This window comes from Myotis yumanensis, unplaced genomic scaffold, assembly GCF_028538775.1.
Source record: "Myotis yumanensis isolate MYYU_CA2020_CCGP unplaced genomic scaffold, mMyoYum1.0.hap1 SCAF_3, whole genome shotgun sequence".
NCBI classification, from domain to species: Eukaryota; Metazoa; Chordata; class Mammalia; order Chiroptera; family Vespertilionidae; genus Myotis; species Myotis yumanensis.
The window spans coordinates 189,373,360-189,434,307 of NW_027223754.1; the positions used below are offsets into that span (position 1 = coordinate 189,373,360).

Below are 60,948 nucleotides of genomic sequence, written 5' to 3' on the forward strand. Positions count from 1 at the left end.
CTCAGCTCCGCTGCGCAGGCGGAGACGCAGCCGCCCTTTGCGGCCTGCGGGCGTCCCGGGCGCGGGTACTGCGCTCTGGGACCCCGGCGGTGCGGGAGCTGCAAGTTGCAGACCCGGAGCCAGACTTGGTCTTTTTGTCCCGAAGCGTCAGCCAGCCCGACCCCGCAACGACCGCGGCGGGCGAACGCGGAACTGCGGGGCAATAAGGAGAGACGACGGCGCAGTGGCCAGGGTAGCCGGACAGGAGGTGGCTGGTGCTGGTGGCCCGGTCCCCTCCGAGGGACGCTCGCGGCGGGCGACGCAGTCCTGGACCGGGGAGAGGACGCTCCGAATCGCGGGGGACGCATTTGGAGACTTGACACAGGAGTGGAATGGATCAACACGACTGGGGACTGCGTTGTTGTGAACGTGCCCAGCGCGGCGAGCATCCACCGCTTCCTGGCCCACCACTCCTAAAACGCAACCTCTAAAAATTCACATTAAAGGTGCCTCTTTAGGAAAGGGAAATGGGGTCCGTGCAACAATTAAGAGGAATTTTTTCATGTTAAAAAAACTTTTTTATTTTTAAAGTACCCTTTTTGGTTCAGAGAAACTTTATTTCATTATTTCCTGATTCTCCCTCCACCCCTTCCTCCCCATTTTGAATTTTCTTGTTTTCTTAGTGTCTTCCTGAAAAACACCCATACGTGTTTTGAATAGAATCACAAAAACACCTTTCAGTCTTTAATTAAAATAATACCTACTTGGAAAAAGTAGCCCAGCCAGCAAAGGACCTACTTTTCCCTTCCCGCAGCTGTAGAGAACCCTATTTTTAACACACACACACACACACACACACACACACACACACGCAACTTCGGGTCAAAATAAGCTGAAACTATCTTGTTTAGAGCCCCCTTTTGGGGCGCAACAATGTAAATGTAACTACTTGAGGGAAACAATTTAATTCAAATTCAGATTTTTGCGATTTAACCATTTGCAGTTTCCTAGAAAAAAAAAATTTACTTTTACATTTTGAAAAGAATGTAAAATTACAGGATTTTAGTAAACCTGACTTTAAAATGTCCTAATTTTTTTTCCTATTTAAGTAAAAAATATCTCTCTCTGCTATGTGAATATGAAAACCTAAAATCCTCAGATTTTTGTGTTTAGGTTAACCAATTTTGGGTTGTGTAGATTACCAGGAAATTTATAAGTTTAGGAACTTGTGTATGATGACCAGTGAAATTTGAAGAATGCTGGTTTTATCTAAATTAGTGTGGAATGCACACTAATTTCTAAAGGCCCTATAAATTTGAGTATTTTGCACAAGGGGTGTAGATTAGACGCTCTAAACAATTGCTCTAATTCCCCACAACACTTCGCATGTGTAAATAGAGAATTTAGAGAAGTCACCAATGTTACTTTCATTTTCAATCCTGCAAATGTGTGATCAGTGTACACTTATGTAGGAATTTTTAGTTCTGACACATTCATATCCTAGAAGACATAAATATTTGAACTAATGGAGAATATAACAATCTTATTTACATGAAAATATGGCTTTTCCACGTTTTCTAAAGCTTTGTCCACCCCTACAAAACTAATTGGAAAATAGTTACTACTACATTCGAATCCACATAAACATATGAGTTGTGGGCCTGAATTGTCTAGGTATTTTCCACTTCCTACTACATTTGTGTAAATATGACTAAAATGCCAGGTTGAATACCTCAAGCTTAGTAAAACACAATATACACAGTTCAACTCAATGAATAGTTATGGAAGCTTTCTTTATTGATTGTTTGATATGTAACAATAATTGGCATCTTTTCACACATTGCAAAAAATTATACTTGGCTCAGTATGCAACCTTTTAAGCACAGCCATATTATTTAACAGAAGAAGGGGGAAAAATCTATTCTACCCAATACAGCATATACAAATGCACAAAACATGCCACTTTGGCTTGTATATTGTCTAGATTAAAAAAAAAATCTTTTTTTAACATAAATAAGTTAGTATAATTTTTCAGTGTCTTTACAGAGTTATGTACACAGGTACACTTCAAATGGTTTTTTTTTTTCATACACATACACAGGAAATGAAAAATACTGTTTAAAGATGTAGTATCCATTTCACTTATACCAGACGGGCTTTTTGTATACACACTTTCCTCTTAAAACACTACTTTCCTTTGGGCAAATTAGCAAATAGAATAAGAAGCTTTAAATTTAAAATTATTTCATTATTTTTCATGTGAAATTACTTACAGATCATTTAAAAATATCCAAGGATTTAGAATTATTTTGACTTTGTCTACACAGCCCAAAGTGAAAAGAAAATTCAGAAATTTTCTCAACAAATCTGATAAAAATTAGATGGTTGATTCTGAGCATTCAGACTCCCCCCCCCTCCATTTATATTTTTTTTGCCTATAATTACCTGGAGTGATCACCTAACTTCTAAATAATTAACTGGTAAATTCCAATTTTAAGGGGAGCACTAAGGACAGTTTTTTGTTGTTGTTAAAAAAAAAAAAAAAAAAAAAAGGCCATTTACTGCTACATAACGGAATAATCAGAGCTCCCAAATGAAAAAAATAGCTTCATGTAAAAAATAAATAGCAGTTATCTGCAGCCAGTGTTCAAATTTGGATGATTTTTAAAACGAAGTGTCAGTTTTCACTGAAAGGGACATTACAACTTTAAAGAAAACAATTCAAACCCTTTCCTTAAACTGCTTCTCTTCATGTTAAGTCAAATAATTTTCTCCTTGCTCTAAATCGAAGCAAGCTCTTCATACCTCCCAAAGCCAATTCCTCATCTCCACCCTCCCCCCCTCCCTTCCCCCGAGTTTATGTGCTACATAAAAGATAAAAACTATATACACAGGTAGTACAATGAAGCAAATAAGGAAAAACCTAATTGCACGATGCTACATCCAATGCTTTTAGAGGCAGATCACTTAAGAGTGCCTAAAATTTTAGTGTTATTGTGTTGTTCCTTTTCAGTGCTTATACAGGACATCCATTCCATGGAGTCAGCGATATGTATTTAAAATGTTTAATTCATATCTTCCTTGCTTCGCCAAGCAGTGATGTATCTGATAAACAAGGAAACATAGTCTCAACTCTGCAAGAGAAACAGAGGAAAGAATTAGGAGAAAAGTACTAGAATAACATTACCAATAAAGTACAGGAATTATTTGTCACTGTCTTCGTTGGGAAATACCTGATGGAAAAGAAAGTATGTACTAAAAGTTGGTGACTATAGTCATCTCTATCCAACGTTTCTTCCCTTCACTGAATTTTTGCTCTCCTCTGTGTTGTGTACTTTTGTCTCCAGCACTGGTTCTCAACAGTGGGCAATTTTGTCCCCCAGGAGACATTTGGCAACGTTTGGAGACATTTTTGGTTGTCACAAGGGGGGTGCTACTGGCATCTAGTGGGAGAGACCAGGGATGCTGCCAAACATTCTACAATGCACAGGATAACCTCCCACAACAAAGACTTACTTGGCCCAAAATGTCAACAGTGCAGAGGTTGAGAAACCCTGGTCTAGAGAATGGGGGTCAAAGATGGTGAGAAAGAACGGAGGGAGGAAAATTAAGAAACAGTAATTTTCAACTTAAGAGTTGCAAAATTTTCTAAATTTGAGAAACAATGGAAAATATCACTTCTAGTCTACAAAGAAAATCTATTAACATTTTTTTTTCTTCAAAATATCCTAGTGTCTTAGTCATGTACAGGATATACCTGTGAATGCTCCTGAAGAGGGCCTTCCTATTATTTCTAGTAGTCTCTGAAAGGGCAATATTTACTAACAAATGCCTCTCTATGTCACAATGGGACCAGGTCAGAATCCAGTAGGTCTGATTTACGGTGGCTCATCTACTGAGCTAGGCCACAAGTCACAAACCAACAATAGCTGCAGGTGATGAGGATGTGTCAGAACAGTTTTTCATCCAATTTTCCCCTCCATATACAGCTGTAATATAGAGGGTCTATAGTTCCGTTTTGTATAAGCTCTGAAAATATCAGATGTATCTGAAGAAGTCATATATATGACATTATGATTTAAAAACACAACTCACTTGAATCCCACCTTAATCCCTATGGTTCTTTAACTTATTTTTAAATTTTTATAAATGAGGATTTTAAAAGTTAGTACCAACATCTATTAAGATCTCTTTATATGCTAGGCTATGAGCATGTATGGGGGGGGGGGGGGAGGTCACAGTCTTGTCTGTAAGAAGTATACAAACTATTAATATCTATATTTTGCTCATTATGGAAAGCTAATCCATGTAAAGTTGGGGGGAGGGAGTTACTCAAATTATTTATGTTGATCGATTTTAGTAGATGGAAAAATCTCCACTTCCCTTGTTTGGGGGTAGACCCACCCTCGACAGCCCTGATATCTACTATCCATTTCCCGTACAAATATCCAGATCCCCCTGGTATAGCGTGTTTAGCATACACACGCTGACGTGTTCCTGGATTGCTTACTCTGGCAGAGTTCATTTAACTTCTGCTTTGCTCTTCAGCGTTACCAGAACTTCTGTAGGAACCTTAGTTGTTGTTGTTTGAGCTCTCTATTTTGGTTTTTAAAAATATGCAGCTTCCTCCTCTGACCTCAAAACTTATCAGAAAACAGGGAAAGTGACAGTTTAGAAAAATGATAAAAGAATACAACATGCCTCTCTTTTTGCATTTCGGTTTGACTAACCAAATATGAGCCATTTGTACCTGACATTTCCCTCAAAATTTAAATTTAATTTTTTTGGGGGGGAGGGGGGGCATTTTTCCATGTGTGGCCCAGAATATGTTATTCAACTTGAACCTCTAGGAAATGAATTCCCCTGAGGTGGGTCTGAGGTATACACCCCTAGGTCTTGGTCAGATGAGGAAAGAACCTATTGTTCCCAACTTGTTTTGGTGGGACCCACAGGGCCCTGGTGACAAGGACTTGTCTGGGACACTTGCTCTCGTCATTTCGTGTTCCAAGGGAAAATGACCCGAGGACATGGAAACTGAGAAGAAATACAGTAACCCCACAGTGATGTCCCAGCCTTCGCCATTCCTGCTTTTTTGACTTAACAACATATAAACAAAAGAAAAACCCACAAGCTCTAATCTGCCGGCAGCCACTGAGATCAGGTTATCTTGGGGTTAGAAAGCTCAGGGCGTTCCTGCAGCCCGGTTCGGGTGCCAGTTATTAGCTCCTGGTCATCAACCCACCCGAGCACTTTACGTCTGACGTTTTCTGAGGCCCGGCTTCTTGGGCGTCTGCTCCACGGAGCCCGCGTTCGGGGAACCGTCTGAAACATTTTCATCTGTTCTGTTGGTTCTTTTGTTTTGCGAAGAGGCATCTAGGGACAAGAGGGGATAAAAAAAAAAAAAAAAGAACACACACAGTCTTTATTAGAAAAAACAATGGCTGGCAGAAGTTGGCTCAATAGTCGGGGAATGCAAAACCCACCACCTCCACCCACCATCCTGGACCCCGTCATGCCAAGCAGCCTTTCAGGGCGCAGACTGAGGTTGTTTTCACAGAACAGAGAGCGCTTGCTACGCCCCAAACGCTCTCTCCCAAGTGTAGAGAGAGGCCGCTGATAAACACCCCAACGCTGTCACATACCTACCGCCGGCTAGACGCGAGCATCTGCGATGCTTTCGGTTAGTAAAATTATCAGGTAACACAATCTCGGGCTCCTGACTCACAAATCATAAACACAGAGAAGCAGTCGGACAGCACGCGCAACCTAAGATTACGAAAGTTCCCTCCCAAGAAGCTACGCACCGGAGTAGGCTGAAAAGAAAGGGGATGGGTCAAGCCCCGCAAGCAGGCAAGGCGGTGCCTCAGACAGACAGACAGACAGACAGACAGACATTTTATGGCTTGGGGAGGGTCCTTACCGTCTGCTGCAGGTCGCTTCCTCATCCCGGCGCACGGCTCCGCCAAGCCCGGCTGGCTGTCCGACGCATCAGTCTTTTGCTCCGCCAAGTGCGTGTCCTCCGAGTTTGCCTGGGACCCGACGAGAGGCACCGCCTGGCGGCTCCCGCTGACATCCTGGCTCTCCTGCGCGGGCACCTTACAGGCGCCTTTGGGTGGCCGTGGCGCGCGGTAGTAGAATTCGGGCAAGCTGGCCTTTTCCACCTCCTGCCACTCATATCTGCCCTCCAGGGGCTTGTGGTTCTTAAAATCAAAATTCCACTTGCGCTGGCTCGCCTCTTCCATGTCCCGGCAGTGCTTCTCCAAGTCCCGGGTTAACTCTTCGTGATCGACGGGGCCGAAGAGGTTTCTGCAGGCGGAGGGCTTGGGGTACTCCGCCTGCCTGGCGTCCATCCGCTCCAGGCTCGGGCTCCCGTTAGACACTCTCACGGTTGACATCTTCCTCCCAGGTCTTTACGACCGCCTCTCGCGCGCGCGCTCGCAAAACAAAACCGAACAAAACAAAACGCCCCGACCCAGCCCGAACTGCTCTTATAAGCCCTGCGCCTGCCCTGGGAGCCAAGAGAAACAAACCCCAACAAGTAACTGGCGAGCGTCAGGAGCGCGCTGGGTCTAGGGAGGGGTGAGGGGGAAGCCCCGGCCAGGCAGCCCCAAGTCTCCGCCGATCAAGTGTACTGGGAGCGGGAGGGCGGGGAGGGGAGGGGAGGAGAGAGGCGAGAGGCGGGGGCGGCAGAGCCCGTCCGAGTCCAGGCTGGTGCAAGCCCGCGGGTCGCGCGAACCGAGCGGCTCTCCAAACCTTGCCGGCGTCAGAGTCGCGGAGGGATGAGCGAGAGGGGAGTGGGAGAAGAACACCCCGAAAAGACGAGCCCCCTTTTCTTAGTTGCCCAATATGGCGGTGGAAGGGAGGCTGACGAAGAAGAAAATGATTGACACCGCAAGTCTATTTAAACAGAGGAGGAGATCCATTGGTTGCGGCGCCGGGAGCCGCCCCGCCGCGGCTGGCGAGCGCGGCCTTAAGGTGGCCCGGGAGCGATCCCGCCGCCTCCCCGCCTCCCCGCCTCCCCGAGCGCGCCGACTCCGAGAGCGCCGCCCGGAGATTGGCTGGTCCCGTGATTGCTGGAGGTGTACTGCTGCCAGCAAACCTGCTCCGGCTGGCCTCGCAGAAATGAAAAAATGAGACAAACAAACTAGCCAAACGGCGGGGAAGGTGGGGAGGGGCCGGGGCGGCGGGGCCTTGCGCTGCGCTGACGACGGGCGCGCAGCCGTCCCGCCCGGAGCCCGGGTCTCCCGCTCCGGTGCGGGGAAGCGAAGGGCTGGACCAGAGGATCTCAAAGGCTGCTGGCTGCTCTTTGTGCGCCTCGGTGGCGATCTTGTCCCCCCCACCCCCCGCACTGTGGGCAGCTAGGGGGGAGGCAGACGTTGGGGGCCCCCGCCCGCAGCTGGGCTCTTACCTGCTGCCCCAACTTCTAGCACTGCGGGGGAGGCGGGGAAATACTGGGCTTGAGGGTCTGGCAGCCTTAGCTGTGGGCGAGCAGTGGTTAGCTCACCCTTAGCCTAGAAGTCTCAGCTCTTCTAGGGGAGACAGGGGGCTTAGGGAAGAAGCCAAGGCGAACGTCTTCCTGCAAATTAGCCTGGAGTAGGCGTGACATTTATAATAGCGTATCTATTCTGAACCCAAGCTCTCAATAAAAATAAGATTTCAAGATCTAAAACTCAAACTGGTCTCCTGAGTCCCTAATAAACTCTGTAGCTGTCTCAAACACCTTCAAAAGCGAGGTTACACCCCCTGGCCCAGGTTCGTGCCTCCCAAACACGGTTAAATCAATGGACGTGGGCTGCATGTAGGAACTCGTCTCTTTGTATTTTTTCAGTTCTTTCCCCGGTGCTAGTAGTTTCCTCTACCTGAGTCCCGCCACCAACTACAACAGCTCCTTCCTTCTCCCACCTTTCTCTCCAGATTCACTTCTTCCCAACCAGAACAAGTCAGGTGCCAAGTGAATGCTTTTGAACTTTCATAATCTGAAAGTCCAGATTCTGCAGTGATTTCCAAAACCACCACAACCATGTCTTTATAACTGATATTGTTCAGGCATTCCTCTGCTCCCCTTGGCAACCTGAAATTTACCTATCAGTATGGTCTTGAGCAGGGTGGTAGAAGGTAAAACAGCAAGGGAACAGCTGTTACATCTCAGATCTCAATGGGTCTTCAACTGCCATTCCACCCCCGCCCCCCCCCCCAGACATATAATCTTGGTTTGAGCCCAAATTAATATATTTTACTGGAAACTAATCTCCTTCAATTCTAATAGTCCACAGCAGCGATGTTTTCTTATGCATCTATGCTACAGGTGAGTTTGATTTTTCACCTTTTCTTAACCACATTATTGTTTGTTCACTCTGTGCCTGCTTCACCTCATACACACCACAGGGTTAGAGCTCAGAGAGACCTTGGCAGCCCTATGGTTCACCCCCCTCTTTTTACCACTGAGGAAATTGACACTGGAAGGATTCCTATCCAGGGACGCATGTCCAGTAGGCAGCAGAGACAGGATTAGACAGAGGTCTCCTCTCTCAAGCGGGTTCATTTTCTTTCTTTCCTACCTGATGGCCCCAGCTGGTTCAGTGTTTTTGTCTGCACTTGCCTGTGCTGTAATCTGCAGGTCCTCTCTCTTACAAGTAATTCAGAATGGCTCCTTCACATGCCCGGGGCTGCCTGCTGTTGTTTCCTTGATGTGGCCTGTGATCACTGATACTTAAATGTAGCTGTTGCTGGCCTTTGGTATCACTCTCCACGAGTGCAACTAAAATGCAGATTCCCAAAGGAGCGAGGTGATACCCTACCCAGGGAGCAGTGAGGGAGGCAGTGCCCAATACTTGCTTCAGGTCAGGACTTCTTTCCTGACAGAAAATATTGCACCTGGGATCAAAGTAGGTGGCCTCATCTTCGTTTGTCTACATTTCATGCCCCAGTTTTATTAGACTGGAGAAGAGGAAGAGAGGGCACAGCCCAGTTCGGGTAGGCCTTGGTGTCACAATTTACACCCCATCCCTGAAATTAGATCATTGTGGTCGAAATTTTAAAATAATTGCTGGGCTATACAGGAATTCCATATGATATGTTAGCATATGTTCACATGCATTAATACACACACTACCACAAATATGTAAATGGAGATACTCCAGAGGATTACACCTTGCCACAGAGTTTCATTTTATTTTTGGAGTCCATGTCCTACATAAAAGTAGAAAAGCAATGCTTCTATCCTCCATACATAATGAACCTTTCTTCAGTTAATACCTAGGAGCACCATGTTGTTGTTTTGTTAATCTTGAGGAATAAACCAGTCATAGTCACACCACCTTAAGACGTCTGGCTGGCAGCAGAAAAACTGTGCCTACATCGACCTTGCTATGAAGCTAACGTGTTTTGTTTACAGTCAAGGCACAATAAAGAGACGGCTGGCATCGGCGGTAGTAGCAGCAACGAAGCGTGAGAAAGAAAAAAAAAATACTATGGGTCCAGGAGAGAAGAGGGAAGGCGGGAGATCAGGAGCGCCATCCTCCTGCGAAAGGAGGCGGCTGCAAAGGAGTGAGGCGGAGGAGCATTTCAGATCAACAGCTTAAGGCGGAGCCTTGGGAGAAGACAGAAGGGTCCCCTCTGCACTGTTCTGCAATGGGCTCTGCTTCCCCAGGACCCAAAACCTAGTCGTGGGTGATGTTTGTTTTTTTTGGTCATTTTTCCTCCTGGTAGTTTCCTAGTTACACCTGAGAAGTGCCAGGTAAGCCACTCAAGAGTTCTGCGTGCTTCACAAGCTGAGGAGGTAACTTCAGAGAAACACCTGCGTGACAGACTGTATCCAAATGGGGAAGTAAGGCAGCCCTAATGCCTCGGCAAGGTCCACATGGCCTCGCTCAGTTGCCCCTCCCACCACCAATACACGATTTTAGTTCTTTCTCAAGGATGTTTATAATGAGGCAGCTTTCACTCAGTTTCACAGTTCTCCCAAGCCAACATATTTTTTTTAGAATTTGGAAAGTTCAGTCATCTGTTCCTGACACTTTTCATTCAATTTAACAAATATTTATTGAACACTTTCTATTAGTGTAATTATTCTTACTTTCTTTCAACAAGTGTTTATTGGGTGTCTTCCATAGGCCAGGCCTTATCCTAGGCTCTGGGGATGCAGAAGTAAACAAACAGATTCAAACTAGGATGAAGCTTACATTCTAGCAGGGGAGAGAGAGAAACACATGAAATGAGGAAAGTATGTATTATGTAAGGAGGTGATGTCTGCTGTGGAGAAACAATAATCAGGGGAGAGGGAAAGAGCGTGTTGCAAGAGTCCCAGTGGGAATAAAGCGATTGGGGAAGGCCTCATTGAGAAAGTGGCCTTGGAGAGAAGCCCTGAGAAGTTGAGAAAGCAAACTGTGCAGATATCTGGGGAAAGAGTGCCTCAATACAAGGAACAGCAAATGCAAAGGCTCTGAGGTGGGATCTTGTCTGATGTGTTCAAGGAACAGCAAGGAGCAAGGGGAGGGTGGTAACAGGAACATTCGATACTGTAAGACCATGTAGTCCTATGTAGGGTTTCTGTCATTGACAGAGTGATATAGGAAGCCATTGGAGCATCAGGAGATCTTAAGCAGTGGAATAACATGATCTAAAGTATTCCCCAAGGCTTTATTCTCAGCAGCATGAGTTCTGAAAGGATGACTAAGTCACAGTCCCTGTCTTTAGGGTGTATACACTCTAGATGGGGAGGTCATTGTATACACAAAAGCTATAGAAGTAGAAAGCAATACATAGAAGAACATGGTACAAAGATGGAGTACAAAAGAGGAGGAAGAGGAAGGCTTCTGGAGGAGGTGATATATGAGTCAGATACTAAAGAATGAGAAAAATGTCAAGAAGATTATAAGGATGTATTGGTGAGGGTGGTCATTGTGGAATGAGATCAGATGGAGGCAGGTCATAGATGGCATGCTGGAAAAAAAAATCTGTTTTATTCATAAGCAATAGGAACTCATGTTGCTTTGGGTGAAGAGAATAACATGATCACTGTCCAAACTTGTCTGCTGAACAAAGAGCAAGCTTGGGTCCTGAGAGACCATCTCTGGGACATAGCTGAATGAAAAGCTGGGTAGATAGTCCCATTATGGTGTTAATCCAAAGGAAGATAAAGTTGGGCAGAGTCCTGGTGTGAGGCAAAAAGGTAGAAGCGTGGGCCATGAGACGGGAATGAGATGGTTTGGAACAGAGTAGGAAGCAGTCTGGAATGATCCCCTGAGCTACAAAGGCATAGCTGCAGGTGCTCTGTATGTGGTGCTCACAGCCTTGACGGTGAGTAGAGGTGTAACCGTTAAGGTGCTCAAACTTCTTGGACAGCTGGATATTTGTGTTAAGAAGTGGCACTTGACAGCAGAGTGAAAGATGAGTGTGATGAGCCTCTGAGGGCTGACCTAGGGAGGTAATTTTGGAAGTTGATTACAGTTGCTCAACCAAGAGATACAAAGGCCTTGAGCAGTGCTGTGGAGGAGGCAGTAGAAAGCAAGGAATGAATATGGGATTGCTTAGGTAGTTATAACAGATAAGGAGAGAGATGAAGGTTGGAGGATGATTGTAAGGACCCAAGCCTGAGTATTTTACAGAATAATGCCATTAATTAGAGAAGTACCACAGAGGGGAAAAGTAAGAGACTACTAGCTGTCCACTCAAACCCATTCTCGCCTTCCTGACCAGTATCAGAATTATAACGGGGCATACAGGTGCCTAGCTACACTAAATTTTCCAGCTTCCTTTGCAGATAGATGTGACCTTGGGATTAAGTATTTTCCAACAGAATATAATAAGGTATGTGTCTTCCAGGCCTCGTGCAGAAAACCTGTCACAGGACCCCTTCACTTCTGCCTCTTTCCTGGCCTGTGGGATCTGGCCTAAACCAGCTCTCTGATATCCCCCCGAGGGGTCCCAGATTTCGAGAGGGCACAGGCCAGGCCGAGGGACCCCACTGGTGCATGATCGGGGTTGGGAAGGGACGCAGAAGTTGGCCAGCCGCAGAGGGACCTGTCCTATTATTATATAGTCTGGCCTGTCTCACTCAATCCTGATCGGCTGGATCCCAGCAGCAAGCTAACCTACCGGTTGGAGCATCTGCCCCCTGGTGGTCAGTGCACATCATAGCGAGTGGTTGAGCAGCCTTAGCATATCATTAGCATATTACATTTTGGTTGGTTGAATGGCTGACCAGTAGACCAGAAACTTAGCATATTAGGCTCTTATTATATAGGATAGGACTGGATAAGATCTCTAAGGGAGTGAGACAGAGAAGTGAAAAGCCCTGAGCAGTAAGCTTTGGGGTACCACTGTTTCCCATCAAGAGGATGGAAAGTATTCAGGCAAAGGAGACTGGAAAGGAGCCACGAATAGAGTGAAAAGCCAAGAGAGAGGTGACTAAAAAAACCAAGTAAAATAAATTGTTTCAAGGATGAGAGAGATCACATGGTTCAAATGCTGCTGATAGAGCTAAGTGAGTTGAAGACTGAGAACTAATCATTGGATTTGGCCATGGAGATCATTGGTGATCTTGATAAGAGTAGTTTTGGTAGAGTGGAGGATATGAAAGCTTGACTGGGATGGACTAAAAGAGAGAGTCATGCATATGCATGCTGTATACCCACAGAATAAAATGTGCACACAAAAGCAACTGAAGAAAGGTATGGCTGTTTACTAAAATAGATACAGAGGCAGAGCAGCATCGAACAGACTATCGAACAGACTATAGGCACCCAGGTCCTATGAGCAAAAATAGATACAGAGGCAGAGCAGCATCGAACAGACTACCATTATAAACTGATGAGCAAAAATAGATACAGAGGCAGAGCAGCATCGAACAGACTATCAAACAGACTATCAAACAGACTATCAAACTACAGAGGCAGAGCAGCATCGAACAGACTATCAAACTCCCCAAGGCTGGGGAGGGTTGGGGGGCAGGAGGGGAGCGGTAAGAGATCAACCGAAGGACTTGTATGCATGCATATAAGCATAACCAATGGACATAAGACACTGGGGGATAGGGGAGGCTGGGGGAATGTCAAGAAAGGGGGGAAAAGGAGACATATATAATACTCTTTGTAATATTTTAAGCAATAAAACAAAATTTTAAAAAAAAAGAATGTCCTGGGGGAAATGAGATTCAACTTCCTGGAAAGAAAAATAGCATCTTTGAAAGAAACTGGATTCAAGAACAGTTTAAAATGGATCTACTGGGGTCAGAGCTTAAAGGAAAAAAATGCTTCAGGCATTTTCACTTAGAGAAAAATCTTCACTTTCAAGTAAAATGTAGTAAGCATGTGCAGGTTTACCAGTATGACTGGTTTCATAGGAAATAAGTGGCAAGACCTGGATTCATGCCCATACACATGATTTAATTTCCATGACTGAAACATAAGTGGACAACTTCTGTGACTAGAATATGGAATTTGGAACAATAAATATATTCATCACCAAGTCACCATTTTAAACTACATTCTATTCCAGTGATGGCGAACCGATGACACGCGTGTCAGCGGTGACACGCAAACTCATTTTTTTGGTTGATTTTTCTTTGTTAAATGGCATTTAAATACATAAAATAAATATCAAAAATATAAATCTTTGTTTTACTATGGTTGCAAATATCAAAAAATTTCTATATGTGACACAGCACCAGAGTTAAGTTAGGGTTTTTCAAAATGCTGACACGCCGAGCTCAAAAGGTTCACCATCACTGTTCTATTCTCTACATTGAAAAAAACATGAAGGAGAAAACCTCCATTGATTCTGATTTCAGCCTTCAGTTTATGCAAACTTACCCCTAAAAGAATAACAACTGGAAACTGCCCCCATTTTCTGCCCCTGACCACTCTCTGAATAATTGTTCACATGAATATTTGCTAGTTCTTTCATTCATTAAATTTTTAATGAGCCCTTACCAGATGCCAAACTCTTTGGGGACACAGTAGAAAACAAAGATAGCCAAAGTCTCCCTGCTTTTGTGGAATAGAGCTTACATTCAAGTGCGGAAGGCACATAATACACATAAATAACCGTGGTATGTCATGTTGTTATAAGTGCCAAAAAGAAAAATAAACTAGTTGAGTGTACAGAGAGTAATGAAGGCAGATGCTATATTAAGAGGAAAAGACTCTCTGATAAAGGACATTTGAGTAGAGACCTGAATGAAATTAGGGTATGGACCATGTCATTTTCTGTTTTCCAAAAATAGAATAAATAGCAATGAAGAGTTAGGAGATGAAATAAGAGAAGAAGGGCCCAAAATGATGTAAATATTATAAGCCATAGTAAAGACTTTGAATTTTATTCTGATCAAGGCAAGTCATCTTTAAGATATATATATTTTGTTGATTTCAGACAGGAAGGGAGAGGGAGAGGGAGAGAGAGATAGATCAGCTGACTCCTACCGGGGATCAAGCCAGCAACCCGGACATGTGCCCTGATTAGGAATCAAACCTTGACCTCCTGGTTCATATGTCAACACTCAACCACTGAGTCACACCGGCTGGGTAAGGTAAGTCATTTTTGAGCAGAGTTCTTATCTGACTTTTGCTGACTTTAATCACTTTGACTACTGAATGGAAAGTAATTCAAAGAGGCAAGAAAGAAGTAGGGAGACCAGTTAGGAGATCATTGAAGTAATCCAAAAAGAGGTCATGCTGGCTCAGACCAGGGTGGTAGCAGTTTAGGTGAAAAGAAGGGTAGAGTTAATAGATGTGTTCTTAAAGGTACAGCCAACAGGGTTGGCTGAAGGATTGGAAATGGAGTGTGTGTATGAGAGAGAGGAGTCTATAATGACTCCAAGGCTTTTTGGCCTAAGCAACTGAAGAAAGGTATGGCTGTTTACTAAAATAGGGATGACTGAGGGATGACCAAGTTTTGCTTTGAATATGTTGAGTTTGAGATATCCATGGACATCGAAATGGAGATGTTGAGTGAACAGTTGTACATATGAGTCTGGAATTCAGAAGAGAGAGGTTTGTGTTGGAGACACAAATTTGGAATTTTTTAGCAGTTAGATGACATTAAAGACACCAGAGGCCCGGTGCACGAAATTCATGAACTGGAGGGGGCATGTCTCTCAGCCCGGCCTGCGCCCTCTTGCAGTCCGGGACCCCTCGGGGGATGTAGCAGTGTGCCAAGCAGCAGGTGGCCAGGGAGGAGCCTGAATCAGGGCCGGGTGCTGCTCATGCTCATCCCAGCCCGCTGTGCCTGCTGCTGTGGAGTCAGGAGAGGCTCCCGCCGTGGCAGCTGTGCTTGCCAGCTGTGAGCCTGGCTTCTGGCTGAGGGGCACACTGACCACCAGGAGGCAGCGCCTGCATTGAGCGTCTGCTCCCTGATGGTCATTTATCATCATAGTGATCAGTCGTTCTGGTCGTTCCACCATAATGGTCGCTTAGGCTTTTATTATATGGGCTAGAGGCCCAGTGCACAAATTCATGCACCAGTGGTGGCCCTTGGCCTGGCCTGTGGGATCTGGCCTAAACCAGCTCTCTGATATCCCCCCGAGGGGTCCCAGATTTCGAGAGGGCACAGGCCAGGCCGAGGGACCCCACTGGTGCATGATCGGGGTTGGGAAGGGACGCAGAAGTTGGCCAGCCGCAGAGGGACCTGTCCTATTATTATATAGTCTGGCCTGTCTCACTCAATCCTGATCGGCTGGATCCCAGCAGCAAGCTAACCTACCGGTTGGAGCATCTGCCCCCTGGTGGTCAGTGCACATCATAGCGAGTGGTTGAGCAGCCTTAGCATATCATTAGCATATTACACTTTGGTTGGTTGAATGGCTGACCAGTAGACCAGAAACTTAGCATATTAGGCTCTTATTATATAGGATAGGACTGGATAAGATCTCTAAGGGAGTGAGACAGAGAAGTGAAAAGCCCTGAGCAGTAAGCTTTGGGGTACCACTGTTTCCCATCAAGAGGATGGAAAGTATTCAGGCAAAGGAGACTGGAAAGGAGCCACGAATAGAGTGAAAAGCCAAGAGAGAGGTGACTAAAAAAACCAAGTAAAATAAATTGTTTCAAGGATGAGAGAGATCACATGGTTCAAATGCTGCTGATAGAGCTAAGTGAGTTGAAGACTGAGAACTAATCATTGGATTTGGCCATGGAGATCATTGGTGATCTTGATAAGAGTAGTTTTGGTAGAGTGGAGGATATGAAAGCTTGACTGGGATGGACTAAAAGAGAGAGTCATGCATATGCATGCTGTATACCCACAGAATAAAATGTGCACACAAAGCAACCAACCTAAGAAGATAGTATCTAGGTCCTAATGTCAGGAAACCAGTCTGGAAGCAGGCCAAGGGTGTGGTCTGGGCATTAGCTGATGGAGGAGTAAGCACACTACAAAGGTCACTATCTTCTCTTCTTGTTTTATTGTGTGGTTTCATGCTGCTTCCTTCAATATCTTTTCTTAACAATTTATTTAATTCCTACTTTGATTAAACATAAATTTATACAACTTAATAATTGCAAAATACATAATAAATTTAAACTATTAAATTTATTTCAAAAATTAATTTCTAAAAATTGTCATGTCAACAAATTTACCTCTTTGAAAGGAATCACTTGGAGAATAAGCTGAGAATTTGCACAGAATTAGCTTTGCTTGTGAGTCTCATATTTCAACTGGCTAATGTTCTGCTTCGAAATCATTGTAGAACAGCATCCTCTGTTCCCACCATAATAGACTGTCTTATTTACCAAATAAATCCTTGCATATTAAAAGGGCAATCAGTTAAATTTCTATGTATTTTTGACACAAAGCCTTTCCTGATGCTGTCATAATGGTATATTCTCCAAACCTCATTAATCTGCTTAGGTCACAGTGGTTCTCAACCTTCCTAGTGCCTAGACCCTTTAATACAGTTCCTCATGTTGTGGTGACCCCCAATTTCATTGTTACAAATTGAACTTAATTAAAGCCTAGTGATTAATCACAGAAACAATATGTAATTATATATGTGTTTTCCGATGGTCTTAGGCGACCCCTGTGAAAGGGTCATTCGACCGCCAAAGGGGTCGCGACCCACAGGTTGAGAACCGCTGGCTTAGGATCTTCCGATATCAATGGACCAATTATATCTCCAGTGTCAAATGCAGTTTGCAATTTGTTGCCTTTTCCCTTAATTTGCATTTATACTTCTGACCTAGCATGTTCCAGAGCAGTTTTCCTTCTCTTCCTTTACTAAAGAAACACAGAAACATTCAGAATAATTAGGCCCTCTGTGGCCACCTGAGGACAGAGAGTGGAATTTCCCCCGCAGGAATGTAATTGTCCTGCTGCGCTGTGTAAACAGCGCAGGAGGGCAGCACAAGGCCAGCGCTGTCAGCCCTAATCCTGCAAATATTCCAAACTGCAACCATATTTATAATCTACGTTTCTACATGCATACACAAGCGTTGTAATCCCCACCAAATGTAATTGAACTCTAAATTGGCATCAATTCTACCTATTAAACATTTCAGATCATTTTCATACATTACTCACATAATTATCGGAATTTAACATTTATTATGCATAGCAGAGTGTTTTAACAATTGTCTGTGTAGTCAAGGAAAATGTTAGAACCCTTAACAAGAGAGGAAGTAGAAATAGAGATAAAATGTGACTTATCTATGGTCACTCACAAGTAGGTGCAAAGTCAAGATAACAACTTAAGCCTGATGATCCTTTTCTACCAAACCTAGCTCTTTCAGAAAGATACCCTCCCACACACAAATACATATATTGCCTCTTGACATATCCACCTTGACTTCATATAATAATCTACAGTCTTTAACCTTTTTTTGTACCATCCAATGAGGCCAATTTTAATCCTCTAAACAAAATTAATGCAAAGTAGGTAGAGACCAATAGATATGGGCAAATACACACGTTCCAGTGAAGATCAAAGAGATAGTCACCACTGCATTCTACTAGGGGTCCTAGATATGACAGTCATGGGACCATTAAATCTATAGTCCCTTTCAAGAGAAAGTGCTCCACCCCTATACCATGTATGGCATGTGCTCTTGACCAAGAGCTGTGATTTCTGAGGGGCCTGGTACAGATATCTCAGCCCAAAAGAAGGAAGGTGGGTATTAGCTAATTCAATCTTATATTCTCACTCAAGAATGAAAACTGGGAAGTATAGTAAGAACCAGGTCATAGCCCTGGCCGGTTTGGCTCAGTGGATAGAGCATTGGCCTGCAGACTGGAAGGTCCCGGGTTTGATTCCGATCAGGGGCATGTACCTTGATTGCGGGCACATCCCTGGTGGGAGGTGTGTAGGGGGCAGCTGATCGGTGTTTCTCTCTCATCGATGTTTCTGACTCTCTATCCCTCTCCCTTCCTCTCTGTAAAAAATCAATAAAATATATTTTTTAAAAAAAGAATCAGGTCATAGTGAAAAGAGAATAGACAGATGATGAGAAAGGCCATGTAGGGACCAGCAGTCACTGTGTGCTGGAATGATAGGCCATCGACTTCCATGGCAAAGGTGTCTAGAACTCCCAACATGCCAAATGAACTTTTGATTCCTATTTATATGAGACCCTCTCACGGCCCAGTAGTTTGGTTTCCCATGTTCTGAGGACTTGGCAGTATGGCTAAGATTCCTGTCACACGTCTGAACACAAACATGCACACATTTCACACCTTACTTGGGGTAACCAATGAGACTGTTTCTTACAACCAAAGATCTTCCTCAACCACCACTCAATCAAAGAATGGTTCAAATTAGGTAACCAATTTGAACCATTTATAACCAATATAAGCACATATTTAACCCCAACCAAGCTCACATGCAATGTGTAATTGTTCAATCAAATTTGCATTTCACTCTCTCATGCATCTGTTGATGCCCTACAATGTGTCAGGCATTGTGTTGGTGCTGGAGTCAAATACATACAAATAAGTATTGAGGGCCTCCGCTTTCAAGCTCAGTGAGAAAAGCACAGAAACATGATATAAGATTGGAAATAAATAATAGAAAATTTAGGAAAACTGTATACTGATTGCCTAAATTGTAGGTTCTCTTTTGCTTCTGCCATACTAACAGAGTTCTTGCATCAAAGTCCAGTTTATCAGTCAACATGATATTTGTGTCAGTATACTGTACACCCAAGAGAAAAAAACAGAACATAAATAAATTATCATTCTTGAGTGCCTTGATTATTGGGACAAAGGATGATATAATTAGATGGACAGGGTTAATAATTACTAAGCTCATCACGACATTACTAAACATGAAAGCTGGCTTCCCAGGATTTTAAATGTGGTTATGATGTTTTAGAAGTTAGGCATCCCTTACTGATCTCTTGTTTTCAACAATTATCAAAACAGGGAAGTAAAGAAAATATAAGGAGTTTAAAACTAGGAGGAAAGGGGAAAGGCACTGAGCCAGGTGAGGGAAGAGGGAGACACAGAAAACTAGTCTTTAAAAATGTGAGTCATCATTATATGGATCCGGATTTATTATAGGTCTGTATTGACTGTGGATTTAGTCATAGTCACTTAAAATAATTTTTAAAAAACCCCACCAGTACACACTCTAACATGTTTAGACGGATTTTCTAATACTATTCTATACAGAGGGTTCTGTTATACATTTTATAAGCACTACAGCAGGGGTGGGGAACGTCCAGCCCACGGGCCACAAGGCCCTTGAAATCATTTGGTCTGGCCCTGCCAAGGCATTAGGAGTGAGTTAATTAAATGTCTGACCAAATATGGCAGGGTAATTTTTAAGCTAATAATTTTGTATGGCCGGAGAATGATGTCATAAATATCCAAATCATCCTAGGCAGAAAAAAGGTTCCCCACTCCTACACTAGAGATTTGAATCAAATACCAACGTATACCTTAAATCATTTTAGGATAGATTCAGCACAATTAAATATGGCAAATACTTAAGTGTGCCAACTTTGTATGAAGTATAAGGCCAGTCACCAGAGGAATTTCGAAAAATGAATAAAATACAATCACTGTCTTCAATGGGGGCAGGGACCTTTAGTCTACTTATACAAATTAAACAAAGAGGCAATAACTTTAATACAGGCCACATATATGTGCTATAAAAAGATAATATGATCAAAGTGCTATGCAGGTTCTAGAGATCAGAGAAGGCATGACTACAGAGGGTGCTTTTGAAATGGGTCTTTTTTAAAAAAAAAACATATTTTATCGATTTTTTACAGCGAGGAAGGGAGAGAGATAGTTAGAAACATCGATCAGCTGCCTCCTGCACACCTCCAACTGGGGATGTGCCCGAAACCAAGGTACATGCCCTTGACCGGAATCGAACCTGGAACCCATCAGTCCGCAGGCCGACGCTCTATCCACTGAGCCAAACCGGTTTCCACTTGAAATGGGTCTTCAGAGCTCAATAGAGTTTAACTGGGATTGAGTTAATCCAATGAGACATTACTAAATGTTAATGTGGTGACTAGAAGAAGCATCGTATTCCCTGTTATTGTTCACTGACCGTGTCCAACATAGCCCATAAATCATATGCAAACCCTTTACAAATATAGGATTGGAGTTCTCTCTCCCTTTTGCCTACTGGCAGTCCTCTCTCTCACAATAACAAGCGTTGTATGCCAGATAATGTCATTATTAGCTCATATGTAATTGGAAAATGGAGAAATGTCAAAATAATTCAGAAATTACATTTGTTCATTCATTATTTTTCCCAGCACACTTACATTTTGAGCAATCAGGGGCAAGCCTTCTCACAATTAAACAGAAAAATTTAGCATATAAGGACCTTGAGGGGAAAAAATTATTTAGGAGTGATTTCCTTTAATGCAAATAAAGTCTTGTTTAGTGGCTTCAAGAACCTTTAACTTTTTCTTATATGGTAAAGCTGCAATGTAAATGAAGGTGTGAAATAATTTTCCTGTGTGTGGTGGAGGAAACAGATTGATAAAGAAGGCTAAATTCTGGACCAGATTTTTAATTTTTTAACTTTTAATTAGAAGCTATCAAGGATCTCTATGTCCAAGGAGGAAGCACATATTCCAGGATTAAAGGTTCTAAAGCAGCACTGTCCAACAGAAATATAAAACCCATATCCAATTAAAGTGTTTCAGTAGCCACATTAAAAAAAATAAAAATAAAAGAGAAACAGGTGAAATGATGTAATTAATATAAAAACTATTAATGATATATTTTACATTATTTTTTCATACTAAGTCTTTTCTTTTTAATCCTCACTGGAGGATATGTTGTTTTTAAATTGACTTTTAGAGAGAGAGGGAGACAGAGAAACATTGATCAGTTGCCTCCCCTATGCGCTGCAATCCCCTTAACTGAGGTATGTGCCCTGACAGGAATCAAACCCGCAATCTTTTTGGTGTACAGAATAACACTCCAACCAACTGAGCCACCCAGCCAGCGCCATAGTAAGTCTTTGAAATCCGGTGTATGTTTTATACTTACAGCACAGCTCTCTTTGGATTAGCACATTTAAATGCTTAATAGCCACACACAGCTAGTGGCTAACATATTGGACCTTATGGCTCTCTAAAGGATGTTGTTGAGTAAAAATGCCTTTGGAGATTTAACTATGTAGTATTTTTTTTTTTTTTTTTTTTTTTTAGCATAGTAACTTTTATGGTCCTCAAGTAACAAAGTTGCATAGGTTTCAAATTATCTGCTCCTAACCCTATACAGCATTTCCCATATCCCGGCTATTCTTAGTGCACCATACTAAAGAATGTATCTGTTTTCCCTATACATACTTTCCTAGCCTTCCTCAAAGTTGTGGGTAGCCAAACAACATAGTGTTGAACAATGAGATGTAAAGGGAAGTCTGTTATGTCATATGGAATGATAAGAGAGGCCACAAAGCTTTCTTCTTCTTTACCTATAGCTCTTCTTCCTTTCTGTTCGGAACATTTCACATGAGAACTGGATGTTTGGAGCTTTGGCAGCCATCCTGTGACTATGACCGAAGAATCTTCAATACACTGAGGATGGCAGAGCAGAAAGGCACCTTTCCTTATCAGAGACATAATTGTAATGAAAAGCCAGCCACACACAGGTGGGGATGGGAGGGAGGAGGGGTGGGGATGGGGCGGAGTTAGCACAAGGAAAAGAGCTTCAGCAGAGATGCCCTCAGTGGGTATTGCTTAACATTCACAACCAGAGTTTATACTTTTTTTTCTCTTACCCTCACCCCACCCCCTTGTTGAGGATTCCCTTCTATCTGATTGAAACATTCCTTCTTAAGGCATAACAAGAGTGCTGGAGTTACTTCCAACACTTAAAAGAGTGCAGAGCTACAAGCAGCAATTTGGCCTTAATACATGTGTTTAACACTTTTTAAAATTAAAATTATCTATTTATTAAAAATAAAGTTATGTCATGACAAAAGGTTTCTATCATTTACTTAGTAATATTGTATTGATTCAACCATTTTTAGGTAGTTGGTAATACATATCTGATTTATTGTTCAGCAATTCCTCTTATTTGTCTTGGGGTCAGAATAATTCAAGAAACCAGACTGACATAAATATGTTGATACAAATGGCAGCAGTTTTTCATTGCTTTACAATGTCAGGGTAATCATGAAGGAGAATGCTCAGAACACTGCTAAAGAAATGGTATGGATAATTTTTTCAGCTACTGATTGTGGACATTTTTCTAACTATTATTTCCTGAGTGATATGACAAACAATGGGAAACCAATCCAGTAGTGTCTCTTTTACTCATCAAACAATTGCTTTTTTTTTTCAGTGAACAAAGGTGAAGTTTTATTTGACTACTTACCAGTCTTACATTATCATTTTCATCACAGTCATCACAATCCTCTCAAGGGATTCACAATTCTTTATCAACTCATCATCCAATCCCCCTACTTAATTTTTTATTGAGCCATCTCATCATATGCATTAAAAACACTCAGTGGATGCTCTGGCCAGTGTGGCTCAGTTGGTTGTGGCATTGTCCAGTCCTCCCATACACTGAAAGGTTGTGGGTTTGGTTCCTGGCCAGGTTACACACTTAGGTTTTCTGTTCAATCCCATGTAAGGATGCTGATGTTTCTCTCTCCACACCCTCCCTTCCCCTCTCTCTAAAATCAATATGTCCTCTGGTGAGGGTTAAAAAAGTATCCAGTTGTTTTACAGTTGTGGATTGCCTTGACAAAGTGAGCCATTTTTTATGAGTGAGTCTTAATCATTAAGGTGAACAAGGAGTCAATTCACCTTAATTGTGCTTAATATGTATGAACCAGAAGGCTAGTCATGAAGAAAATGTCAATTCAACCTTGGCTTAGAAAACTGGTTACCACCTTCCCTCAACCAAATGAATGTACCTCCAGAAAATGAAGCAAGTCAAGTCACTTCTGACTTTGGTACAAATTTGCCTTAAAAGGTAAGTGTCCAAATTGCTAGATTTACTAAATTTTACTATCATCTGTATGTATATATAAAGAGGTAATATGCAAATTGTCTAGGATGCCATAATGGTCACGACCGCTCAGGGGGAGGCTGTGCACGCAGGTGGGCGGGAGAGGACTGCGTGCGTAGTAAGGCAAGCTACGGATGGCACAGGCCAGCTCGCCGCGGCACCGAGCAAGCAGGCCTGCAGAGAGCAGGGCCTGCCAGCTCACCATGGCGGTGGTGACCACTCATTGGCTAAGCTCCCTGTACGCCATTTGCAGTGTTCTTGGTAACTTGGGTAATAAGAATCCAAGGTGATCTAGGGTTTTCCCACCTCATTCCTGGAGGAAAAAATGAAGGTCCGCTGCTGGAGAGGCTAAGAAATGTCATATCCTGCCCTAGCCGGTTTGGCTCAGTGGATAGAGCCTCTGCCTGCCGACTGCAGGGTCCAGGTTCGATTCTGGTCAAGGGCATGTACCTAGGTTGCAGGCTCCTCCCTGGCCAGGGCCCAGGTCAGGGCTCATGCAGGAGGTAACCAATCGAAGTGTCCCTCTCACATTGATGTTTCTCTCTGTCTTTCCCTCTCTCTTCCACACTCTCTAAAAATCAATGGAAAAATATCCTCAGGTGAGGATAAAAAAAAAGAAAGAAAGGTCATATCCTATGAAAGAGACATCTTGAAAATGCCTAAAGAAGGTTGTCATTTTTTTGTGGTGAAGAGACTGGAGTCTGTGTTGGTGAAAACACCTTGGTAGCTGCGGCAGACAGCAGTGGCAGCAGCAGCAGGGTGATGGGGGCGGCACCTTCCCTTGATCAGCCCAATCACCTCCTGCAGAGGTAGCCCAGACTATGGCTTAGGCCCATGGGGAGCGGTCCTAAGCCATCAGTAGGACATCCCCTGAGGGCTCCTGGATTGGAGAGGGTGCAGGTCGGGCTGAGGGACCCCCCACCCCCGTGCATGAATTTTGTGCACCGGGTCTCTAGTCCTATATAATAAAAGCCTAGGTGGTGCCACGCACGTCATCGCCACAAGATGGCTGCAACAAGATGGCTGGCAGGGGAGGGCAGTTGGGGGTGAGATCAGGCCAGCTGGGAAGGGCAGTTGGGGGTGATCAGGCTGGCAGGGGAGGGCAGTTGGGGGCGATGGACCAGCAGGGGAGCAGTTAGGCATCAATCAGGCTGGCAGGCAGGTGAGCGGTTAGGAGCCAGCAGTTCCAGATTATGAGAGGGATGTCTGGCAGCTGAAGAGGTCCCAGATTGGAAAGGGTGCAGGCTGGGCTGAGGGACACCCCCCCTATACCCCCCCACCCCACCCCCATGCACGAATTTCATGCAACGGTCCTCTGGTATTGAATATAAGAAAAATCCAGAGGCTGTATTTTTTTAGATGAAAGCTCACTGTGCACTGTGAATGATGTTGAAAGCATCCAGAGCCTAAGAAATTTGGCCCCACCTCACAGTACTATACATTTTCTCTACTTAATGCCATGCTCCCTAAACATCTCACCTTCTGTTGCAAATTAAAGTCTTCAAATGCATCATTTGAAATCTGACAAATAGAACCCGATAAAATTGCCAAGCTATACTTTCACCTAACTCTAAGATAAAGATCCAGGTTTAGCTGAACCTATTTAAGGTTCTTTTTCAGAACATTAAAATGCACCATTAGAAACTTTTCCATAAAGATATTTTTTAAAAACCAGCTTGCCTGCCTTTTTTATTTGCAAGTGCATCCAGTCATATCTGTAACACATACTGGTAGTTTCAACCTATCTTCTTGTTTTGTATCACAGCCTTCTAAGCCATCTGAAACTGTCTTTGAAGGGAACTTAAAACCATCTTTTAAAATTTGCTTCTTGGTTTGTGCTTTTTCTGGCGACTGCTTCTAGAGTCATCTCCTTTTAGTTTCAAAATTTGCATGGCTGCCTTTTTGACCTGGCTTTAAGAGTCAGTCTTAGGCAGATATTGCTCGAGGTTGGCCTCAGGTTGAGGCGTATTTGCATCTTTTCCATAACAGAGTCTAAGTTTTAAGGAGGCCCCTACATACTGCCTCCGCTCCTGGGTTTACTTGGCTGCTTATCACTTCTGCGTTATGGCGAGGGTGGTGCTATCCTCTTGCACGACAGGTCTGCCGGGGCGACAATTTTTGAGAGTTCTGAGCTGTCATGACCGTTCGTATTTTCATTGGCTTCAGATTTACACAGAAACGGTCCTGTTCTTAACCTCCAACCCATGTTCCCGGCTGAAAACATAATTTTCATCATGAGTTACCCATCAAAACAGTGAACGCCCGAGGCCCCGAGCGCGGGACCCAGCCGAGCCCCGGCTTCGTAAACAAACTCCTGCGCAGGCGCAGCGGCGGCAGCAGGTTAAACTGGTTGGTTGGCAGCCAGCGGGACTCTTCGTAGTGAAACGTGCAAAAACAAAACACTGCGCCCTGAGGTGGTACCCTGGCTTTGTCTTGTCTCCCCTCCCCCCCTTTTTATTTTATTTTATTTTTGTGCATACTCCTGGCTTTTGTCTCTGAAGAATCTGTGCCGGGGCCCAGGGGCCTCGGGGAAAAGTCCTCGGGCCCGGAGAACTGCCGCTAGTTACATTACCCTCATTGGTTCTCGCCGCTGACTCTAGATTTTTTTTTTTCTTTACTTGACTGCAGCACTAATCCATCCCGGCTCCATTAAAAAAAAAAAAAAAAAAAAAGCTTCACATCGCCACCAAAAAACATTCCTGCTCTCCGGCTTCCCCAAACCACGCGAGATCTGCCAGCGCGAACAGCGCATTTCCCCACCCCACCCAAGCGTACGTTTGCGCCTGCGCGGGACGAATCACTTTGGCGCCAAAAAATTCAAAACTTCCTGCTTGGTGATGGCCAACCAAATCTGGCCCTCGAGAAAGGTGGGTCACGTTGCTCCGATGGCTGCGAGCACACAACACTGCATTCTCCGAGATTTTGCAGCCACAGCTCTACAGGCCTGTACGGTGGTCCCTGCTTTCCGCGTTTTTATTTGGCCCTGAACGCGGTGGGGGAGCAGGAAGGGACAGCCGATCCCGCAAGGAAGGAGTGGGAGTGGCTGAGCCTATCAGAGGGTTGTAAAATAAGGGGGATGCGTTGTATGGGTGCTTGGAAAGATACCTGGAAGCGACAAAGGAATACATTTGAGGAACCTATATATATATGTATATATGTATATATATATATAATCTTTCTGGAGAACAAGAAAGAATGTCAGTGTGAACTAATGTAATGCAGGGGGAAGGAGATGCGAAAAATTCAGAAGTAAATTAAGGCAGTAACTATACAGCACAACGAAGAGGTGAGGCTGGAAAGATAAAACTGTTGGCCATAGAGGAGGTTTTCTTAAAACAGCGTAAACCTATCACACACTTAGTCCTTGATGTGTAAGAGGAGATTTGAGAAATCCTAAGTGAGTGGAGCAAGGAGGTTTCTAGAAGCCATAGTCCCGGGCAAGCTCTGTGGTTGAGATTAGGAAGAAGAGTTACGGTAACAGGAGTCGGGAATTCGGAAACTGTTTTGAGAGTACTGACTAATCTGACCTCTTTCTCTCCCAGGAACATGGGCCACCTGCACAAGCATTGGATTTTGTCCTGCAACATCTTAAAGGTACCACCCAACCCCCGGAGTGTTCTCTCTCCCTGAGGCCCTTGGTCCCTACCACCTTCCACAAACCCCATACCTCAGCCAGAATGAAATGTGCATTATATGGAGTTAAATTGTTGGAATTTGGCTACTGGCACATTACAGAAATATGTACGTCTAGCGCCTCTAGCTTCCCAGGTCACTAGCTTTTAGTCCATGTTGATATTAGCAGCAGCCTTAGGCAGTTTAGCCAGTGTATTTTGATTCTTTGTGTACTGCCTGGAGAACAAGGCAGAGGATGCTGATGGAGTATATAATTTTACTAGACCAGCAAAGAAATGACTTGTAGGTAAGCATTATAGCCACAGGACTTAAGGTAGCAGATATAGCATGGAAACACATCAGTAAAGATGGTAGTCCCTTATCAAGAAGTTCTCCCTGGAGCACTTCACTTCACTTTGGCAGCCTACAGTACAGCCTAGCAGCTGGTCTATTTGTGTGGAGTTCATGGGAAAATCCATGGATACAATAGGATAGGATTTCGGGGTTGAAGCTAACTTAGGTTTCCTGTTCTAGGGAGTGGGATCATCCAGCTATAAGAGGCATGACATCTCAGTATAGTGTCACAGTAAGTGTGTGGAATTGGGAATCAGACCTGGGGTTTGATTCTTGGGTCTGCCAGTCATTCTGTGTGACCTCTCTGAAGTCTCCATTTCCTTCTTTGTACAATAAGGATAACAGTGCCTACCTCACAGGAATGAGGTGCTATTGAGAAGACTACATGAGTTAGTAGCATAGAACTTGGTATGTAGTATATGATCAACAAATGAGAGTTTCTTCCCCGAGCCTCTTGCCCCAATTATGCATGCCATCTACCCATCAAATTGGATATAGGTAAATTCTAGACCTTGCCAGCATATTAGAATCACCTGGAGAGCTTTTAAAATTCCTAATGCCCAGGCTTCACCCTAAACCAGTGGTCGGCAAACTGCGGCTCGCAAGCCACATGCGGCTCTTTGGCCCCTTGAGTGTGGCTTTTCCACAAAATACCAACTTCTGCGCATGGGCCACGAAGTTTCAATTGCATTGTACGTGCACGCCCACACGTGGTATTTTGTGGAAGAGCCACACTCAAGGGGCCAAAGAGCTGCATATGGCTCATGAGCCGCAGTTTGCCAACCACTGCCCTAAACCAATTAAAAAAGAATTTCTGGGAGTGGATTCCAGAGATCAGTATGGGTTTTTTTTTTAAATTAAATCTTTATTGTTCAGATTATTACAGTCGTTCCTCTTTTTTCCTCCCATAGCTCCCCTCCACCCGGTTCCCACCCCACCCTCTGCCCTTACCACCCCGCCCCCCCACTGTCCTCGTCCATAGGTGTACGATTTTTGTCCAGTCTCTTCCCGCACCCCCCCACACCCCTTTCCCCCCCGCCTGAGAATAGTCAGTCCATTCCCTTTCTATGCCCCTGATTCTATTATATTCACCAGTTTATTCTGTTCATCAGATTATTTATTCACTTGATTTTTAGATTCACTTGTTGATAGATGTGTATTTGTTGTTCATAATTTGTATCTTTACCTTTTTCTTCTTCTTCCTCTTCTTAAAGGATACCTTTCAGCATTTCATATAATACTGGTTTGGTGGTGATGAACTCCTTTAGCTTTTCCTTATCTGTGAAGCTCTTTATCTGACCTTCAATTCTGAATGATAGCTTTGATGGGTAAAGTAATCTTGGTTGTAGGTTCTTGCTATTCGTCACTTTGAATATTTCTTGCCACTCCCTTCTGGCCTGCATGATTTCTGAGAAATCAGCTGATAGTCGTATTGGGTACTCCCTTGTAGGTAACTGACTGTTTTTCTCTTGCTGCTTTTAAGATTCTCTCTTTGTCTTTTGCTCTTGGCATTTTAATGATGATGTGTCTTGGTGTGGTCCTCTTTGGATTCCTTTTGTTTAGGGTTCTCTGCGCTTCCTGGACTTGTAAGTCTATTTCTTTCACCGGGTAGGGGAAGTTTTCTGTCATTATTTCTTCAAATAGGTTTTCAATATCTTGCTCTCTCTCTTCTTCTGGCACCCCTATAATTCGGATGTTGGTACGCTTGAAGTTGTCCCAGAGGCTCCTTACACTATCTTCATATTTTTGGATTCTTTTTTCTTTTTGTTTTTCTGGTTGGGTGTTTTTTGCTTCTTCATATTTCAGATCTTTGACTTGATTCTTGCTATCCTCTAGTCTGCTGTTGGAACTCTGTATAATATTCTTTATTTCAGTCAGTGTGTGCTTAATTTCTAGTTGGTCTTTTTTCATATCCTCGAGGGTCTCACTAGATTTCTTGAGGGTCTCACTAAATTTATCGGCAGTTTCTAGAAAATTCTTGAAAAACCTTATAAGTTTGGTTTTGAACTCTATATCCTGTAGTTTGCTTTCCTCCATTTCTGTCATTTGTGACCTGTTTCTTTGTCTCCACATTTTTTATGCTTCCCTGTATTAATAGGGTAGCTTTCTGTGCTAGGTGTCCTATAGGGCCCAGTGGCTCAGCCTCCCCAATTACCTGAAGTGGACACTCTTGGTCCACCCCTTTGTGGGCTGTGTGCGCAGTCTTGTTTTAGGTAAGTGTAGGGAGCCGATATAGGGTTAAGCCTTGGACTGACCTGTTGACAAAGTCACAAACAGGTCTTCCAAGTCTTAAACAACCCAATCTGAGAGGTGGCCGCTGATTTACACGTGCTATCATTTAAAAAATAAAAAAGGGGGAATTTGCCGGAAGCCGGTCCATCCTTGCTGCTTGACACAGTCGCTGCAGGGAAGAAACATCTGCACAGCATATGTTTCAAGGGACCTGGGGTATATGGCATACTGTTCTTAATATGTTTGCTCCCCTTCTTAGCGCTATGTGTTTTAACCAAGGTCACCTCTCCGGGAAAGGTTGTTTCCCCAGGTGGGGATTTTTCCCTGGAGTTAGGGATTAACAGGACTAAGGAAGGGAATCAATAAAACCCCTTAACTAAGTGCCAGGCGGGTAGTTAATCACTTTAACTACGAACAATCACGCTTAAGCTACATAATCTTTACTTAGGATAATCTCCTTCAGTTATTTCCTTGTAGCTTGACAGAACAATAGAGTAGTGACCTTGGAATGGAGATAACAAATGCCCTAACCTTTGGAATAGAATGGATAGGATTAAAATCAAATGGTATAAATACAGATGTAACTGGAGAATAAAGGGAGAACCTCGCTATGCTAATCAACTGAACGTTGCCTCCGTGTCCTTCATTCTTCGCAGACTCCGTCCACACCTTTGGGAACCCCTGGACCTGCTGAGGCTGGACCCCAACAGTTAAGTCTTGATTGTTGTAGGTATCACTGGGAGGAATTGACCTCCAGGCCAATTGGCTGTGAGAATCAGCTTTGTCTGCAGTGGGAGAACTTCTGTGCTGGAGACACCCTTCTGGGGCAAGACTTGCTTCAAGGGGGCTTTGGTGCTCACTGAGTTGGCCCCCTGAGTGTGTCCCTTATGGATCTGAGGAGTTGTAATCTGGATGGTCCCACTCTGAACACTGGGTACACTGGCTCTTGGATCTCTAAGGAGGTGCTAATTTAGCCTCTGCTTGAGGCTACCCAGAAGGAGCTATGGAGAGATCTGCAGATTCCTCTTCTTTGTTTGTGGTTTGGAGGTGCCCAGATGAGGCACAGCTGTGAAGCAGTGCAAGCTGCTGTGGGGCCTTGGGCCTTCTTTTAGATGTTCTGGGTCTCTCTGACCCAGCTGCAGTTTGTTAGGTAATTTCATATTGCAAAGGGCCAGGCCTTTCATATGCAAAAGCCTCTGCGCACAGCTTGGGTGGGGCGGGGTCTCAGGGGATCAACAGGCTGGAGCAAGCAGCTATGGCTGCTCCTCAGTCCTACCCTAAGAGGCCCCGCATCTCAGTGTCCCAGTAATCGCTGCAAGCACCTCTGAGAGAAAGCCACCCTCAAGTTCCGACCGATGCCAGACAGTCCAGTTTCTCCCCGTATGAGTCTGGGTCCCCAGAGACTCGCCCGGAACTGGAGTTCAGAGCAGTTGGGGGCTTGTGACTCCCTCCGGATTAAAAAAGACAGCCGCGTCCTCAGTTGCCAGCCCTTGCCTCGTGCGCCTCCGTAGCTCTGCACTTTACTTCCACACCTCCTCTGAGTCTCAGTGTGCTTTTCTCTTTCCTTCTAGTTGTAGAGTTTCCACTCAGCCAGCCTTCCTGTGGTTCTGTATGATGTCCGTTTTGTCTTTTAGTTGTATTTTTGAAGTGGTTGTGCGAGGCAGCAATTTCCGGTGTTTACCTATGCCGCCATCTTGGTTTCTCTCCAGTATGGGTTTTTGTTTGTTTGTTGTTTGGTTGGTTTTTGGTCAGTATGTCTTAAAGCTCTTCATTCTGCTACTAAGAAACCACTGCTTTAAGAGTTCCCTCTAGAACAGTGGTTCTCAACCTTGGCTGCACATTAGAATCACCTGGGAATCTTTTTAAAATCCTGATTCTGGGCCTCATCCTCCGGAAATTCTGTTTCTTTGTTATGAGGTGGGGCCACAACATTAGTAACAAAGAAACAATTTCCGGAGGATGAGGCCCGGAAATAAGGATTTTAAAAAGATTCCCAGGTGATTCTAATGTGCAGCCAAGGTTGAGAACCACTGCTCTAGAAGAAGGAGGAAAGAAATTAGACCTGTGGTGTAAGACCACCTGATCTGGATAGCTATATATTTGAATAATTCTGGAGGAATAAAGTCTAGAGTTTGAGATAGGCAGATAAATAGGGCATAGTAAGCTACTAGTATATTCAGAAAACAGACCACTATGGTAAAAATGTGGTGAGCATCCTAATTTTGGAAAGGTCAGTGATGAAGTCATTAACACAGGTCCCAGGAATATATAGGATTTGTTGTAAAAATGGGGAATTTGAGCCTCCTAAGCTGGTCCTTTGATCTAGCACAGGCGAAACAGATAATGATGTCTTTATTGCACTGTCACATGGTGAATCTTGGGCTCTCAGCAGGCCTAAAGGCAGTGGAGGGGTGGAGTGAACTTTTACAACCCACTCTGCTCCATTGGTTGGGGAGGAGCATCAAGGCATCACTGAAGTGTATGCATGTGGATGTTCTCCAGTGGGTCCGTGCCTGTGGGAAAGCACGCGCAGCAGGACATTGATGATGAAGCCCCTTCTCATAGCCTATCAGCTTGATGTAGCTGCCCTAACTACCCAACTGGTGTTGTTGGTACTAACAGATGAGAAAGGTGAGGTTCAAGTCTGTTTTTGTAGCCTTTTAATGAATAGGGAATCATTTGGAATAAGAGGGATGGCATGGAATTTGAACTTGTAAGGACAAGGTACTTTCTAGGAGGACAACTCTGGTTTCTAGGAATATATGTGTTTCAGTAGTTGAAACCACCTACTACTTCAGTCATTGGATATCAAGACCCATATGGGGCAGTAACGGCCAGGAAATCTTCTGCCACATAGGGTAACCTTCCTTTACTTGGGCCCCTCTTCTTGAGAAGCACATTAGTTTGTTTATTAAGAGAATTGGTGAAAGGGCTAAACATTGTCTCCTCGGTAAGGAGGCAAGGGATTCAGAGACTGGGCAGGGGTCAATAATTAGAAGTTATGAAGTGGGTGAATAGCAGATTATGCAGAAATGAGGAATGGAGTCAGGTAGAAGGATAGGAGACTCAGGATGAGGAGGGAAGCAATTGAAAGTTAGAAATAGAAAAATCCCAAGTGGTGACACTTTAGTTAAGCTGTTATAAAAGTATGTTAAAATAAGAGTGCTGCCCTGGCTGGTTTGGATCAGTGGATAGAGCATCAGCCTGTGGACTGAAGGATCCTGGGTTTGATTTCAGTCAAGGGCACATACTTTGGTTGTAGGCTCTATCCTGGCCCCGGTTGGGGCACGTGCAGGAGGCAGCCGATCTATGTGTCTCTCTCACGTTGATGGTTTTTTCTCCCTCTGTCTCTCCTCCCTTCCACTCTTTCTAAAAATCAATGGAGAAATATCCTCAGGTAAGATTAGCAAAAATAAAAAATAAAAAAAAATAGGAGTGCTGCCTGAAATCAGAGACAGACCACTCTGTAGGACTTTTGCAAAATGTAAGAGGGTGAGAACTGATTAGACTATTCTTAAACTCTCACTCACATCAAGGGCATAAAGTATCAAGATGATGTCTGGGGAAGGGGTTTTGAAGAGGATATTTGAATGGAGTTATTGGAGCAATGTTAGAAAACAAGTTAGGGAAAGAGAGAAGTGGCCACATTCTTCACCTAAATTAAGCTTCCCTATCTACAGCAGGCACAAACTAGGAGAAGGGAGGAAAGCCTTAACTTTAAGTCAGGTGGTAGCTTTTGACTACTATACAGGAATGAATATTTTAATTACATCTCTTTCTTTAAATTTTTATTTATTGATTTTGAGAGAGAAAGGAAAGAGAGAGAAACATCCACTTGTTGTTCCGCTTATTCATGCATTCATTGGTTGATTCTTAAAAGGTTCTTTTGATTGATATTTAGAGATAGAGGAAGGGAGAGAGAGAGAGATTGAGAAACATTGATGTGAGAGCAGGACATGGATCGACCACCTCCTGCACACCCCACTGGGGATCCAGCCCACGACCCAGGCATGTACCCTGCCCGGGAATCGAACTGGCAACCTTTTGGGACATGGGACGATGCCCAACCAATGAGCCACACTGGCCAGGGCCATTGTTTGATTCTTGTATGTGCCCTGACAGGGGATCGAACCTGAAACCTTGGTGTATCAGGATATGCTCTAACCAACTGAGATACCCAGTCGGGGCCAATTACTAACGTCTCTTAATTAAAAGTAACCAGAAAAAGGAATGGGACTGCCCAAGTTTTCACTCAGGGTTGGGAGAAGAAAACCTCCCTAGAAAGGGTACTCACAGGAACAGTGAAAAATAAAAATTAAGTTGCTTTAAGTTAGTCTCAAGTCATGCTTGTGTAAGGTGCTGAAACACTATTGTTGAGCACCTGCTTTGTTTTTCATATCTTAAAGATATAAAGATAAATTGAGTGACATTCCTCCCTATAAGAATGTATGAACACAGTGCAATATTACATATGTGTTTATAGAAGTAATATGTGTGAAAATTAAAGAAGTTCAATAGTAAAAAAGATGTAACTTATTTTGGAGGGGGTAGGGTTAAAAGGGACATAGAACCTCAGAAAAGATGAAACCCACCTGGCTTTAAGAGAGGAATAGATATTCCCAAGGTGGACAAGGCAGAGGAAACCATGTGTCAAATCTAAGCTGTGGAGGCATGAAACAGCATGGTGTACATGTGGGTAAACTTCAGTGGAAAGGGCCTGCATATCCAGGTGGATGATTAAAATGGAGGTGAAATGGAGGCCATAGGTATTGTGGAGGTTCCAGTGGGCCTGTTGGCAGTCACGCCAGTGGAAAGTTAATGGAATTTTATTTTATTTTTAAAAAAATATTTGTATTGATTTCAGAGAGGAAGGGAGAGGGAGGGAGAGATAGAAACAAGATTAGAGAGAATCATTGATTGGTTGCCTCCTGCACACCCCACACTGGGAATCGAGCCCACAACCAGGGCATATGGCCTGACCGGGAACCAACCATGACCTCCTGGTTCTTGGGCTGATGCCCAACCACTTAGCCATACCAGCCAGGCCAAGTTAATGGAATGGAATTTTAAACACACACGCGCACACACACACACACACACACACACACAAATACCAGTCATTTCCTCCATCAGTCATTTCCTTCCACTCCTTGCCCTTCCCTTTTATAAAATTTGCCAATTTGTTAGGGAGTGCTGAGAGGGTAGTACATGAACTCTTCTAACTCAGCACCCACAGCTTATTGGATCTGGCTCTATTCTGACTTAAGCTGAGTCAATCTGCCTCCTAAGAATTTAGATCAGAACATTGAGATACTAGGTCATATTCTGCCCCTCCCCTCCCATCTTTATTGAAGCATGATTGACAAATAAGAATTATATATATTTAAGGTGTACAGTGTTATGTTTGGATATACCTATACATTGTGAAGTGATTACCATAACCAACTAACATAGCCATATCACATAGTTACCATTTTCTTGTGTGTTGTGGTGACAACACTTAAAATCTACTCTCTTAGCAAATTCAAGTACACAATACATTATTATTAACTACTAGAGGCCAAGTGCATGAATTCGTGCATGGATGGGGTCCTGAGAGGGGTGAGGGGGGCAGGACGCGATCAGCCCTTTGGGCAGGGAGTAGGATGCCCTTACCGGCCCGGGATCCGGATCCATCCCACTGACATTTGTGCAGGTTGTCAGGAGCCAGCTGGCAGTCGCTTTTATATTGTTTCTTCCTTGCAGAGCATCTAGGGAGGGGACGCGGCCTTGGTGCCCAAGACCGACTTCCAGGAGACTGGCGGCTGTCAGAATTGTGCTGGTGGCGCTGGTTTGCTGGTGCCTGACCTGTTCTCGGGAGATTGGACCTGCAAGACTACTGAGGGAGGGAGTGGCTGCGGCAGGGCTGGTGGGCCACTGGGATGGGTTGGTCAGCTGAGCAGCTCTCCCACTGTGGGAGCGCAATGGCCACCAGGGGGCAGCTCCTGCATTGAGCGTCTTCCCCCTGGTGGTCAGTGTGCGTCATAGCGACCAGTCGTTTCTGTTGTTCAGTTGTTTGGTCACTTAGGCTTTTATATATATAGATAGTCTCCATGTTGCACATTAGGTCTCCAGACCTTATTCACCTTATAACTGAAAGTTTGTTTTCTTTAACCAGTATCTCTCCATTTCTCCCCAAGCCCCTGGTAAGCACCATTCTACTTGTTACTATGAATTTGATTTTTTTTAGATTCCACATGTAGGTGAGATCGTGCAGTATTTATCTTCCTGTGTCTGGTTTATTTCACTTAGTATAATGCCCTACAGGTTCATCCATGTTATCACAAATGGCAGGATTTCCTTCTTTGTTAAACTGAATAATATTCCAGTGTGTGTGTGTGTGTGTGTGTGTGTGTGTGTGTGTGTGTGACATTTTCTTTATCTATCTGTCCAATGACAGAAACTTAGGTTGTTTCTATATCCTAGCTACTGTGAATGATGCTGCAATGAACATGGGAGAGAGATGTCTCTTTGAGATAGATTTCGGTTCCTTTGGATATAGACCCAGAGGGGGATTGCTGGATCATATGGTAGTTCTATTTTTAATTGAGACTGACTCATTTAGATAGAAGCGTTGAACTTATAAAGCCATGTAAATTTCAGAGGCAAAGTTGCCATTTGGGGCTTCCATTTGGGGGCAGCAATGCAGTGTAAAGCAGAATGAGCTGATGTCTAAGAGAAGCAGAGAGAATAGGAGACAATAGACCTTGAAGGCCAGAGACAAAGAGAGGGAGTTGGTGGCTGTCTCGGTGCTGACAGTTTTCGGATCCCTTATTTCAGTCCACTTACCACTTCCTGTTCTTGAGTTCCCTGCAGTTCTTCTGAGTCTTTATAATAAATCCCCCTCAACCTAAGTGGCTTCCTTTCTTCCTTTCCTTTTAGATAACACTGTAACGTGCCTAATTCTTTTCTCCCCTTCCTCATATTCTCAGCTTAATAAAACCACACACCTTCCACATCTGGAACACACACATATGTACCAGAGACACTTATTTAATACACTACAGCTCAAATATGCCCAGAAAAAGGAGGTTTCTTATTTTTTTTCTAGACTTTCACCTGTGTATTAGTTTTCTATTACTGCATAACAAAATGCCCCAAAACTTAGTCACTTAAAACAATAATAAACATTATCTCATAATTTCGGTGGGTCAAGAATTTGGGAGCAGCTTAGCTGGGTAGTTCTGGGATGGTAGCCTAGGGCTGGAGGACCTGCTGACAGGCCGGCTCACTCACCTGGGTGGCCAGTTGGTACTGGTTGGTGAGAGGCTTTAGTTTTACGCACATGGGCCCCTTCACGGGATGGCTTGAGTGTCCTTATGACGTGGTGGCCGGCTTCTCCCAGAATGAGTAATCCAAAAGGAAGAAACAATCCTTGTTAGGATCTAGTGTCAGAAGTTACAGAGCCCAGCTGGCGTGGCTCAGTGGTTGAGCATTGACCTATGAACCTGGAGATCACAGTTCCATTCCCGGTCAGGGCACAGGCCCGGTTGCGGGCTTGATCCCCAGTGTGGGGCATGCAGGAAGCAGCTGATAAATGATTCTCTCCCATCACTGGTGTTTCTGTCTCTCTCTCCCTCTCCCTCCCTCTCTGAAATCAATAAAAATGAATTTTTTTGGGGAAAAAGAGAAGTTACAGAGACCCACTTTTGCCCTGTTCTTTTTATCAGAAACAGGTTACTAAGTCTGGCCCATATTCAAGGAGAGGGCTACTAAGTGTCACCATTTGAAGGGAGACATATCAAATACTTTGTGGACATATTTTGAAACCACCACAACTATTGGGTTACAGGGGGCAAAAGCACCCAATCCCATTTTAAATATACATAGTTTAATTTAATTTCATTATTTAAATGGTTCCTTTGGATAAAAATGCTTTATTTTTCATAATGCCTCCCAGGGCGGTCCTGTCGTCTCTGAAGGTAACATCCATTTGTGTGGAGGACGGGGAGGGCTGATGTGCACATCCTTGTGGCGTGGGTGAGAGAAAGGGCATCTCCTGACTCCGTTCAGGACCTGGCAGGTTTCCGGCATGATATCCCTTCTCAGCTGATCTCCGGGGAGCCTGTTAGCCTGTGATGTTAAAGCCTGCAGCTGGTGAAGTCATGGCCTGTTTTTGGCTTCAGTCTCCTAGGGCGTATTGGTCAGCGCCTCTTGCAGATTCAACTTCCCCTTGGCCCTTGCTATGGAGTCACCTTGCCTGGCCATGGCAGGCCCACTGGCTGTTAGTTCAGCAGTGCTTCAAGGGAACCGGGAAGGCTTGGGATACTCGGCTGCTCTATCTCTGCCTGACCGTGCTGCTGGGGACTTGCCACTGGCCAGAACAGCCATGGCAAGTGCAAGGAATGAGGTGAGGGGCCTGGACAGTGTCTCAAAAGGAAAGCAGAGGCAGAGATCCCTTGCCCCGAGTGCTCCTCTCAACATGGGTGCAATTCATTATGGTATGTAAGCCCCCTAACGACCCAGTCCTAATCTCTGTGAGTTTGTTACCTTATAGGGCAAAAGGGATTTTGTAGATATGATTAAGTTAAAGGGCCTTGAGAAGGGAGAGTAACCTGGATTATCTGGTGGGTCTAATCTAATGACATGGGTTCTTAAAAGAAGCTTTCTGCAAACTGATTGTCAAACTGCAGTGGGAAGACCAGAGAGGGTTGGGGGGCAGAAGGGAGGGGAGTAAGAGATCAACCGAAGGACTTGTATGCATGCATATAAGCATAACTAAGGGAGGGCAGGGGATTGTCAAGGGCGGGGGGTGGAGGGAGGACACATATGTAATATCCTTTGTAATACTTATTATAATATTTTTTAAAAGAATAAAAAAAAGCATAAAATTAAAAAAAAATAATCTGAATAAAGCTGGTTACCATTCATTAAAAAAAAAAAAAAAGAAGCTTTCTAGTCTTCGGTCCAAGTCAAAGGGAGATGTGACTATGGAATCATGGTCAGAGAGATACAAAGTTGGTCTTGAGGATGGAGTAAGGGGGCTGTGAGCCAAGGAAAGTGGGTGGCTGGAAAGGCAAGGAAGTAGATTCTCTCTTGATAGCCTCCAGAAATGAACACAGCCCTACCGTCACCATCATTTTAGCCCAGTAACACAGTTCTAACCTGCAGACCTGTGAGGTAGTGCATTTATGTTGTTTTAAGCCACTGCATTTTCGGTAATTTGTTCCAGCCACAATTCAAAATGGATACACTCATATCCAACTTTGGCCTAGAGAGAGTCAGGCCCAGTGACTGGCTGCTTTGTCTGGGTTCTCCTTTATCTCTCTCTCTCTCTTTGTCACTAATCCTGAAAGCCAGAGGACAGACGCACTTTCCATGTCCTGCTCCATCGGAGAGCAGTATTTATTATTTTTTCCTCTTCATTTAGCCATTAAAGTACAATAAACTCATATGCTCTTCACCTAGATTCACCATTTGTTAATGTGTTGTCATATTTACTTTCCTTTTCTGTGTGTGTGTGTGTGTGTATGTGTGTGTGTGTGTGTGTTGTTGTTGTTGTTGTTGAAGTATTTGAAGGAAGTTGCTTGTGGAAGTTGAGGATCAAGAAATTGTATGCATGCATATAAGCCAAACCAGTGGACATGGACAACAGGGGGATGAGAGCATGAGTGTGTGTGTGTGTGGGGGGGGGGGGGGGGGGGGGGATGGGGGTTTAATGGGGGATGAGGACACATTTGTAATACCTTAACTAATAAAGAATTTAAAAAATACATAAATAAAATTAAATTAAATTAAAAAAAAAAAAAGAAATTAGCTCCCATAAAACTGTCTGCATGCTCTAGGACCCCTTGGAAAGTTTTTACCTGGCCCAGCCTGAAGACCTGCTCTACGGGACTGAACACTGAGTAACTTCCGGTTGATGACAAGGGAAGGCAGAAACAACGGAATTTCAAGAATGGCTTCTAAAACAGTAGCCTGGATCCGAAGCCTGTGGTCTGGATGCACATTCCTAGTTTGAATTTCAGGAGGTGAATATTCCTTCTTTCCATTCCTTTTGTAAGTACTAAATGGTGCCATACTTCCTATTTGTAGGGCAAATTGATTCTGTAGGGACAGGAATAAGAATCATGCAAATCATTTTCAAAATAACACTCCAGCCACACACGTACTGTAGGATATTATGGGTTTGGATGAAAGGTAACTGTCTCTTTATCTTCTTCCAAATGGCTAGGAATATGTTTGGTGATTACAAAGTTAATATTTTTAACAGAATTAGTGTTTACACAACATACTTTCTAGTGATTATTAATAATATTCTGATTCCTTGTAAAATTATTTTAATTATTATTTTTTCTTTTTTTAAAATTATTTTATCATTAAGCCATGATGTACACATACAATCACCCTAAAAGGAGTGAATAATTTAGCCTCTTTTTTTTTTGTCTCGAATAATTTAAAGCAATCTTTTTTATTTCTTTTGTCAAAGGGCCATAGTAATGAATCCTATAACATTAGTTTGACAAGTTATCTTGGTCTAGCCTAAGACTTATGATGCAGACTAGTATAGTATAATGTGCCTGACCTGGATTCAAGGTTAGTTTCAAATCCTAGCTCCCACACTAACTAGCTGTGCAGTTTGGGGCACATTACTTATCTTCTCTAAGCCTTGGTTTACTCATCTGTCTCATAGTTTGATAGGATTAAATGACATCATGTACTGAATCTGACACAATAAATGTGAGTTGTTTCTATTGTTGTTGGTTATTGACTAATAGGAGAGATAATATTCAAGTCACCAGTCTGCTGGTTTTCTAACAGTTTCTTCAAACATGTATCAGCTTTCCTGATAAATGAATTTTCTGAAAGTGGCAAGTATTAGAATTAACACAGTTGAGTTTCTCTGTGAGTCTTATAGAGAAAAACTAGAATTAACCTGACTCTTCTAAAATAAAAGGAGTAAATATGTCTTAAGCTGTGGATATTGCATCAGGAAGGAATTTCAATTTCTTCACTTGATCTTAGCCAAAAAGTGGAACTTCAATTTCTTGAAATCATACTCCAGCTCCCCTGAGCTACCTCTTTTCTCACAGTTTGCATTTCAGCACATTGCAAGTCAGAACTTCTCCCCAAACATAAATATTCAGAATTGCCATAGTTAGGATTCTGAGTTTAAAATAATCAGTTATATGCCAGCCTTAGGAGACAAATATGTAACTGGTTTACATTTCTGATTTGGGTAGTCCAAATGTTATCCAAGGAATTAACCTTATTAATCACATTTATTTTTATTAAAATAATTTAACAGCTCACATGAAAATATACTTATCTTTGCTCCTGTAAAATTGTAAAGCATTTAAAAATTGTTCCTGGTGTCAAACATCAGGTGTGGATCTCAAGCATCTCCCAGTGAAGGCTGTAGGTCTTTGATGAATGGCTTCACAAAAGTCAGAAGTCCCAGCCTGAAGAGAAATACGTTTCTCATGTTCTTCCCACCACTTGGTGATGGCACTCCACAGTCATTCTATGAAGCTGGCATTTTCATTCAGTTGCAACTAAACTGTTTTTTTTTTTTTAAATTTTTTTAAATTGATTTTTTAGAGAAAGAGGGAGAGAGAGAGAGAAACATTGATGTGAGAGCTGCCTCTCTCCCTAGGCATGTGCCTAGAACTTGAATCGAACCAGCAACCCTTCAGTGCAATAGACAGTGCCCAACCAACAGCTACACCAGCCAAGGCACCCCTACACAGATTTTTCAGGAAAGAAGCTGTAGAGGATGGAGTTACCATCGCAGTGTCCACACCAATTCCTAGAATCCTTTCAAGATTTAGGGTCAGCAACAATTCAGTAAGGTAAGGGCCCATTAAGTAAGTTTGGCTCTGAAAATGCTAACTGAAAATCCTCCTCAGCAATTCAGCCCCTTTCCTTCTGCTTTTCTGTAGCCAGCTGGGTCCCATGGTGACCGGTTCTGAAAGAAATCATCCCCTTCAGCAGTTACCTAGCACCATGGCAACCGAGACGTCAGCAAAGCAGGATAGACCTTGGAACAAAACAGCTCCTACCAGGCTTTCTCCCTGCTACTCTAATTCAGCCCTGTCTGAGGCCTAGGGATGGGGTGAAAGACGTGCAGACAGCCACACTCAGGAAATACTGTGTATTTCGGTGACTTTTCCGTGAGCATAGACATATGGGCACATAGTAAATTGTGTTACAAGAATTCCTCTAAAACATAGAGCATATTGAAAGGGTGGGGATGGATTGTGGGAGGAGAACAAGGAGGTAGATATGGAATGCCCTTTGGGTTTAACGTTAGATAAAATTTATATATGTATTTACAAAGTAGATAGACAGGGAAACTGGACCCCCAGATATATGGCTGGCCTGATGTCTGTTTAGACAAAAGACCTCAGGGAAGTATTTTAAAACTTATTTTTATTTACCTGAGAGTTAAATGAATTAAAAATGGCTTTAGTGAACACTGAAGGGGTTGTAATGCTGTCCGTGGTGCTGAATACTCCATTGTCCCATATGTGCTAAGGGGGCTCCGGAGGCTGGGTAGGGACCCCTTGTCATGTTAGGGGACTGATGATAGGAAAGAAAGGGGCTGGGGAGAAAGCATCATTTCCAACCCTACCAAGCAACTCTGAATGCCCAGAATAAAACGTTCAGATGAGAAAGAAAACAAAAAATTAAGTGGAGAATGCTGAAGGTTTGGATAGTTGAATCTTCCCTTTTCATATGGAGATTTTCGGCCTGAGCCAATCAGGTTGGAGATTTCTGCTGCTTTGCTCCCGAAAGGAAAAGTGGGGGGAGGGAGCGAGAAGATGGCCACATTCTCCCCTGGAGCCACATGATCCATTTCCCATGTGACACATTCCAGAGCCTTGGAAAAGAGAAGGGAGGGGCACCCAGAGAGTGGGGCTGGGGGCGGGAAGATGGTTTAACAGTCAACCCTGCACAGCGTCATCTTGTCTCCTTACCAGGAAGCGGGCTGTGAGCCAAGGCAAAGGCAGAGGACAGATATGAATGTGTTCCCAAGCTTTCCTGGTGGCTTATGGCATTCTCCAAACTCCCATGTAAGGGCTATTGCTGACCAAGAAGACCCAAGGAGACTGGCTCTAAGATCAAGTCCGGATGGAGGTATGTGCCAGAGATCCCGCGGTATTGTGGCTGAAATTCGGCTTAGAGAACATAAAACCTTTTATTTATTTTTTTCCAGGCAATTTGGGGTTCTTGTCTTGGCTTATTGGCTGGTTAGGGGCTTTAGTTTTGTTATGGGTCCAGCAAAGATGCCTAGGTAGTTCTGCAAAATGAATAATTCACCAGAGTAAGTGCCTGTTGAAGAAACAGATGGAAATTCTGTATAGTGGTAATTCATAAAACAAAGCAGTCATTGATGAAAACGATCTTTTTCTTTGAATCCGGGAAGGAGGAAAAAAAATGTTACTGAAACCAACTAGATTTCATTGTCACTGAAATAAAATCCTGTTTCATCCCTCTCCAGCTGCTTATTCTGTGCTCATGCTCCCAGAGGTTGTTGGCAGTGGCTTCGGGAGATGAGGGGGCAGGCGTGCTGTTTCTTTGTGCTGTGCAATCCTTTTCCTCCTGATGTTCCTGATACCAGGAGGGCTTGTGATAGTTTCCAGCTCTGGTTCAGGACAGCAGACTGCCACTGAATTTCAAGCCTTACAGAACAGCTACCAAGAGGGCCCCCGTGAAGTTCTCAAAGGAATCTCCCAAAGTTACAGGCTGAAATAATCTGCCATGTATTCAAATCTCGGTATCTTGACCATTTCTACCCAGCATAGAGAAGGAAGCTAACAAGTTTAAATTTTACTTTGTCTATATTTTACAAATACTTACAAAGTTCTTACTATATGTAAGGCATCAGTCTAAGCACACAAAAATCAATCATGTAATCCGTATGATAACCCTCTGGAGGAGGTGTTATTAGTACCCACATTTTGGTGATGAAGAAACTAAGGCACAGCGAGGTTAGGGGACTCTCCCACAGTTGCACAGCTAGTAAATAGTAGGAACAGGATTTGGACACAAGAAACTTGACCCCAGAGTTCATGATCTTAACCACTGAACCATGCTGCTTCTCTGCTTGTGTTATTTCAGATGATGTCAACAATTGATTTGGTTACACACTTTGTTCAGTTGATGCTACTAGAAGATTGAATCAGCTTGCCTGGCTAAAACAGATCCCCAGTGAAATCTATATTTAATCTTGAATTATCCCAATAGTCACATTCTGTACCCCCAAATAACCCAGTAAGTAATAGCCTGTTCTCTTCCCCTTATGCTGTATAGATATCTGGTAGTAAAACACTGTGTTACTATGGTGACCAAATGATGTCTAAAGGAAAAAAAGAAATCTGGAATTACATCATGGTTGATTTTAAAAAAATCAAACCTAGAAACATTCTTCCATCCAGCCTAAGCATGTTCTCTTTAAAAGCACTTACCCGGGTTCCAAAATAACAGATTCAACGCTTCTAAAATTATGAACATAAACTACGATATCAAACTGCTTAGATATATTGCTTTAAAATAATATATTTTAAAACAAGGGAATTGATCTCTCTCTTTGTAAATCATTTTAGCTTTTTAAGGAACAATGAGGAAGTTTTTGTGTTTTTTTTTTAACTTCTGGAAATTTCCGAGATATAAGGATTTTCTTCCTTTGGTCTGTGTAGTTTCCCTTCTGGCCCTTACGAAATAAAAGATGACTGATCTCATGCTGTGGGAAAACTAAGAGAATTTGCTAGGTCAAAGATACTAAGAGGAAGATAAGGGAAAGGAGTCTAAAATTTGTAAAATGCTTCACTAAATGAGGTGTTTCCCTTCGGGGTTTCATTGAAGAAGACTTTGGAGAGTAATTATGTGCCCTACAGTATTGAACTTTAGATAATCCTTTAGATTAAGCCTTTCATCCCTGCTGAAATCTACATTTCCCTGGGATAAGTAAGGCATTCACACTAATCTGGCCAACTGGAGGGAGCTTCTTGTATCCTTCCATCTTTGGATTGCTAGAACTTAGCACCAGGCCTGGTTTATGGTGAGCTTTCCATATATATTTGCAGATGAAGAATGGGGAGACTCAAGACTGACAGCATTCTGCCAGTTTGGGGCCTGGTAGGAGCCATTTTGGGGCCCATGCCTATTTTGTTTTGCATGTGTTTATAGGGAGGATCATGAAGAGATAAATGTGCAGTAGGAAAAAATTATGCCTGAAATTTATGTATGCTATAGTCAGAGTGACCCTGGAACAATGGCACATTAGAGTTCAAAACATTCTTGGAGATTTACCAATTCCTTTGGCATCCTATATAATAAAAGTGTAATATGCAAATTGACCCTAATGGCAGAACAACTGGTTGCTATGACGCACACTGACCACCAGGGAGCAGATGCTCAATGCAGGAGCTGCCCCCTGGTGGTCAGGGGTCCCGGAGCTCCCCTCAGCCACAAGCTGGGCTGATGGCTGCGAGCACAGTGGCGGTGGCAGGAGCCTCTCCTGCCTCCTCGGCAGTGCTAAGGATGTCTAACTGATGGCTTAGGCCAGCCATCAGTTGGACATTCCCTGAGGGCTCCTGGGCTTCCAGAGGGATGTCTGACTGCCAGCTTAGGCCTGATCTCCCAGGGAGCAGGCCTAAGCTGGCAGGTGAACATCCCCTTAGGGGTCCTCGGTTGCCAGAGGTATGTCTGACTGCCAGCTTAGGCCCAATCCTCCGAGGAGAGGGCCTAAGTTGGCAGATGGACATCCCCCGAGGGGTCCCAGACTGCGAGAGGGCACAGGCTGGGCTGAGGGACCCCCATGAGTGCACGAATTTATTATGTACATTTAGAATGAAGTTCTCCTGATATTTTATTTCATTAAGTTTATTGGGTTGACATAGGTTAATAAGATTATGTAGGTTTCAAGTATACATTTCTATGATACATCATCTGTATATTGCATTGTGTGCCCACCACCCAAAGTCAAATCATCTTTTGTCACCATATATTTTGCCCCTTTACCCTTTATCTCCCACCCCCTTCCCGCTGGTAACCACCATACTGTTGTCTGTGTCTGTGTCTTCTGATATTTTTATTTAAATCTTGATGGAGGCACCGCTAACATCTCTGATGTTTTGCCTGGCACTGTTTCCCAACATTGAAATAGTTCACTTTGGGTTGAGCAGGTCAGTTCCTTCCCCGGGCAGTCCTGTCCTAATCAGCTGTGAGTCCCAGTGCCCAAAACGCTGCCCCAAGAGCCCACAGAGCTACAGGATTCCTCCCAAGAGAACCCTGGGATCTTCAGTGTCAGAGTAGGTCGAAGCCAGGCGGCCTTTCCCAAACAGAGTCCAAAAGATTGTCTCCAAGTATTTGAAAAGTTGCTTAGGATTTGAATTCAAGTTAACAGACTAATTGGGGTTAAAATAGTCACAAATATAACCTTTCCTATTATTTTTCCATCTAATTAATTCATTAGGGAGAGGAAGAGTAGGGTTTGTGAATAAGATACGCGTCCCTGAATCCTGTTCACTCACCCTCCTTACCTCCAGTGTTTGCTCCCTGCTGAGTGGACTTGCAAAAGAAATAGACTTGCTGCTGGAAGCAAGTGCCACACACTCCCCCACTCATGCCGGCCTTTTCAGATACACAGAGAAGGCTAGTGCACACAAGAGGCTTCCACCTGGAAGCCTACCTGGGCTTCCTACTCATCCCTCTCGAATCTAAAAGGTGCAGTCTCCTCAACCAGCTGAACAGGAGAAGACAGAAGAGAGAGAAAGTGGAGGCTTCCCCTGGAGGAGAGGCTTTGAATTTGGAAGCTAGGCATGAAAGAGGAAATAAGAAGAGGTTCAGCGAGCACAGGTGAAGGATATGAGAAAGTGATGCCTCCGTCCTGCCTTTTGGTCACAGTAACCTGCCCACCACTAGTAGATGCTGCCAAATGAGTCACGCCAGCGGGATTCTCACATCCTTTCCTAAGGTGTATACATAGGGAGGAGGAAAGACTCGAGTGGATGCAGTTTCTTTTCTATGAACCAGAGCACAAAATGGGATGGGATGAGAGGTACCCTCTCCTCTCCGAGAGGATGGCTTTAAAAGCAGAAGGGGAGTCACCATCATGAATCTCTTTCCCTGTGTGTAGAGTCACTTCCCCTTGGCTAGACTTGTAAAGCATTCATCTCCTGGAGCCTTTCATTCGGCAGACCTTCCTACGCACTGGATCTCTCTTGGTTCATTCTGATGGAGGCGCTATGATATGCATGATTAGCTGCAAATTCTGATCAGGAAACTGAAGCTCAGAGAGATGAACTCATCTGCTCAAAGTCACACACAGCAAAGAAAGCCAGGATCTGACTCTAGGTCTTTTCTTTTCTTTTCTTTCCTTTTCTTTTCTTTTCTTTTCTTTTCTTTTCTTTTCTTTTCTTTTCTTTCCTTTTCCTTTTCCTTTTCCTTTCCCTTTTCCTTTCCCTTTTCCTTTCCCTTTTCCTCCCCTCCCCTCCCCTCCCCTCCCCTTTCCCTCCCTCCCTTCCTTCCTTCCTTCCTTCCTTCCTTCCTTCCTTCCTTCCTTCCTTCTTTCCTTTCCTTCCTTTCCTTTCCTTTCTTCCCTCCCTCCCTTCCTCCCTCCCTCCCTCCCTCCCTCCCTCCTTTCTTTTCTTTTCTTTTCCTCTCCTTTCCTTTCCTTTCCTTTCCTTTCCTTTCCTTTCCTTTCTTTTCTTTTCTTCCCTCCCCTCCCCTCCCCTCCCCTTCCCTTCCCTTCCCTTCCTTTCCTCCTTTTTTAAAATTTATCTTTATTTTTCAAAGTATTACAGATGTTCCCTTTGTTTGTTTTTTTCCCATTGACTCCCTCCACCCCATCCCCGCCCCTCCCAGCCCTTCACCCCACTATTGTCTGTATCGTTGGGCTATGCATATATGTATATGATGCATATGACTTCCCTGGTTAATGTCTCCCCAGCCTCCGCTCTGAAATTCCTCAGTCTTTCTAATTCTGTGCTCTTTCCACTATATCACAAGTGAAGTCTACATTCTTTTTTAAAATGTATGTTTTTGGGCCCTGGCCAGTTTTGCACAGTGGTTATAGCATCGGCCTGCAGACTGAAGGGTCGCAGGTTTGATTCCAGTCAAACCTTGTACCTTGGTTGCAGGCTCAGTCCCAGCCCATTCGATGTGTCTCTTTCACATCAGTGTTTCTCTTCCCCTGTCTCTCCCCCTCGTTTCCACTCTCTCTAAAAAATCAATGGAAAAATATCTTTGTGTGAGGATTAACAAAATATATATATACATATATATATACATATACATATATATATTTCTTGATATTAGATTAATACAAATACAGTTCAAGAAAATTTGGAAAATATAGAGAAGTATAATGAAAATAAAAATCAGTTATGATCTCACCACCTATAAATAACCACTGTTAAAAATTTTGGTGTATTTCTTCTATTTTCCCCCCAAAGCATCTATATATATAAAAGCCTAAGCAACCGCCTGACTGTTCGACTGTTCGACTGTCCAACCGGTCATTGATGCGTAATGACCACTAGGGGGCAGACGCTCTGACCGGTAGCTATGACTAGCACTGACTACTGGGGGGCAGACGCTCAACGCAGGAGCTGCCGAGCTGTGGTGACTTGGCAGCTGCACTTCTTGGGTGATGCACCCAGAACCAGAGAGGTCCAGGGAGCCCACTTCCGGGGTGCGTCACCTGAGAACCACCCTCTCGCAATCCGGGACCCCTTGGGAGATGTTGGAGAGCTGGTTTTGGCCCGATCCCCGCAGGCCACACTGAGGGACCCCACTGGTGCACCGGGCCTCTAGTATAACAATAACAAGAGTAAATGTTTTCTTAGCACTTGCTCTGTTCCAGATGTTGGTCTTAGCTCCTTTCTTGTATCATACTTTATTCTCACAACAGATCAATAAGGTGGGTCCTGGTATTATCCTAATTTTATTGGTGAAGATACTCATGAGTAAAAGATGCCAGTCACTTGCGGTGGCTGCATAGGTAACATGTGATTTGAAACCCAGGTAAGCTGGCTCTAGGGCAGGGTTTCTCAACCTCAACACTTTCAGCATTTGGGTTAATAATTCTTTGTTGGGGATGGAGGGTGTCCTCTTTATTATAGAATGTTTAGCCGCATCTCTGGCCTCTGCTTACCAGATGTCAGTAACACCTTCCTCCCCCAGTTGTGACAACTAAGAATGTGTCCAGCCTTTGCCCAATGTCCTCTGAGAGGTAAAGTGACCTCTGAGCCACTGCTCTAGAGCCCATGCTCTCAACCACTACACTGTACAGCCTCTTTATATTTAAAATGTGCATAGAGTTATTTTCTTCCACATCTAAAGAAGGAAATGCACCTTCAGATTTGGGTGCAGGCTATGAAACCATCCTGGAATGTCAAAGGCTTTTTAGATCATAGGTAGGAGTTTAGTTACTTTACAGAGAAATGTTCACAGGTGGACATTTGTAACAAGCTTATCAGATCACACCATTGACTAGTGAGGAGAATAACCATGTTTCTTTCTCTTACTACCTTTTCCCTGGTTCTCTGTGCCAGGCACCCTTCAGTCTTCAAGAATTCAGAATTCAGGTGTCACTTACGGTATGGCAGGGCAGTGCTTATCAACCAAAGTATCAAAATAGATAGCTGTGTCCTAGACAAAAGTAATCACTTCCTAATAAACAAACTACCAAAGTTTGCCAGTGATTTAATTTTAAATTTTAATTATACATTTAAGGATGTCTACATAAGTATTTCCTTTTCAACATGATTTCTTAGGCTGAAGATTAAGTATTGGAGTTATTGGTTGAGCTTGTAGAATTGCAGATAATTCTGGATATATCTATTGGGGAATGTCACACATATGAACATATTTGTCATGTCTTTCTTTGAAGAAAAAAAGTTGAAAATTATTGGTGTAGGTGGTTAGATGATATGCAGAGAGGATGAAAATAAGCATTGAGAAATGACAGCAATAGCATTTTAACCTATAAAATGTCTAAAGATATATGGCACTAAAATTAATAGCAACCATGTGAAACATATGCAAGTATACATTCAATATTTTCAGTGATATATAGGTGCATAATTTGTCCATGAAAAATATACGTTAATGCAAATTCAAATCTAACTTTTGCTCCATGAACTTGAAGGTTGCTTTCGTGGAAAAACTGGTGGCGGACAGTGGTGCAGATCAAAATTTGCCCAGAGTGTTGATGTGGATTTGATGTGAGACAAATGTAAATGCTTCTGAAAAACAAGAGTTCTTAGTAACTCCCAGTCAGTGCTTTTACTTGGTTCGTAATGAATCATTCACCTTCTTTTCAAACATCTGTAAATCGCATTTCTTGTACAGTTCTTTCCTTTGAGTGTAAGGATCTGGTCTTTGCCTCCCCAACTCTTTGCTATTCAAGTTACACTACTAGAGATGCGAACTGAACCAGAGCTTGGAAATGAAACTGAACATTTAGCTCCAAGACAACGGTTTGCCTCTACTTTAGCTCAGTGAGCACACAGCAGGTATTCAAAGAACGTTTATTGTAATGTCAAAGGCTCACAGTGCTGGGCCCCAGCAGCTCCAACCAACTTCCCTCTCTTTCTGGCAAAATGCACTCTATGGTGAGCTCTCTGCTAGTGAGAGTGGTAGATTATAAGTTAAATGGACGTGTGTTGCTCATTACAATGACTACCTATCAGTTTTAATTCCTAGAGTTAAAATGACCTTAGAAATCATCCAGACCAACTCATTCACATGTGGACATGGAAACAGGGATTCGGAGAGATCGATTTACTTAATTAAGGTCCTTACACTGAAATAAATAAATAAAAAAGACCTGGGTCCCTTGACTTGCTGTTCAGTGCTTATAGTTGGAGTCAGAACCCAGGTTTCTTGGTCCCTAGCCCAATGTTTAAGGTGAAGTAGAAAGCACTACATTCTTTAAGCCTTTCAGGATTTCTAATATTCTAGACGCTGGTAGGGTAGTGGAAAGTGATAGGATGGTTGGTATAAGTTTTAGTCTTCACACTCAGTTATATAAGAAATGCTATATTGAATTAATTTCTATTGCCTCTATAACAAATTATCACAAATTTAGTGACTTAAGAGAACAGTCCCTTATGTCACAGGTCTGAAGGCTGGGTGTGGTTGGCTAGTTTCTCTGCTTGGTCTCAGAGGCTGAAATCCAGGAGTTGTCAGGTCTGTATTCCTTTGTAGAGGCTCCAGGGATGATTCCCCTCCCAAGCTCATTGTGATGGTTAGCAGAATGCAGCACCTTGTGGTTGTAGGACTAAGGGCACTTTCCTTGGGCATAACCATAGGACTAAGGCATCACTCCTAGAGGCCTCTCCCTGGTGGTGGTTCTTCTTCTTCCTTCTTCCTTCTTCCTTCTTCCTTTTTCCTTCTTCCTTCTTCCTTCTCCCTTCTCCTTCTCCTCGTTCTCCTTCTCCTTCTCCTTCTCCTTCTCCTTCTCCTTCTCCTTCTCCTTCTCCTTCTCCTTCTCCTTCTCCTTCTCCTTCTCCTTCTCCTTCTTCAATATATTTTTATTTCAGAGAGGAAGGGAGAGGGAGAGAGAGCTAGAAACATCAATGATGAGAGAGAATCATTGATTGGCTGCCTCATGCACGCCCCCCTACTGGGGATCAAGCCCACAACCCAGGCATGTGCCCTTACGGGGGAATTGAACTGTGACCTCTTGGTTCATAGGTAAACACTCAACCACTGAGCCACGCCTGCCGGGCCTTCCTGGTTCTTGCAGGTGGACCCTTGCATCTCAGAGCCAGCAACAGCTTGTCAATTCCCGCTTATGCATGGAATCTGTCTCTTCCTCTGCTACCAACCAGAGAACAGGGTTTATTAGTTTGGGCCCACCTGGATAATCCAAGATAATTTTCCCATTTTAAATTCCATAACCTTAATGATATATGCAGAGTCCCTATATATATAAATATATAAATATATAAATATATATATATATATATATATATATATATATGTAACATATTAACATGTTCCAGGGATTAGGGTGTGGACATCTTTGGGGGGCCATTCTGCCTATTACACACATTATTTCCTTTAAATAATGGCAAGCCTGCATATAGTCAATAATACTGTAATAACTGTGTATGGTGCCAGATGGATACTAGACTTATTAGGGGGATCACTTCATAAGGTACATAAATGTCTAATTATGTTGGACACATAAAACTAATATAACATTGTATGTCAAATGTAATTGAAAAATAAATTAAAACACAAAGACAAGCTGCCAAAAAAAAAAAAGGGGGGGGGGCAAGTCTTCATCCTACCAGGCTAATGGGTGAGTCCATGACAAACATTACTGGGGCTCTTTCTTTCTTCGTCTTCCTGGGTCCTGGGGTTCTTATACAGAGCAAATTGGTGTGATGGTCCCTGTAGCCTTGGATCCCCTCGGATTATAGCAGACATGGCATTATGGCCTGACCTGGTGTGACTCCTTGCAGGATGGTGGGTCTGCTGCTTTGGGACCACCCCCATGGCTGTGCACTCTTCCCAGCTGGGGAACCTTATGCCTTGGTTCCACCTTCTTAGCTGCACTCCTATATTACAGCCTGTCACTTACCTGAAGAGCAGTGAGAAGGGGAGGCAAGGGTCCCAGAACCACCTTTAAAAAATAGCTTTATTGAGTTATTATTTACCTACCATAGAAACGCAGGACACCATGTATGGGATATTGCATTGGACATACCTATGCTAAAAATTATTTGTTATTTACCTGAATTCACATTGAACTGAGCATCCTGTATTTCATCTGGTGACTCTATGTGGGTGGCATATTGTGAGAACATGTCTTATCCTCTCTGGCTTTCCCGTTCCCCCACCACAGTCATGCCGGTGGCTGCCTGGGCCTTATGTCATTCTGTAAAGCACTTAGCTCAGTGTCCACAGCTGAGGGCCAGAAAGTAAGATAGCCACTCAGGAAACTTTCAGAGAGCCTATATGGCCTCTTTAGCCATTTGGCATAAATTCAAGGATATGTGTGTAAGTTCTGAGCTTTGAGATAGATTGCACCGTAAACCCTACACTACTAGAGTTAGTGGGCTGGTGAATGTTAGTTTTCTCTGCCTGTGCAGGAAGAAAAATGTGATTTATAGTGTTTGTCCATTTCTGTGGTGTGACTAGTCCCACTGTGGCTGATTCACGATACCGACGCGATGTCATTGAACTTGGAGCTGGAATGAAATGTGCACAGCTGGCTCTGGGGAGCCCATGCAAGCCAGCCCCAGCTCACGCCTGCCCCAGGCGGTCCTCATTTTCATATATAGGCATATCAAGCCTACCTAACAATGAAAAGCTTAAGAGAAAATATCTGGCTTTGAGAAAAATCTTAAGAGAAAATACCACTGGTATTTTCTTATAGTAAAACTATTAAAAAATAATAATTTCCTAGTTGGGGTAATAGCAATTGATAAAACTTTTTCTGTACTTCAATTCAGAATGAGGTATAGACTTCTGCTTTCATTCTGTGTTTAAAAGGCAACAGTTAATCATTCATAATGAATTTCTAAAACTCTCCTGTTTTTTATTCCAAAGAAAGGCTGTGTTTCCAGATCAACGCATCTACTGAACTTTGGATGCTAAGCCACCATCCAGTATATGGGGGCAGTGATTTCCACATATTTCTGAGCTAGCATATTGAACAGATGTATCTGTGGGTGGTTAAGAATCTGTGGGGGATCACTTTATATTCCTACGTTTGATTGAGGACTCAAGAAAGACCTATCTGGGTACAGCCAATTCGACCTTCTGAATGCAGATCCAGCCCTTTGTGGCCTCCCTGGGCCTGAAGCCCCAGTGGAGAGTCAGAGTATGGACTGTGGAGTGAGGCAGTCCAAGGGTGACCACTTTCCAACTGTATGTGCTCGGGGAAGAACTTCAGTTTTTTCATTTGTAAAATAGAGCTACCTCCAAGGGCTAGACGTGTAAAATATCGGATACATAGTAAGCACAAAGTAAGTATCAGCTCTTGGTAGTATTGAGGTTATAACTACTGTCATCATTGTAATTCATCTTACTGCTCATTAATAAACAGCCTCATGTATCTATTTAGGTCTAGCAGATACTTCCCATTCTACAGAAAATGTTTGTTTCTTCCCCCAACCAAATCATGTAAAAATTCAATTATGATACAAATTCTAGTTTGACATTAAATGTTTAAGCAAATCTCAGAAATAAAAATGGTCTTCCTTACATTGTGAGACTGTCTGTGAATCCTGGGAAAAATCATTCGGATATTTTGAATCCGAAAGAAACCAAAGCAGCCGTCAGTAAGCTTAGCCAGGAATAGCCCCTGGCAGAACTGCAAAGTGAACGAAGTTTGTCATCTGTGCCCCTCTATTTCTCATTGTGGTCCTCTCATTAGCTTACAATCATTCATCCATTCATCCACCCATCAAATACGATTTTCAAAAGTTAAAATCATGACTCATACAAATATAGAATGAACATGTGAAAGATTTACTAACTTATTAACAAAAGAACCAATGAGGCTGATTCCAAGAGCATTTGAAGAAATGGATATTTAAAGGGCTTTGTGCTTTGTTTTCTTTTAAATAATGTCAGCGTAAGATTGCAATATAGTCACAAAACTGGTTAATGTTCTACAGGGCAATAAATCCATAACCTTTAGGGCTATTTTTCCTGCTGGACAGAAGTCTGCATATTCACATGTAACTTCACAATATCTGGACTCTAGTCATATTGTAAATAGCAAAATCAAACACAGACACATTGTCCCAGAGAATTAATTCTTGGAGAAGCCCATCTAACAATGTCCTGGCATGACTTTAAAATAATTTGCTATCCTCTTGTTTACTTATTTTCAAACACTATATCATTTTTATTAACATATCTATTTGTTCAATAAACCTTTATTAATATCTATATGCGCCAGATATATGCAGATAAAGACACAGTCTCTGTCCTCAAGGAATTTATAACCTAATGGGGAGACAAACATTCAAAATAAAAATTACAATATAAAATGATAGACATATTCCCCTCCCAGGTTCCCTAGGATCCCATCATTACAGAGGTCCACCTAATCCCCAGTTCTATACCATGTCAACCCGTCCACCATTTCCCCACTTATATATTGAAATGCATCTCTTAGCCTGGCCGATGTGGCTCAGTGGTTGAGTGTCGACCTATGAACCAAGAGGTCATGGTTTGGTTCCCTGTCAGGGCACAGTCCCCAGTTGGGGGTGTGTAGGAGGCAGCTGATCAATGATTCTCTCATCATTGATGTTTCTATCTCTCTTTCCTCCCTTCCTCTCTGAAATCAATTAAAAAAAATTTTAAGAAATGCATCTCTTAGAGTCCAATAGATGAATGATTTCTCTCTTAGATTTTTAATGATTTTTAGAGAGGAGGGAGGGAGAGAGAGAGAGAGGAGAGAGAGAGAGAGAGAGAGAGAGAGAGAGAGAGAAACATCGATGTGAGTGAGAAACATCGATCAGCTGCCTCACTCACATAGCCTGACTGGGGATCAAGCTTGAAACCTGGGCATGTGCCCTGACTAGAAATAGAACCGGTGACTTTTTGTTGCATGGGATGATGCTCAACCAACTAAGCCACCCCAGCCAGGATAATAGAGATACATTTTAACCTAGTGGTGTGTGTCACGTGGCGGGCTCAGAACTGGTTGGGAAGAGAAACTCTGAGCAGGAAAGAGGTGAAGAGGGCTTTCCTGTTGCTCCTAAAATTACTGCCTGTGGATGACTTGGACATAATTATTAATTAGGCAGCCCTTGTATTTCCAAAACATTCATTGAAGACGTATTTATTTCCAAATGAACGGAGCGGGGAAAGCTTTCTGAAATTTGACTTCGGGGCCCTAGAATTTAGTTATCACATGGCAGACTATTTTTTCCAGGAGAGGGGTGCAGGGTCTGCCTGAGGACTCCTCAACTACCTTCTCTCCCCCTCAAACCAGAGTTCTGTTTCACGTAGCAGTGGACCTGGGTGACTCAATTTCACTGGCCCTGCTCTTTTAAAAAAATATATATATATTTTATTGATTTATTACAGAGAGGAAGGGAGAGGGATAGAGAGTTAGAAACATCGATCAGCTGCCTCCTGCAGACGCCCCACCGGGGATGTGCCCACAACCAAGGCACATGCCCCTGACCGGAATCGAACCCGGGACCCTTCAGTCCGCAGGCCGACGCTCTATCCACTGAGCTACACCGGTCAGGGCACTGGCCCTGCTCTTATGTTTTCCCCTATCTCCATGGTCACCAATGTGCCAGCTCCCCAAGAATACACAACGATTTTCTCTCTGCTTGTAATTCTCGCAGAGCCACCTAGAGTAGGAGTCATGTATTTCAGTTCTCTATCCTTAGGGATTCGACTAAGTTAATACTTAATAAGTAATTATTAATGTAGCGAACTTCAATGGAGGCTGTAGTAATAATAATACTATCCTTCCAGGAGCCATAGTTTAGTGGGGAAGACAGGAACTTGGAAGTAATTCTAAAGCTGTGATTCTTAATCCTGGCTGCCTGTCAGGGTCACCTGGGGAACTTTGAAACATCCCGATGCCCAGGCTGCACTCCAGACCAATTTAATTAGAATCCCTGGGGTAGGACCCCCAGGGTCAATATTTTTTTTAAAAGCTCCCTGGGAAAGTCCAATGTTGCTAAGCTAGAGAACCATTGGTCTAAAGCAAAAGAAATGGAAAACACTGTAGTAAAAGGCTAACAAAGTGCTGTATGGATAAGGATACCACATCCATTCTGGATGTGTGAATACTCCTATCCACTGTCTGGCCACAAATGCGGAAAAGATAGCCTCTCGTAACCATGGGGAAAATGTAGGTCAGTTGGATTGTAGGGCATTTAGAAACGATATACTCTGGGAGGTAAGGTCAGCAGAAAATTATGTCTCTAAGGGGAAAAGGGCCCAACAAAGATCAACCCAGAAAGATGACCCTCAAATTCATTCCACACACTCTTTCTCTCACCCTTGGGGGGGGCGGGGATTTTTTTTATAACTCCCTTGTCTTTCTGAAGAAGTTCTATGCATTCCCAAAGCCCACATCCTTTGTGAAGCCGTTGCACTTCTTCCTCCTATCCCAAGCAACATTGGGACCCTGTTTTCCTCTGGCACTTAGCTCCCCGTCTGGTTTTAGCAGCTAATTATAATTATTACAGAATTCAGTTATAATATGGCAGACAGTTATTTATACATTTACCCTTTTATGGGTCTCACTTATCTTTGTTTCCTTAGTAGCCAGCAGTTTCTTGTTTTTCTTTGACTGAATAAACAGCTGTAGCGATGTTAGGTCACATCAGCAAGTCATGCCATCATCAGGGGAGACCTAGCCTCTGGCACTCCCCAGGCCCCCTTGTCCCACATCTGAGCATCCAAGGGGCGGGACTGGCGTAAAGCAGCTGGAGGAAACATGGAAGAAGGCCTGGCAGGGCTGTGGCTGTTAGGGGTGAGCTAGACTGGAGTTTCACCTCTCTCAGCCGAGTTTTGCTTTGAGAGAAACAAGAGGAAGTTCACAGGTTTCTAGGTGGATGTATGGACTATGAAGCGCCTGTGCCACGCACTCCCATTTTATTTAGGCCACGGGCATCCCCAGACAGTCCGGAGCAGCCCTTTCTGTCTGAAAAAGTTCTCGTGTGTTTTATTTTTAAACTTGAAATATTTTTTTAAATTTGCTTTTTTTTTTTTTTTGGCATCTTACAGGTTTTACACATGCTAGTATATAGGTAACACTATTATTTCCATTGTATAAATAGGAGGGTCATGCATTCTTCATTTTCTAGGACAGTGCTAATTTTAGATAGTATGTTCTGTTTTTAGACTGTGTATCCTGATGTTTTTTTTATATGGAAAGTATGGTTGCTATTCTTACAACTGACTATCATCTGGCCAGCCGTGCTTAAAGATCTTTTAGCAGTCAGGATGTCTAATTACCTTACATTTCTCTTTGAGAAATTAAGTAGGGCTGCCTCATGGACCACTCCCCCCCACCCCCCCCGCCCCTAAAAAAAGCCTGAAGGTAACATGGAGCTCGCACTTAACACGTTGTCCTGAGCTCCAGACTTTTGTTGCTTGTGGTTTCATGGTGAGGATGAGGTATGTGAAAAACCCTCTTCCCAGCACAAATTTGTGCAAAAATCCTTCACAGAGCAATGGGTCCTTAAGAACTGTTTATTCATTCCACCTCTAGAACTTCAGAAACTTATCCCTGTGAGGTGTAGTCACAGGAGCCCACCAGGAGGGGCACCGGGCCTATTGCTGGAGCGCCCCACCCCACCCTGTGCCGCAGGCCCAGTGGAGTTGCTCTGGTTATTACGGATTCAACTGCTAAGCTTTCTCTTTCTGGTTAATAGAGGCAGCCAGATTAAACATCAGTGGTCCCACTGCCACCAGTCACCTCAATTTTAATAGAATGGCCCACAATTACACAATCTTTTTTACCTAATAAAAAGCAAAACTTTTTTTCTCACTGAATAGTACAAAAACTAGTGTTAAACTTTATAATATTTTTAAATATCGAAGGATCATAAGCTTTTTAAAAGTTGCTGAGTAACAATTATATTTGGTTGTTTTTAATCGTCTGAACGCCTTAAGGTTTCTAGCAGCCTGGTTACATTCTTTAGAAGACATTTTGTATGTTCTTTCTTCAGTCAATGTGTCATTTTATGAGACAATAACTAGAGAATAGCACCAACAAATTGATAGGTGGCAAGCTATTAGGACATGAGCCATGTCGCCTTTTGGAAAAAGCAGGCTATTTTCAGATGTCATTAAATGAAGAGCTCTTCTGGCTCGTGCAGAAGTGTCATGGTGGCTCCACGGGCTTCCTTAATGCTTCTGTAATGGAAACCCTGCAATAAGGACAGGATCCTTCTCAGTAGCTGGCCAGTCTGTACTCATAGATTCCCGTCAGCTGTCTCCACAGCTGACATCTGAGTGTTTCCATCAGCCTGAGTTTTCCGCTCTTGCAGCCTCGTTGCTTTAGTGTTGCAACATCCAGGAGCTTCTCACTTGCCCAGACTTCCAGCAGCTCTTCACTTGAGGGGAACAAGTGAACTCTCTAACCCTCTGTTATCCCCAGTGAGTGGAGGGGACAAGGATATATGAGGAGGGGGCTTGGCATGAGTTTTACCACATTTGACTAAAGATCAAGAGAGGGTGAGGCCAAAGAGAGCCTGCGCTGGGCTCTGCTAAAACAGCGCCTAAAATGAAAGAGAAATGGGCCAGAGTTTGTTCTGGATAGTAGTCATGTTTTCCTGCCAATGCACGAGGCCTACTCATAGACAAACGACAACCAATCTAAGTGCCCAAATAAGATTGTTAGCCTTAGGAGTCAAACTCGATGGCACCATTTTAACAGGAGGCTTCATTCTTCTTTTCTTATCCAGAACTAAGAGGAAAAAAATGAATATGGTTTTTGCTCACAGGATGGAGAACAGCAAGCCGCCTGTGGTTATTCCGACACTTCTGGTGCCCCTCCGAAACCACAGCTGCCCCGACACGGCCACCCCCCGGCCAAGCCATGACCTGGCGGAATTACGTGAGGAGCACGGCTGGATGAGCAACAGAACAGACCCGCAGTATGGACTGAACCCCGGGGAAGTGGCCACGGCCAGCATTTTGTTCGGGACCCTGTGGTTGTTTTCTGTCTTCGGCAATTCCCTGGTTTGTTTGGTCATCCATAGGAGTCGAAGGACTCAGTCCACCACCAACTACTTTGTGGTCTCCATGGCGTGTGCCGATCTTCTCATCAGCATCGCCAGCTCGCCGTTCGTCCTGCTGCAGTTCACCACTGGCAAGTGGACACTTGGCAGCGCCATGTGCAAGATGGTGCGATACTTTCAGTATCTCACCCCGGGCGTCCAGATCTATGTCCTCCTCTCCATCTGCATAGACCGCTTCTATACCATTGTCTATCCTCTGAGCTTCAAGGTGTCCAGGGAAAAAGCCAAGAAAATGATCGCAGCGTCATGGATCTTCGACGCAGCCTTTGTGTCCCCCGTGTTCTTTTTCTACGGCTCCAGCTGGGACAATCATTGCAATTATTTCCTCCCTTCCTCTTGGGAGGGAACTGCCTATACTGTCATCCATTTCTTGGTGGGCTTTGTGATCCCATCTGTCCTCATCATCTTATTTTACCAGAAGGTCGTAAAGTATATCTGGAGAATAGGCACTGATGGCCGAACTGTGAGGAGGACAATGAACATTGTCCCAAGGACAAAAGTGAAGACGGTCAAGATGTTCCTCATTTTGAACCTATTGTTTCTGCTCTCCTGGCTGCCTTTTCATGTGGTCCAGCTGTGGCACCCTGAGGAACAAGATTATAAGAAAAGTTCCCTTGTGTTCGCAGCAATCACGTGCATATCCTTTAGTTCTTCAGCCTCTAAGCCTACTCTGTATTCCATTTATAATGCTAGTTTCAGGAGAGGAATGAAAGAGACCTTTTGCATGTCCTCGATGAAATGTTACCGAAGCAATGCCTATACTATCACAACCAGTTCGAGGATGGCCAAAAAAAACTACGTGGGAATTTCAGAAATCCCTCCCATGGCCAAAACGATAACCAAAGACTCAATCTATGATTCCTTTGACAGAGAAGCCAAGGAAAAGAAACTTGCTTGGCCCATTAACTCAAATCCACCAAACACTTTTGTCTAAAATCTCAGAATTCTTTCAATTATTGTTATGCGCCAGAGATTAAAAACTTTAACTATACAAACGAAAGCTATTTATATATTTTTTCAATCAACTTTCTGAGGGAAATGTTTTCTTTTGTAAAGTGTATTCATTTATAGATTATAGTTTTAATTTTACTGTTTCACCTTGAGCTCCTTTTACTATATTAGTGACATACACAAAAGAGAATGTGTTTCTACTTTTAATTTATCATTATATTCAAAAAGCGTAAACCATACACACAGTCTTTGATTAATGAATCAGCCTAGTTTTATTGTTTCCTTTTTGTCCTTCCTACTGAAATGCTGTAACTATGGGCTTCTGTTTTATGGGCTTCTGTTTTATGGAATCCTCTCTGTCACACATTTCAGAGGGTTTTATTATTTTTTTTTATTAAGGACCCTTTAGGAAGTGTTAATGTTGTATATATTTTTACATTATCTTCTTCTAAATAATCACTGTCCAGAAAGCACTCCATGTACAGTATTGGAGATATACTGGAACTGCTGGACAGTCTTCTGTGACTGAATTTTTTTAAAAAAATATTTTTATTAATTTCAGAGCGAAAGGGAGAGAGAGAGAGAGAAACATCAATGATGAGAGAGAATCTTTGATTGGCTGCCTCCTGCACACTCCCCACTGGGGATCGAGCCTGCAACCCAGGCA

The 60,948-nt window shown here is 43.4% G+C and overlaps 2 protein-coding genes across 8 annotated transcripts; one reads left to right on the plus strand and one right to left on the minus strand.

Annotated features, from left to right (window-relative positions):
- Window positions 1-1,755: 1,755 nt before the first annotated feature.
- On the minus strand, window positions 1,756-6,857 carry CDKN1B (cyclin dependent kinase inhibitor 1B). The gene is made up of 3 exons (XM_070410669.1): window positions 5,900-6,857; window positions 5,222-5,352; window positions 1,756-3,113 (listed from the first exon to the last, which is right to left on the minus strand). Exons 1-2 carry the CDS (start codon window positions 6,372-6,374, stop codon window positions 5,231-5,233), a joined length of 597 nt encoding a protein of 198 aa, XP_070266770.1. The 5' UTR covers window positions 6,375-6,857; the 3' UTR covers window positions 1,756-3,113; window positions 5,222-5,230.
- A 19,203-nt stretch (window positions 6,858-26,060) lies between these two features.
- GPR19 (G protein-coupled receptor 19) lies at window positions 26,061-60,323 on the plus strand. 7 transcript variants are annotated; one of them, XM_070407837.1, is made up of 7 exons: window positions 26,274-26,343; window positions 26,940-26,991; window positions 30,252-30,321; window positions 39,420-39,633; window positions 42,558-42,714; window positions 43,699-43,851; window positions 58,995-60,323. In XM_070407837.1, the coding sequence occupies exon 7, from the start codon at window positions 59,011-59,013 to the stop codon at window positions 60,262-60,264; it is 1,254 nt and encodes a 417-aa protein (XP_070263938.1). In that variant the 5' UTR covers window positions 26,274-26,343; window positions 26,940-26,991; window positions 30,252-30,321; window positions 39,420-39,633; window positions 42,558-42,714; window positions 43,699-43,851; window positions 58,995-59,010; the 3' UTR covers window positions 60,265-60,323. The 7 variants fall into 7 exon arrangements, 6 of the variants coding, with proteins under 6 accessions (XP_070263937.1, XP_070263938.1, XP_070263936.1 ...); XM_070407836.1 differs by lacking the exons at window positions 26,274-26,343; window positions 43,699-43,851 and adding an exon at window positions 26,061-26,264; XR_011470688.1 differs by lacking the exon at window positions 58,995-60,323 and having other exon boundaries at window positions 43,699-44,357.
- Window positions 60,324-60,948: the final 625 nt, after the last annotated feature.

Excerpts from the sequence above, each read along its gene's own strand:
- CDKN1B (XM_070410669.1), bottom strand. The coding sequence starts at position 6,374 with ATGTCAACCGTGAGAGTGTCTAACGGGAGCCCGAGCCTGGAGCGGATG. Across the intron at positions 5,353-5,899 it reads GAAGCGACCTGCAGCAGACG|ATGCCTCTTCGCAAAACAAA; the intron begins GTAAGGACCCTC and ends TCTTGTCCCTAG.
- GPR19 (XM_070407836.1), top strand. The coding sequence starts at position 59,011 with ATGAATATGGTTTTTGCTCACAGGATGGAGAACAGCAAGCCGCCTGTG.